At 44.1% G+C, this 72,089-nt stretch overlaps 1 long non-coding RNA gene across 2 annotated transcripts; it reads right to left on the bottom strand.

Annotated features, from left to right (window-relative positions):
• Nucleotides 1-22,942: 22,942 nt before the first annotated feature.
• On the bottom strand, nucleotides 22,943-50,452 carry LOC143434606 (uncharacterized). Of its 2 annotated transcripts, none has more exons than XR_013104224.1 (3): nucleotides 50,006-50,452; nucleotides 41,858-41,947; nucleotides 22,943-24,003 (listed from the first exon to the last, which is right to left on the bottom strand). It is a non-coding gene; the product is annotated as an uncharacterized LOC143434606 (long non-coding RNA). The 2 variants fall into 2 exon arrangements; XR_013104223.1 differs by lacking the exon at nucleotides 22,943-24,003 and adding an exon at nucleotides 40,058-40,677 and having other exon boundaries at nucleotides 50,006-50,443.
• Nucleotides 50,453-72,089: the final 21,637 nt, after the last annotated feature.

The following is a 72,089-nucleotide window of genomic DNA, read 5'->3' as shown; positions in this document are numbered from 1 at the left end:
GGTGCTCCGATAAATGGCCGATAGCAAAGAGGCTATGATCTATTTTACTACGCAGAAAGGGCTTGGTGGCAAAGAAAGAAAGAGCAAAAGCCTCAAAACTCATAACTGCCATAGATTTCACATCACACCACAAGGATATTTTGCCAATGACTCTCTACATGACAGTGTGGCCATAAGATTGTAAGGGAGCTGAAACTTTCCTATTACCTAGAATCATAGTAATTGTCATATGTCACAGTGCTAAGCATGGCTCATGTTTGTGGTGTCGCCGGTGTAAGCAAGCCTATTGCGTCCCAGTAGTATGGAAAACCTAGCTGGGTGGTTATTTATATCACATAGCACTTTATGTCGATATTTTTGTTATTAATTTAGGTATTTACATTATATATATATATATATATATATATATATATATATATATCATATTTTAATGTTTTATTTTGAGATGGGTTCTCACCATGCATGCCTCACCATGCATGTCACCCAGGCTGGCTTTAAACATCCAGGGCTCAAGTTAATGCCTTATCTCAGGTTTTTGAGAGGCTAGCTGTAGGTGTACACCATCATATCTATTTTCTGTTTGTTTGTTTGTTTGGTTGGTTGGTTGATTAGTTAGCTTGGTGTTTTTAAAACAGTCTCCCTTTGTAGCTCAGTCTACCCTTGAACCCTCAAATCCTCCCACCTCAGCCTCCCAAGCCAGGGTTCCTAGCGTGTGTCAGCAAACCCCATCTCTATATCTGGCTTTTACTCCGTCCTGTCTTGAAGCATAGCCCTTCTACTTGTGGAAAGCGTGTCTTATAAAGCACTGTGGTGTTTTGTATCAGCTGCAGCTCATGAGTCTGTCTTTACCGTGTCTGTGGATGGCATACTGAGGTCATGACAAAGACCATGACCTCTACCATCCAGGCTCTGTGCAAGCAAATGCTATGTTGTTCTCACCACAAAGAAATGTTTAGCAATACATACATGTATCAGAAGTAGTGCATGTTACTCAAGGACATGTCTGTAGTTAAAACCAAAACTGCAGGCCGATGCAGGCCCAAGCAGCGACACCGCCATGTGCTCTCGGAATGGAGCCTGCTGACATAGTATAGGACCACCTCACCAAAAACTGAGCCCTTGGGTTTCCAGCTCTCCAAAGAACAGAACAGTTGAGGCTGAATAATCACTCGCGTTTCCTCAAACCATTCCTGACAACAGTTATTGTAAGTCACATTTCCTGGAAATGGACCTCAGGACAGAAGTTGGGTCTGCTGGATTTTTATTAAGGAGTTGTTACACAATAAGGAATTAGTCTGTCCTTTGACTTGGGTCCCTGGTACAGAGTTCCAAAAATCCTTGGAATTTTCTGAGCAATAGATGTGTGCTTCTCACACTGATGAGATGACTCAGGAGGCGTGTCAGACTGCCTTAGGGAAGGGTCTCACCACCAGACACAGTTGTAGGCTGGAAGGGTTGGAACGTGCATTCATGAAGGGGATAGGAGGGGAGAGAGAGTTTAAAGATGTGCCCAGTGATTTTATCGTTCATATCTTCACTAGGTATGAATGATATTTCCCTGTCCCAAAACTCTTTTGACTTTTCCAACTGTTAAGGAGTCATCAGTCTTTTGGAAGACCAGCACACTGATTTCATGGAGAAAGGTTGCAAACCTGATCACATACATCTCTCCCTGAGTATGGGCTTTATAGAGAACTGGTTATGACAAATGGAGTGACTCCCTGACAATAAAAGTACCAACCCAAAGGAATCCTGGAAGTTGTCAAATGAACAGCAGTGATTACAAGTGCAGGTGACCTGAGGACCCCTGAGACTAGCAGTTGGCATCTGAAATGAGGGGAGTCTTGTGGAAGACTTTGCCTTTAACTTGGGGTCCGCATATAATACTTGAAACAAAACTTCCCAGGTAGCTGAACCCCATGTATCTTGACTGCTATGACTATCTCTGTGTTACTGTCTATACCATAGTTTATCCACTTAGCCCCTTACTGATCACACTGAAGGGGACTTCCATGTTTTGACAGATCATATGATTGTGAACATTGTTTACATTGTCTCCCCTGTAGGACTACAAGACCTTTCCTATACATAGGATCATAGAATGGGTCACATACAGGTTCACATTGAACTTAGGAGATATGGCACACCGTTATCCAGGGCACAGTCTCCTCAAGACATGATAGGGATCCCGTGGCTGCACATGCCTACTAAGACTTGGAATTTTGCTAAATCATGTCATTTTTCTATATGAGAATGGATAGAAAATAAAATCTCACCACGGCCTTGATTTTTATTTCTCTGCTCCCTGATAATGATCCTCATCTTCTCATGCCTTGGTTGGCCACAACTCTTCTCAAAATTATGCGAGTCTGATCTGCATTCTCTTCCTTCCTGTGTCTACACCTTCTACTTAAGGCTGACTTCTGCCTGACTTCCTTTGTGGCCTTTCCTTTAGAGATGCCCTGCTGGTGGCAAACACTCTCTTTCTGCTTTGTTTCTGGAAATGTCTTCATTTCTGTCCCATCCCTGAAAGGTAGTATCCCCAGGTATCTAGCTCTAGGCTGGCAGGTGTCTGGGGTACACTGAAGATGCTGGTCCCTCCTTTACTGGCTCCTACAATTGCAGCTGAGAAGTTGGATGTTCGTTTAGTTGTCGCTCCTTCAAGAGTGACCAGTTTCCTTTCATGTGTTTTAGCCTGTGCATGCAGATGTGACTACGCTCCTAGGCCTGTGTGTTGTTTTCAGTTTTTACCTAACTTTGGAATTCTTGACTCATTCTTGCATTTGTTCTGGAAAATTGACTATCATCTCTTCAAGTACAGCCTTAGCCCCCATTCTTTTCTTCCGGTGCAGTTTCAGTCATGCTGTGAGGCTTTCTCTGCAGCGCCTGATCACTGTCCCACAGGCTCATTTCTCTCTTACCTACTCTGTTATGGGCCGTTTCTTTCGGTCTATATTGTAGTTTGTTAATTTTCTCCCCAGCTTGACCTGATGATGCTCTTGTGAATCCACCTACTCAACTGTGTCTTGTTATATTGCATGTCTTATGTATTCACTTTGCTTAATTTTCAAGACTTCTTGAAGCTTCAAAACTTGTTTCTTGCAGGCACAGATGAGCTTGTCCTTTATTTCCGAAATATGCTGAATATGGATATTCTGTTCAGCAATTAATAATTATAATATGCAAAGACCTTAATTGTTTATTAGGGCCCTTTGTGATGTTGACAAGCTCCAGCTGCTAATGACTTGCCTCCTGGTGTGCATATTTAATAAATTTAACTTTAAGATGCTCGTCATCTTTGGGAATCTGTGAGGATTATTCTTAAATTACATTTATTTATTATTTATTTATTTATTCTTGAATGTATGTGTGCATGATAGACACATACCATATCATGCATATGGGAGACCGAAGACTACTTACAAGTCAGTTATCTCTTTTTACCATGTGTGTTCCAATAATTTCAATGGTTCTGAACAGGTGGGTCATGATCCCTTTGGGGTTGCCTATCAGATATTTACATTATGATTCATTACAGTAGCAAAATTATAGTTATGTAGTAGCAACAAAATAATTTTATGGTTGGGGGTCACCACAACACGAACTGTATTAAAGGGTCACAGCATTAGGGAAGTTGAGAACCTCTGGGCTTAACTCAGGATGTAGCCATCTTGCGTGCTAAAGCTCTTTAAAGTCCATATAAACGTACACCCTTCCAGAAATCTAGTATAGCATTTATATAAATAAGCAAAACAAATAGAAAAGATAACACAACAGATTGCCAATAGATACTAAGGAGAGAAAGATACTTAATTTTGTTAGCAAAATAACAGCAAAAAAAGAAAAACATATAGGAATAACTCAAGAATTACATAGGTAGTACCATATGAAACATGTCAAACATTTCTGTAGGATGATTTAAAAATTGTTGAATAACAATAGCAAAACATTATATGTTGAGTGGGAAGATTTAGTTTCACTGTGGTGAAACCTTGAATCATTGAGGAAGAGAGGGATTATTTTAAAATGGTGCTAAGATTCTGAGAGTCATTGAGGGGCTAACTACATATCTCACACTTTTCAGCAAAATAATTCAAATATCGATCAAAGTCAAAATTACCAGAAGAAACTAATTGTTCCCTCCGAATGGAGACATCATCATAAAACTGAAGTGAAACCTGACAGTAATGAATTTGACAACATAAAAATGGAGAAAGATTCTCTGCCTGGCAAAATTATTTTAAGCAAAGTAAAAAGACAAATGATTATGTGTGGGCAAAAAAAAAAAAAGTATTTGCAATTCGTATCAGAGTCAGAAGGCTAACTTCCTACATGTGGGAGAAGGCTCTTGCAAATGCCAATGAAACATTATTCAACCCAAAGAAAATGAATAAAAGTCCCTTAACTCACAGTTCTCTAAAATACAGATGACACTGAACATGAGATTGAGCATCCACTCCTGATAGTAAGAGAGATGAATAAGGCCTCACTGAAGTACCATGCTTACCCCATTAGATAAACAAATATAAAACAAATCTAAATTGTTAGCGAGGGTAGGAAGAAAAGGCTAATCCTGGAGTGTATGCTGGTACAGCATCTTTAGCTGGTAGGTCAAAAATACCTATTATATTTCTATAAACATTCTCACTTTTTGATTCAAAAATTTCAACTTGAGGAATTTAGGCCATGGATAAACCCACACATCCATCAAATGATGAATATACATTTTAAGTCATTGTACCTACCACGCTTGGTTGTTGTTTCCCAAAGGTTGATGTGTTGGAGACCTGATCTTCCGTCTGGTGATGTGGCGTGGGTGGGTGCTAGGTGGGAGGTTGCTAGACTTTGTTAGGGTTGTTGCTGCCAGGAAGGATTCAAATATTTCACATGAGTTGGATTTTATGAAAAAAAGAAAAAGTTATCAGAAACATGAGATTGAGGCTGCAGAGACCCTCAGTCAATAAGCTGCTGGGAAGTAAGTGTGAAGATCAGAGGTCAAGTCCCGGAAATGAAAAAATAGTTGGTGTCACTAACTCTAATGCCAGGGAAGCAAAGTCAAGCACATCCCTGGGGATTGCCATCTACCCTGTCAGCCCAGCTGCCTATTCAGTGAATGGGACTGGGAACAATTTATCTACGAGAAAACCAAACACCCTGAAACAAGGTAGGTAGCTTTGCAAGACTGACACACAGTGTTACTTCTGGCCATATACACTCATGGGCACACATTTGTTTACACATACTTTCATACAAGCATAAACACACACACACACACACACACACACACACACACACACACACACACCACTTAAAGGAAAGCATGAGCTTGTCCCCTGGATTGCTATCTAGCGTTCTGTCTTGCAATATGATTTCTTCCTATCACGTGTGCTATTATGCTCTCTGCTAACTGGCATGGCTACATATTTTCAACTCTCAGCATCTAAAACTGAGCTCAGAAAACTTTGTCATATGTGTGTATGTGTGTATGCATGTGTGTGTGTGTGTGTATATATATATATATATATATATATATATATATATATATATATATGGTTTCATGTATTTCACAGTAGTGATTAAAAACAGCATTAAAACAGTGATTAAAAAACAGGGCCATTGTTAAGTTTTTCAAAAAAAAATCAGAAGGAAACCAAATACCCATCAACAGGGAATGGTCTCCCTCTAAGCACCAGTAAGCATTTTCAGCTGTTGCTTGCCAGTTTGAGTTTAAATGTATTAGTATCGACTGGTCATCCGTGTATGAGTTAGACTTGGACAAATTTCATGATGGATACCGACAGACAGGCCCTTCAGATAGAGTCTTGTCTTGCATCAGAGCCTACCTGCTAAAATAATGTCTACCTGGTGTGTTTCATTCAGTCAGGGTGTTTATAAAGGATTCGATGCTTCATTTTGGCCGAACGTCCCCAAGTCAAAGGGTAACCACTTTTCACTTTGGCTAATGGATGGACAGCTTAGATAGAATCAATATGTTGAAGCTTGGAAAAAGCTGACACTCAGTGTACTCACACCCTGACCTATGGCAGACAGCACTTGAGAATAGCTTTCTAAATTGTTCCAGGGAGTCCACTGAGTTCTTCTAATGCATTGGTTCTCAGCCTGTGGGTCGTGACCCCCTGGGGGGTGTCGAATGACCTTTTCTCTGGGGTCCCATATCAGATATTCTGCATATCATATATTTACATTAGGATTCATAACAGTAGCAAAATTACAGTTATGGAGTAGCAATGAAATAATTTTACGGTTGGGGGTCAGCACAACATGAAAAACGGGAATTAAAAAATTGCAGAATGAAGAAGGGTGAGAACCACTGTGCTAAGTGATCTCTCTGGTTTGTATCAGACATGAGTTGCAGTCAGCACCACATATTTACCAATCCCCAGGAAATAAAAGGAAGAAATAATGGCATGAATAGATTACTAGTGATTACATGGTTACATGTGTACTGCCTGCGTAAGATGATGCCATGTGAACTGCTCACATGTGTAAGTAAAGCAATGGCAACATGAATAAAATACACAGCATGTGTGTGTGCCCAGCATGGCTTCTAACAATCATTTTAGGTCTAGGGAATACTCAGATGATACTAACGGGAGTTGCTAAGCAGGCTAATGGTAACCTTGGCATCAACTTCTTATCAGATACGCTATATGTCTTTACAGACAACTGCCTTCTTTATGAACCTTTCAATAAAGGTTTTCATTAAAGACTAGGCCTAATTCCCTGAGTCTTAAAGCAAAACAGAACAAAACAAAAACCAATCAATTCTGAGTACTGAATAGCACGACTACAAATTATAAAGCATGTGTCAGATACTCCCAAAGCTGGTATATGCCAGGACTGTGTCAAACAAAGGACATGAGGTGATAAAACAGACAGTGTTTCTGCCTTCAGAGAACACATACTTCTGCGAGGGAGAAAAGCCAAGGAAACTAAGTGTACTTGTTACTTCGGTGTTAAAGTAAGTGTGTATGATCTTTGGTCTTTCTCTGATCAAATGCCTCATAGAAACAAGGAGGGAAAAGGTTTATTCGGGCTCATAGTTTTAAGGGTTGGAGTCCATCCCAATAAGAAGGCACGATGAAGTTGTGGAGGCTTCTTGGTCCTACCACCAAGTAGTCCCCAGTAGTCATGAGCCTATGAGAGACATTTTACATTCAAATTCTAGCAGGAAAAGTATATTGTAATGAGTATTAGGCAATAACTAAACAGGAGGCTGGGATTCAAGCTTAGAGGAAACCCACTTTAGAGTAAGCGGCCTCTGAGAAAGAGATCTGTGGGCTAGAAAAATCCACTTCTGAATGGGTCAGAGTGGACATTGTGATTAACGTTTCAAAGTCTCGATTGAGTAGTACCCAAGGTGCTTAGAGTCACTCACCTTCCCTCCACGGCCATCAGGAATCTGGACTCTGCAGAGGGCATTGGCCTCGTAACATATTCTACTCTGAGGGTATTTTTGCCTACTTCCCTTTAGGCACAGCCTATCCTATGAGTATTAGTTACACCTTCTTGGGATGATCTTTCTGACTCTCATTAATGGGAAGCGTTGCTTGAGATCTTTGAAGGTATTGAGCACGTGTCTATGTTCTTCTTTGTGCAATGTTATCATAATCGGGAGAATGTTTTCATGTTTGTTGTGCGAACAACAGGGAGCTTGAGAAACATCCAATCATGCAGCAGTGTCCCACAATACCAGGAATAGGGTAGTTGAAGAAGTTAGGAAGGGAGCCAAGGTCATCAAGTTACCCTCCAACACACAACACACACACACACACAACACACACACACAACACACACACACACACACACACACAATTTATGCATGCTATGCCATTTTTTTCCTTTCTTTGATTTCTCCTCTGGCCTGGGTTGAATGAACTGAATCCAGATGCTTGAACACAAAGCTTGGCTCCAGTACCCTGGTTAGAGTCTTTGCCCACTTCATATGTATGAGCAAAAAAGATAGTTATAGAATGTGATGACACAGACCGGAAATCCAAGCTTTCAGGAGGTGGAGGAGAAGGATTGTGAATTTGAAGCTAGTCTAGAATGAGGGGAGGCGAGCATGAAAGATAAAGAACGAGAACTGGAAACTAACATTAGAGGTGGGTGGCATAAATCTAATCCCTGTGTGGAATTTTTCAGCGTAGATGACGTTTTCATGTTACAAATTATTAACATTTATCAAATTCAAGGAAGGAAAGAAACAGCATAGCATGCTTAAATTAAGTGTGTGTGGGGGTGGGTGGGAGGGTGGGGGGTACCTCAATGACATTTAGCTGATGGTCATCAACAGATTCATATATGTAAATATTTATGCGAATATTCAACATGTGTTTACATGGTACATACATGGAGGTGACTCACTGACAATCTCTGTATTAGCATAATTCCTTATCCTTGGGGCTAACAGCCAAAAACTATTCATCCTCGCCATGGAACAATTTTTAAAGCTCATTAATTATGCATACAATTTACATCTTTATTTTTATTTCAAGGGCTGATTGAAATCTATTAATAACCGAAAACGCGCTGGCATTTTTAAGTGTCTCTAGCTGTTAGATGCTTTGCTTTCAAAGAGCACAGAGCTCACTCAATACTAATTTCTAGGGTGCTGGCCAAGGGAGAAGGCTTTATGCAATAAGGCAATTGTCTTTGAAGACATAGTTGAAGTTCAAGAAATAAATTTAATGCCTGCTGAGAACTTTGTCTTCCTTGTTTCAATTTAATTTGCGTTTTTTTTATCAAAGTAAAACAAAGATTTTGAAAACCCCCCAAAAGACTCCAAATCTTATAAAGCTTTCAAAACTCAGTGCATTACACCACACTTCTCAACCCTGCCTCATTTAACCTAATTCTCTCCCGTCTTGAATTCATATCTGTTTCTAAATAATTCGCTTAAAGTTTACATTTTATTTTATTTTCAATTTTAGAAATTTTTTTATGACTTTTAAAATAAAGTCAGATTCCTTCTCCCTTTGTATTAACTTTTATCTCCTTCCTGCCTTGTTTCATTGGTCAGGACTTCTTGCATGAGGTTGAAAGAATTTTACTCTGTTCTTGATCTTAGGGGAAAGCATTTTTCTTTCACCATGGAGTATGATGGTAATTGTAGAGCTTTGTGGATTCCTTTTAAGAGGCTGATGGACTTCCCGTCTATTGCCAGCTTCCTGGGTCATGGTGGTGAGGTTGTTTTAAGTTGAAAATGGGTGTTGAATTTTGTCTGATTTTTTTTTTTTTTTATCTTTTGAGATGAGCGTGTGGTTTTCCTGTTTTCGTCAGTTGATGTGGTGAGTTGCATTGATTAATTTTTCTAATGTTAAACCAATTATTAGGTCACGGTGAATGAACCTTTTAAAGTCTGCTGGGTCTGTGTTGTTAGTAGTCTGAAGGAATTTCTGGGTTTATACACTACTAACCTTCAGTTCTGAGGTACCTTGGCCTTTACTTAGCTCACAACCTATGTTTAGGAATAGTTCTGTCTCCTCTCATTTCTTAACAAGTTTCTCTGAGATTGCTATTGTTCCTTCCTTCCCAAAACCATGGCTTGAATTCACCAGTGAAGCCATTTGAGTTAATAGTTCTTGGGGGGGGGGGGAAGGAGCGTGATTCTAATTTCTGTGACAGCTATTAGATGTCTTGAAGATTTATTTATCTTCTACTCTCTATTTGGGAGAGGAATGGTTTTTGAATATTTAAAAATTTTCATTTATTCGATTTATTGTTCAGTATACACCCCCTGCCTGTGTTAACTGCCACGGCTTCTTGCCTTCATGCCCAATACGGGAACTTCCTTTACTCTTTCCTTCAGTTTGTCTAATTAAGAATTCATCAGTTATATTAACTTTTTGTTTTGTTTTTGTTTGTTTTGGGTTTGTGTGTGTGTGTGGTTTTTTGTTTTGTTTTGGTTTGGTTTGGTTTGGTTTGGTTTTTGTTTTTTTGGGACAGGGTTTTTCTGTGTAGCCCCGGCTATCCTGAAACTCACTCTGTAAACCAGGCTGGCCTCGAACTCAGAAATCTGCCTGCCTCTGCCTCCCAAGAGCTGGGATTAAAGGTGTGTGCCACCACTGCATTAACTTTTGAAAGATGTAAATCATTGCTTTTTCTGTAGGATTCATCCGTTTTTACATCTCATCAATTGCTGCTTATCTTTATCATCTTCTCACTGATTACTTTGGGCTTAATTTGTTCTTGTTCTAGTCTCTTAAAGAAAGAGTACAGAGCATGAAGTTTATACTTTTCTAAGATGAGCACTTTAAGCTGTGAATTTCACCAAACATTGTTTTAGGTAACTCTGACAAAGTTTGTTACATGACAGTTCTGTCTGTATTAAAAACTAATTTCTAGTTTCGTTTGTTTGCTTCGTGGGTGTGTATGAAGCTGTGGGATCAGGAAGTTCGTGAACATTTAGGAATGATGTTCCTAAATGAACATCAATGAATTCACCCTCAATGAATTCATCATAAAATGGCTGCCTTTCTTCCTGGTTGATATTCTCTGCTCTGAAATCACTGTAGCCACTCCCACTTTGTTCTGATTGCTGTGAGCTCGGTATTATTGGCTATCGCACTTCAACTTTCAGCTTATGTATGACTTCCGTTTTAAAACTCACTTTTGCGTCCCGCATAGACAGCCCTCAGCAGCTGACTTCTTGCCTTGTAAGAAAGCTCGAGTACTTTCCACGTTTTTGTGCTGTAAGCCACTGGGGAGCCTCAGGCCTCTATTCTGTGTGGCAGCCTACTCATGACCATTTACTGTAAAAGCTCCTGTCTCTAGTGGGTAACTTCTACTTCAGACTCTCAGGAATGTAAACAGGCAGACGTGCCTTCACTTCTAGGAAGGGCTATTACTCTCTGGATGTACTTCACCTAGGTTTCCTCGTAACCTTAGCTCTCTAAAGGGTTCAGCAAGGCTAGTTTCGCAGCTTCTCCGACACTTTTATACATTATGGACCTGATACAGCAGACTCTCACCCTACTTTAATCAGAAGTCAAAGCTGAAATTTTGATTATAGGAGAAGGAAGCTAAATTCTGTTTCCTATTATCTGTGCAATCTCTACCATTCCCAGCTTGTATATACACCTCCTCTGTCTTTCCTAATCAGACAGGAATACCAAGTCGCATTTTATTTAGCCGATATGAATATTCACATCATGCTAACTACATAACTATTGTTCATTTCTATGTCACTGTTCCCTCCTCTTAGGCCTTTGTGTTTCTCCTGGACTGATGATTAGAGAGACAGGAATACAGACTCACAATCAAGAACTCAAGAGCCTTTAATTTTCCTAAATCTTCCCTCCGTGCTCAGAAACATCATGAATCCTGCTTGCGCTTTCTCCCGGAGTCCTCTGTGCTGCTCTGTTTGGGATCGATTGTTCTGGGTCCATGGCGAAGCTGAGGAGCCGAGCACTTCGGTCCACTTCTCCCCACACTGAGCCTTTGTCCCCTGAACGCTTTGTTTTCTTTCTCCTTGGTCCACTCTCTTGTTCAGTGCCACAAATCCACGGCAGCTTCCTTAGAAACAGCGTGCGTGAGAGGTTAAATTGTAAGTCTCTTTATAGCTGGAAAAAACAGTTAATAGCTCAGCCCAGGATTCTCATTGTGGAGACCATTGTCCCACTGCAGTTTGAAGGAATCTTTTGCTTTCCACAATGGCTGGAAACGTCATCAAAAGACACTAGGCCAGCCTGGGGTCTCTTTATTTTCTCTTCTCCAGGATGTTTTGCAATCATTACCTGCACAGTTGCATTCATTCCTCCCTCCTTCCCTCCCTCCCTCTCTCTCTCCCTTCCTTTCCACCTCCCCCTCTCCCTTCCCTCTCTCCCCTTCCTTTCTTTCTTTAAGTTTTTATTATTATAAAAAGAACTGATTAAAATGGTATTTTCTCATCTAATGGGCCTGGGATATTTTTTATTTCTCAGAAGGACTTTAGGAACTTTGAAGTTATTTTATAATTCAATCTTTTTTGTCTGCTTAAGCTTCTTCTAAGTTGTATATTTCCTGTTAAATTTGTGGCCTCTCTAAGGTAAAAGATTTCCTGAAGTGCTGGGTTTATTTCCAGATACTCAATAGATCATGGCATAATGATACTCCACTTAAAAAATAATTATAAACCCAATAATACAGGCACATTAATATAGTTTATTTGTTCTGAAAAAACCCACAAAGATCTAAGTAATTGGATACATACTATCTATATTTATCTGTATCTGTATCATCTCTCCCCCCCCCTCTCTCTCTCTCTCTATATATATATATATATATATATATATATATATATATATATGTGTGTGTGTGTATATATATACATATACATATACATATACATATACATATATATATATACACACACATATCTCTCTACATGTGAATTTGGACACACACACACACACACACACACACACACACATATCTTTATATATGAATTTGGAAATAGATTGCACACAAAAGTTCCAGTGATGTTTAATCATCAGTGTCTACACCATTGGGTTTAGAATTGCCCAGGAGATTGGTGAGACACACTCTGGTTCTGTCTGTGTTAACTTTCCCAGGGAGAATTAACTGATGTTGAGACGACCCACACTAAGTGTTGGACTTGAGGCCTAGATAATGGGGGGTGGGCTAGTGCTGAACTTGCATGTTCCTTCTCGACACTCCCTGTCTGCCATGTGGTAAGCTGTACTGCCAACCTCCAGCACCGCAGTGAACGGGTGCTTCTTCAGCTAACTAATCCAGTGCTCCCAAACATATAGCATTAATTCAATGGCCTTTTCAAAACTTTCTGCTGGAACAACTGAACAGTACTGGCAAACCCACCGAGCAGCCGTCCAGATAGCAAACAAGCAAAAAACTTAAAATTACTCGGGCTTGGTTCAAAATGCAAAATTATAGAACTTTTAAATGAAAATATAAGGAACCAGGCATTGTGATACAGGCCTGGAACCCCAGTGCTCTGGTGTGGGGGTGTGGCCGCAGGCATATTATGAATTTGAAGCCAGCCTGAGACACTGGGCTCTATACTAAGGCCATGAGTTTTGTGGTTGCTTTTGGTTTTGTTTATCTTTTGAAAGCACTGGGCAGTTCCAAGGAATTTGAAGGCAAAACATTCATAGAAATGATGCAGAGATCCATAAAATGCAAAATTGCTAAGTGGGACTTTATCACAATTTTAAAAACTTGTTCTATAAAAGACCATGTGAAGAAAATGGACAGATGAGCTATAGATTGATGGACAGATTTACAAAGCTCATATCTGTCCCCAAAACTAGTATAAATGGCATACATAAGGAACCTTTAGAAGTTAGCCTTTGGAGAAAATGCAACAATCTAATTTTAAAATGGACAAAAGACATTGAAGATGTATTTCTCTGAAGAGAATGTTCAGCTGTCAAAGCAACAGGAAATTTTCAGTGCTGCTAGCTATGAGGTAAGTACAAAATGAGAGGTCATGTGGCAGACAGATTAAAATTAAAAGAAATTATGGGGCTGGGAAGATGGCCCTGTTGGTAAAATGTTTGCAATGCAAGCATGAAGATACGAGTTCAGATCCATGGCACCCACATAAAAGCCAAGCACAGTAGCACATATCTGTAAATTCCATTCTGGAGGAACGGAGACAGGAGGATCCCCGGAAGTCACCTGCCAGACGGTGTAAGCTTAAGTCGGTGGCCTTCAGGTTCAGTAAGAAACCCTGTTTCAAAGAATAAATTGGGGTCTGGTCAAGGAAGATACCCAACACCAACCTCTGGCTTCCACGCACATGTCCAAGTGAGTGCTAATGCATATACCCCTCCCCCAATACAAGGTAATGACAATACCAGAAGCTGATGAGACACACTCACATGGCTGATGAAATGAGAACAACTGTTTGTGAGAACAGTATCTCTTTAAAAGCTAAGCACACAGTTACATTATAGCCCTGCAGGTGCCCTTCTAGGCATTTATCCCAGACAAACAAAAACTTATATTTACAAAACCCCTGTACACTGAGGTACATATCTTCATAACTAGTCCCCAACTGGGAACAGCTCAAGTGCTCTTCAGTGGTAAAAAAAAAAAAAAAAAAAAAAAAAAAAAGTGGTACATCTCTACCAAGGAATATTATTCAGTAACAAAAATGAACATGTTGCAAGTATTGATACTTTGCAGGAAAAGGGTTGGTTTCCATGGTTCCAGACCATGGAATTCCATTTATAGGACACCCCCACAGAGACAGCCATAGAGCTGGAGAACAGTGGTTTCTAGGAATGGAGGGGAGGGGAGGGAGTAGCTGGGCCAGATGAGGATGCTTGCAGAGGTGCTGACCATGGCGGAGGCACTGTCATGTCCTGCTATGACGTGCTACAGTTGTCTGGCAAGGTGCCCTACCAGAGGAACGTGATACAATTGCTGGGACTTCTCACCTAAAAATAAAATGATTCAAGAGCAAGCAGAAGAAAGCAACGCCAAAGAAAAACATTGCTGATAATTTGTAAAACTCAACAGCTTCCATGAAGACTTTGAAAGAAACTCCTCCTCCAAAGTCAGGTCCGTCTCTTCAAATCCTAGTGTGCTGAAGTAGGTGCTGGGGCTTCAGCTCCAAGTTTGAATAACCTTGACTCTATTATGTTAGTCTGCTCAGGGCAGCGCGCTAGGCACTGCCCCTGCCTCCAGGACCTCCTCCTGCCCTCAGGCAGGCTCCAGCCTAGGCTATCTGAGGCCCACAGTCAAAGCAAACATTTTGCCCTAGATCAAAGCCACTCTGTCCATTCCAAGGAGCCCTAGACCTTAGAGATTAATTGGCAACCGTTCCCCATCCCGTGACTCTGGAGCTCAGTCGTCCTCAGACTTTTTGATGTTTCATTTTGAGACACAGTCTCGTTGGTACCCCAGGCTAGCCTAGGACATACTTACTATGTAACCCAATCTGACCTTAAAATCAGTCTTCCTGCCTCAGCTTCTGAACGCTGGGATTACAAGTGCTCACCACCGTGCTCAGATTCTGCAAGGTTTCTGATAACACTTCCTAGTGATGTGTTTTTAACTATGCTTCCCCAGAACTGTACAGTCGCAGTATAACACAATGGCAACAGCAATGGCAATTTAAAAATCAAGGGAAGCAGATACAAAGCCAAAACCCTGATAGGTTTTTCCTCCCCTCAAGTAGAGCATTCTGCGTGCACACCCCAGGAGGCCATCGCTGTACACATAACACCTTAACCCAGTGGGGAAGTGCCAAAGTCTCCTTACAGGGCTCAGCAGGTGCCATATATACTGGTGATTATTGGCTCTCTCTCCTTCCCCAAACCTCACTTTTTTCTAGATGTAACCCCAGCTGTCCTGGAACTTGCTCTGTAAATCAGGCTGGCCTCCAACTGCCTGCCTCTGCCTCCCAAGTGCTGGGATCTACCACACACCACACACTGGGCTCAGCCTTGCTCTCTTAGGTTACCTCACTGTTGCCTGTATAGACATATCTGTGTCTGACAGTCATTATGTGTAATAGTCACTATGTGTGTGCACATCTCAGAAGATTTAAGGAGGTCCAGAGCAAAGCCCAGTACCTGGGAGAATGTGGATTCTAAGAGCCTCCATACATACAAACAAACAAGCTTTTACTATGAATCAGGTGGTGAATTTGCAGGGTTTTCTCACAACATGTTTTCAGGAGGTACAGTTTCTTTTCCAGATAGTAGGGCTTTGTTTCCAGAGAACTCGGGACTCTCAGCGTTAGCTAACAGCACCCCTCAAGACACGAGGGTCCACTGTTAAGGTTTTAAGTATTTGTATTTCTTATACATACATATATCACATACATTTCTCCAGAACTCAATACACAGAAGCAAGGTCCTCCTCTGGGGTCGTTCTTAAAACCTCCAGCAACTGAAAGAACGGCCACAGTATCTTGTTTCTTCATAGTTTGTGTCTCTCTTGGTTTTGTGTACGTATGTGTATTGAATGTTTCATGTTTTGCCCTTTGTGTTCTTTTCTTATTCCCTCCTGCACTTTGCTCCGCTGTCCATTGAGGTCTTGAAATGGTTCTTGTCAATTTGTAGTGATTGAGATTTTAGATAGTGAAGGAGTGTGTCTGTGTACATGCACCGTGTGTGTGTGTGTGTGTGTGTGTGTGTGTGTGTGTGTGTAAATCCAGTTGAGAGGTACTCCTTGTTAAACAGCTATTCTGTTGTGGTTAGGAGTAGACTGGGTTAAGATGGTCATTTAAACTCAGCTTTTCTTGCAAAAGGGGAAGGGGCGGGAATTGCAAAGCCGCGAGTCATTCTCTCCTGATTCAAATGAGTCTTTTTAGTGCCCCGCTCCTGCCCGCCTCCCCACCAAGATGGGACCTTCTCTGTATGCAAACAGTCGTTCATCACTAACAGTGCACTTCTGCTGGGAAGGGACTCAGCACTGGAACCTGAAGCGCGTCCACTGGGCCGGCACAAACCCTTTTGCCATCTGATTTAGAGAGGGCCCCTCTCTTCTGTCTAGAAAGACATTGTTTGTTTTGCTTTGATTGAAAGGTTGATAGCAACCGCGGTGTGTTCGGGCGACTCGCTGTGATGTGGGTGGCAAGCTCCATTGTCTCTGCTGATGATGCTGGCTGGTTCTGAATTGCATTCCCACACCGAGGCTCTCCTGTGGGAGACACGGACACTGAGCACGCCACAGACAGCGGTTCAGAAAGCTCCATCAAAACCGCTCTCCTCTCTGTTCCCATTGACCCTCTGGGTGGTACGGGGAAGGGCTTCAGCATTGAAGGGCGAGAGGAAGGCAATGAATGACCAGAAACTCAGATGCAAAAGAGGAAGCTGACACGGGCCGCGGGGGTGGGGGGTGGGGGTGGGGCAGGTGACCCCACCGGAGCAGAGAAAAAGAGTGGCAGTTTCAGGGCTTGTTGCCCTAGGATGAGCACCCTGGGTCCGGGGCTCATCTCGACCTTTCAGGGTTTGTTTTTTTGTTTTGTTTTGTTTTTTTTGTTTGTTTGTTTTTTGGGTTGTTTTGTTTTGTTGTTTGTTTTTGGTTTTGGGTTTTGGGGGTTTTTGCTAATTTTTTTATTTTTTATTTTTTACTTCAGGAAACAAGCCAGGAGAGATTTTGAAACAACCTGTTTCAAATGCCTCGCAGTGTGTGGGTAAGAAGGGACATGTGTTCATGTCCCCTCTCACAGCATGTACTTCTCAAACGTATTATTTTGCTTCACCATTTCTTCCTCAGACCTTCTCCATGGGTTGAAATGAGAAATCAACCTTTTAAGGCAGCAAGGCCTCTGGGGTCCACAGAAGGCTCTTGGTGTATACTGATTAATGAAGACCCTGTGTTGTGTTTCAAAGCCAGAGAGATCCAGGCCTGTTCCAAAGGAGTCCTCTGTCAGCTGTACAGTCTTAGGGAAATCCCTGACATAGGTTCCTGACAGGGCTCTCAAGTTCCTTTCCTGTAAAATGGGGTTGGAGACAATACCTCAGAGGGCTGCTGAGAATAAGGTAAGGCTTGTAGCATCACTGGCTCCATGCTGTTTCTATGCCAGACATGAGCTAATTCTTCAAGAAAGGGAACAAAAGAACCAAAGAAGTAACTTGGCCTGAAGTGTACCCAGGATGTCTATAGTCTCTGGCCGGTGAGGTGAGACAGCACCCCTTTCTGACTCGTCCATCATCTCCTAGTCATGATGGGGGCATGTTTCAAGGGCCCAGTGAACATCATTCGGTTCTAATGCAATATCTGGAGATGTTGTTTTTTTAAATTATGGTAGGAACTAAAGAAGTGATTCACTGGATAGTGTTTACTGTGTGAGCACAGAGACCAGAGTTCAAATCTTCAGTACCCACATAATCAAACCAACCAAAAGCAGGTTCAGTAGCACATGTCTGGAATCCCAGTGCTCCAGTGGTGGCATGGGTGGTAGAGACAGAAGAATCTCTGGAAGCCCGAAGGCTAGCTAGCCTGCCAGCAGTTAACAAGAGACTCTGCCTCAAACAAGTCGATAGGTGAGGCTGTTCTCTGATGTGAGCACACACACACACACACACACACACACACACACTAAAAACAAAACAAAAAGATACGATAATTTCCAAGATGTGTAGAAACTACTATAACCCAACTCAGTCACGAAGTATTATGAGCTATGAACTACACTGAAGTCTTTCTAGTCTGAAAGGAAAGAAAAACGTATTGAAAAAGGACAACACTGGAAAAGATATTTGACAAGGAAGCTACGTATACAAAGATTGACCACTATCCATCCTTAGCCCTGTGAGCTAGACAATCTGTCCCATGTCCCTGCACTGTTTGCATAATGAAGGGTTGGGACCAATGCCTGCCACCTTTCTGGGATGAATCCTACGGAAGACAGTCCCTGGCAGGAACCACGCTGAGACATGGTTGAGTTGGATATGTTGACTCCAAACTGAATTTAAAACAAAATTTAGCAAACAGTACCTAGGCCTTCACGTTAGCACAACCCACAGGAAACACTGTTAACTGGTATGTCCACGGTAGTGAGTAAATTTGCTGCTATAGCCAAATGTTTTCTTCGCAGATGCTATAGCCTTCGTGATCAGTCTCCTCTCTCAAGCTATGTTCAGTAGCAGGTATTTCTAAAGGGAAATCCGTATTTCTATTGTTGCCGCTGCAGTATATATATATTTCTAGTTAAACTGGAGATTTTGACATTTAAGGAGAAGAGTGCCCCCTAGTGGAAGTGAATCCAATCCAATGGTAGCCAGCAGGCCCCATTAAAAGCTGTTGACTAGGATTCCCATTTGGGAAACCTCTGTAATTCTCTTCCCAAAGACATACGTGGCTTAAGCGTCTACCACAAGATAGGTGCTTTATTAGGAATAACAAAAAGAAAGTAGATGTTGTGTTTCCATGAAGAGTATAGACTGGGGGTTGGGGAGGGATTAAGAAAAAGAAGGTGGTAATGATTAGGCCCAGACAAACTGAAATGGAGGATGTCCTGGTTAGCTTGTCAACTTGACACAAGTGAGAGTCATTTGGGCAGAGAAACCTCAGTGAGAAAATGCCCCCTTCAGATTGCCTGTAGGCACGTGTGCAGTGCGTTTTCCTGATTCGTGATTGATATGGGAAGACCCAGATGGCTAGGGGCATTCCCACGCCTGGGCAGGTAGGTGGTCCTGGGCTATATAAGAGCACAGGCTAAGCAAACCATGAGACAGACAGAAAGCCAATAAGTGGCATTGCCCCCGTGGCCTCTGCTTCAATTCCTCCCTGCAGGTTCCTGCCCTGGTTTTTCTCAGGGATGAAAAGTGTAAGGTGCAGTTAACCCTTTCCTCCCCAAGTTGCCCTAGGGCATGGTCTTTATCACAGAAATAGAAAGCAAGCCAGGCCAGTAGACCAGCAAGGCCACATTTCCTCTTGGTATTCGTGGTCTCCCCCCCACCCCTCGTGTGTGTGTGTGTGTGTGTGTGGGGGGGGGGTTACCACGTGTTCATGAGTACAGAGGTCAGTGCTCAACATCAGATGGCTTCTTCTATTGCCTGCTTTTTTTCTTTCTTTCTTTCTTTCTTTCTTTCTTTTTGAGACTGGGTCTTTCACTGAACCTCTTCTATTGCCTGCTTTTTTTCTTTCTTTCTTTCTTTCTTTCTTTCTTTTTGAGACTGGGTCTTTCACTGAACCTGGGGTTTACTGCTTCAGCTGAGCTGACTGGCTACTAACCTCAAAAATCCTCTCATCTCCCCAACAAGTGCTGTGGTCCCGAGACACTGGTGCGCATAGCGTCCACCTGGCACAGAGTAGCAGGTAGAAGAAGCAGAGAAACAGTTTCTCATTTTAGTGAAGCAAGAACTTTCCTGCCGTCTCTGCAGCTCTCCCTTTTATCTTATTTTGTTTTTGAAATAAAATGCTGAAGGTGCAGGGAAATGCTGAATTCTAGAACTTTGTCCAACAGAGACACGGTTCAAGTGAGTGTGTCAAACGTTCATCAGGAGGCAAACTGTTGTAGCCTCTAGGAGGAACTACAGCAGCCACCTCTACCTATGTAAAGCGGGGGGGGGGGGGGGGGGGGGGGGGGGGGGGGGGGGGGGGGGGGGGCGGGGAGCGCAGGCGCAAAGGCAGCTCCTGCAGGAGGACCTAATTGAAGACTGCATGAGAGACCAAGGATTGCTGATGCAGACAATGCCAGTCAATTGCGAACTGCTGTTTAGAAGAGATGCTTTCTTGGGACCAACGGAGCACTGGTGGAGGGTATTAAAGGAGCTGGCAGCAGCATTCAGAGGAGCTTGCTGCAGCGTTTCTCACTTGCTCCTGGAGTCTATCTTGTTGACTCTGCACCACCTTATCCCCAACCCTCAAGGGCAGGTAGGGTCGGTCGGGCAGCAAGTAGTCCAGGGCATAGGCAGCAGTAGCCTAGTACTCGGTATGTCCAAAAACCACACCCTGACTCTCACTCTTGAGCTCGAAGCCTCTTAAGGGATGTGGAATTCAGGATGTATATCTGACGCCCAATGAGGGCTGTGAGGACCCTGGGAGTCAAGTGGGAGCAGGGGAGCCACTGACCAGCTGCAGAAACAGTCAGGCACCTTCAGAATACTGAAGTGACTGGCTATAAGGAGTAGCCAGAACACCAGATCCATTCCCTCATTGGAATGGGCAAGATGTAATATTGAAGATAGATTCATTCTTACTGCATGTAATGGAGTTTGGGATACATATTCAGTGTCGTTCTGGTTAATGTTTAGTATTTGATTCTGAGTGTGGACAGAACCTTCTGTAGTATAAGGCATATTCAAATTCAAGGTGCCAACAGTAAATCAACTTACTTGCAAAATTCCTGAACAATTATCCATCCCCTCCTGCCCGTCTGTAGTACAAGGCTGCAAACTGTGCTTACAGGTTTGCTCTACAAAGTTCTTTAGTAACAGATAGTGCCCAGAGTTTGGGAAGCTTCGGCTTCCTTTCCCCAGTATCAGGCCTCTGACATATTCCCTTGTCTTCATCTGTGGCCTTCCCTTTCCTCTCTGTTCTCGGTTTTACTATTCGATCTCCACATATCCTCATGGCATCCCTCATGTCATAGTCAGGGAAGTTCGTGATACGTTCATGTTACAGTGTCACTCAGCGTGCGATCGCTGGGCTTTTCACATCGCTTACAAGTTCAGCATGAGTGTTTCCACTGTTGCTATATACATAGCTCAACCATAAAAGGGATTTGCTCCTGGGTGTGGCATGCACACACTTTTGTTCCCAGCACTCCGGAGGCTCAGTCAGAAGGATCTCTGTGAGCTTGAGGCCAGCCTGGTCTACATGGTGAGACTCGTTTTGTTTTGTTTTTCGAGACAGGGTTTCTCTGTGTATCTCTGACTGTCCTGGAACTAACTCTGTAGACCAGTCTGGCCTCGAACTCAGAAATCCGCCTGTCTCTGCCTCCCAAGTGCTGGGATTAAAGGTGTGCACCACCACTGTCCAACATGGTGGAAAAAAAAAAAAAAAGGATTTGCGGTTCAATGATTAAAGATCCAAAACTAAATAAGGCACAATTTCTGCCCCTAATAACTCATGACAAGCAGAGAAGATGGTAAATACATTTCCATGGCAGGCATTAATAATCAATGACAGAGTTCACGTGCAGCTCTTTTGTCTTTCTTAATGTAGTCATCTGTGTGGCTTTTACTTATTCATCTATCTCAGTTGGAACTAAAAATAAACCCTAACTTCACTCTAGCAGATTCATTCATCCCAGTATAAATTCATTAATTGCAGGGCATCAAAGGTGTAAAAGGAAAAAAAAGAGGGTATCAGAGACAGACTCATTACTATTCTTGCCTAAAGCTGGCTCTGTCTATGGACTTACTTCTACACGAATGTCATCTTAGGGTCACTATGGAAAACTGCTCATTGTCTGAGGGCTGCCCCTGGCAGGGGACAGAGTAGGAGAGCACTCTAAGCCACAGGTCTGTGTGAGAGGTGAGATTGACCTCAGAGGGACCAGGAAGCTGCCATGTGTAATTAAAAGGATCAAAAGAAGCCAAGCTGTGTTTTAGAGGGGGTTCCAACCTGAGGCTCCCTCTGGGATCTGCTTCCATCAAAGGCAGCCTGACCTGGGGGGGGGGGCGGGCTTTAAGAAGGGGTCCCACACTCACCTTGTATACAGTATGACTGCTTCTTTCAGCCTTACATTCTTGAATAAGCTCCAGAATTGTATGTTCAGATATGGTCTGAATTCTACCTTTGGCCACAGAATGAGTCTCCCCCCACCTTGCCCCCAGTGGAAAAGAAGGGAACAGATTCTCTTTTTTTCCCACTTTATTTATTTATTCACTGTACATCCAGATGGCAGCCCCCTCTCTCCTCCTAGTCCCCCTTCACACAGCCCCTCTCTTCCCCTTCACTTCAGGACTAGACACACCCTCTCCCACTGAGGCCAAAAAACTCAGCCCAATTAGAGGAACAAAATCCACATGCAGGTAACAAAATCAGGGTAAATCCTCACTCCAGTTGTTGGGGAACCTGCTTGAAGACCAAGCTGTACATCTGCTATATGTATTTGGGGGACTAAGTCCAGCCTGTGCTTGCTCTTTGGTTGGTGGGTCAGTCTCTGGGAGCCCCCAAAGGTCTAGGTTAGTTGACTCTATTGGTCTTCCTGTGGGGTCCCTATCCCCTCCAGGCCCCTCAACCCTTCCCCCAACTCTTCCACAAGACTCCTGAGCTCCATCTAATGTTTGGCTGTGGGTTTCTGCATCTGTTTTGGCCTGCTGCTGGGTAGAGCCTCTCAAGGACAGTGATGCTAGGCTCCTGTCTGCAAGCATAGCAGAGTACAAACTTGTACATCCACCCTGGGAATCCATTTGGCAGTTTCTCAGAAAATTTGGAATAGTTCTACCTCTAGATCCAGCTATATCCAAATCTAGATCCAGCTAGATCCACTCCTGGGCATATATCCAAAAGATGTTCTGCCAGACCACAAGGACACATGCTCAACTATGTTCATAGCAGCTTTATTCATAATGGCCAGAAACAACCAAGATGTCCCTCAACCAAGAATTGATTTTTAAAAATAATATGGTTCATTCACATAATGGAATTCTACTCTGCTGTTAAAAACAAGGGCGTCATGAATTTTGCAGGTAAAAGGATGGAACTAGAAAATATCATCCTGAGTGAGGAAACGGAGACCCTACAGGACATGCATGGTATGTACTCACTGATAAGGTGATGTTAGCCATAAAGCACAGGGTACCCAGGCAACACTCCACAGACTCCAAAAAAGCTAAATAACAAGGAGGGCCCAAGGGAGGACGTGTGAATCTCACTCAGAAGGGGAAATAAAATAGTCATCAGAGGTGGAGGGAGGGAGGGAACTGGCTGGGAGAGAAGATGGGGAGCGCAATGAGAGAGTCGGGTGAGGTGTCAGATCAGGTGTGGATCAGGTGTGGAGAGAGAAGGCCTGCAGAGTGAACGGACATTGGCAGCAGTTGGGTGGGTGGGGCATCTCTAGGATATCCCAGATGGGGAGACTCCAGGGAGTCTGTGAGTAAGACTCTAGCTGAGGCATCTAGCAGTGGGGGATATGGAGCCTGAAGTGGCTGCCTCCTGTAGCTAGGCAAGACTCCCACTGGAGGGATAAGGACACCAACTCAAAATTTGTCCTGCCTACAAGAAGTGCAGGGACAAAGATGGAGCAGAGACAGAGTGAATGGTAAACCAATGACTGGCCCAACTTGAGACCCATCCCATGGGCAACAACCAATCCCTGACACTTAATGATATTCTGTTATGCTTACAGAATGGTATGGATTCTTAACATGATTTCTTACCACTAATATCTACCCTGTTACCAAATACTGATTCTCCACAGGGCAGGATGGTACCCAGAAACAACTGAGCATCATGAGAGGACCAGAGAGCCTCCCATGCCCCCCATTTGCTGTCCTCGGTGTCATTGGCCGCTCTCCTAGATTCTGGAGACTTCTTGCTTAAGATCTTGTGTGTAGAACCTGAAGCCGAGAGCAGGTTGTTTAAAGGCCTCTCCAAGGTTGTTTCCTGATGTGAAAAATATGAGGTTGAGATTAGGCCTGGCCCCGGAGTGCTCACATGCTGCACCCTATGGCAACACGCCCCAAAACTGCCAGTCTTTTTCTCTGCTGGGGTAAGGCCACTGCTGCCAGGCTCCCAGGCTCCCAGGCTCCCCCTTTCCCATCTGAGTTTCAGATCATTCATTCCCTTCCTCTTACCCCTCAGTGAGGAAATCCTTTTCTGCTAACATTCATTCCTAACACCTTAGTTTAGACCCTAATGGGCCTTCCTACATTTTATGTATGTATTTATTTATTTATTTATTTATTTATTTATTTATTTATTTTATTTCTCTTTAAAGAGCAATAGGAAAGGATCTCAGCAAAAGGTGTTCAATACACAAGATATTTAATAATGAGCTCACAGCTAGACCACCCCTGCAACACCCTACCCACCCACCCCCCTTTTGTTTAAAGGCTGATTCATAGTCTGATGGTAGAAGAAAATCTACACAAAACACACTCAATAAATATATCGGACCAACCTTGGAATGCTTACTTCCTGGGTAAGTGCCCCACAGTTTGGAGACATTCAAGGACATCTCCTGCTCCACAACCAGGTTCACGTTTCCTTATCAACAAGGAACAAGCGACTTCCCTGCATGTGTTGCAGGTAAAGCCATGCCTCCATCCCAGCATTCCCAGGGAACAGGAAAGAAGCTGCAATCCACCCCCACTGTGCTATGTTTGGAGTAGTCAGATGGGGAGGAAGTCACGAAGGAATGTCTGAATCAGATGGCATTTCACCCACCACCACAGCCTGGGTGACTTGGGCTCCCATCCACAAGTCCAACAGCCCTCCAGGCTTGCTAAAAGTGACACAAAGTGACCTGGTGTGGCAGGAGCATCCAGTCAGCACTAAGGTTAGAGGTGACATTGAAGACACAGGGGAGGTGGTTGGGGAGGGTAGAGAAAAGGCAGAGCATACAAAGGAGAGACAATGAATTCAACAGGTTTCCCTCTCAAGGTTAGAATGGGCCAAATGGAGAGAAGGGAGGTTTCTCTCATTTTGAACCCCACCCCCACTCCTTTCTTCCCTATGATTCTCCACTTCCAGATTCCCCTGATCAATCAGATTCCCCTCCAACTCCTGAAACCCAAGGAAACAATTTCTAATAGGCCCAAAGAGGAACCAAGGTGAAAGAATTTGACATCTGGGTTCCTGTGTGCCACCTCTCTGTGTTAGCCATTCCTTATATGGCTTTATGTCGCTGGCTTTATGTTCCTGCACTGGGAACATACTAATCTCTTGATAAGGATCTTTTGATTTGAATGGCTCACCCAGGATTAGGAACTAAGGAAGTGCTAACATGGAGCCTCCCTTGAAGAATTCCCATGGATTGTTACCATCAGAATCTTCCGTGCCTGGGGCAGCTGAAAACCTACCCCAGAAGTCCATCTGAGGGCACCACAGGCAGGCGCTCCAAGTTACTGGGAAAGAAGCTTGTTCCATTATTATCAGAGTCTAATTTTAATTCTTAGATGGCTGTTAGAGTTGATTTCCCGACCACTTGATGTGGTTACCCCACGTAGAGTGGACCCTCTGGAGGGTCTGCAGACTTACGCCATTAAGAGGCAGCCCAAAGCAAGTGGAGAGTGTACGGAGGGGTTGGAGAAGGAAAGGAAAGTGGAGAATGTTGTAACAACATTTTAACTTCAAAATTTAAAAAAAAAAAAAAAAGACTCTAGGTATTTTGTCTTGTGTTATTTTGCTTGAGATGTGATGTTTTGGCTTTTTTTGTTTGTTTGTTTTTCCTGTTTTGTTTTCCAGTCAAGGTAACCCAGGCTGGCCAACTTGCAATGACCTTTTGCGTCGGGCGCCTGAATGCCAGAAATATAGGCCTGAGTCACCACACCTGGCTTTTTCTGACTCTTATGTCACATGAAACCTCAACTTTATCAAATGCCAAAAAGTCTTTGTATGACACACCTCTGTTAGGATCACTTCATTCCTTGGGGACATCTGATAGATATTTATTCACATATTAGTAAAGACATAGATTTATAGCTGAATCTTTTCTATTATAGGAAAAGTAGGTTGTTTTGGGTTGAGAATAATCTGAACGGATTTCCTTACTGTTAACATTTATTCTGATTAAAGAAAACAATAATGAGGCCAATAACAAAACCTCCCCACCCCTCATGTCATACCCGACCTTCCAAGGGCAGCAAGAAGGGTGTGTACCAGCTCTGCTGCGACTACAGAAGACTCCTGGCACAGAAACTTTCAACCTGGTGATAGAAGGCCAGAGACTCCACAGCTGGACTGTCTGGGTACCAGCTGGAGGGGTGTTAAGGGGTAGCGCAGAGTCCCTGTGAGGATCATGAGGCTCACACAATTAACACTGAATGGCAGCAGGTGACCACTACTATCTAGATTATGTCACATTTGGGGACCTGCGACAGACTGACAGTTTTTCATTAAAATGTTTCCGTGGCTAAAGAGACAATAGTCATTATGTTGCCCCTGAAATGCCCATGAAAATTGATGCCTGGCTCTGAGTGATTCTAAGAAGGACTTAGTCACAGCTAGAACTACCTACCCTCAAAGCGCTGACGTGGAGATACTGCGGAGGCAGTGAACTAATTGTCTGTTGATACTAAGAACCAATCAACAGCTCACATTCCCATTTTCACTATATGCCAGGAACTGCTCTGAGCCCTTTTCAAAGACTAGAACATAACATCCTCAGAATATCCCAACAAAGTATAAGCCGTTATCATTCCTAGCCTAGAGCTGGACAGCCAAGGCAGAACGAGCTTGGGACATCACAGAGGAACCAATCCTATTGTTTGTATCACTTTTTGGGTTTTATCAGTTTTGGATTCTTGTCTTTTTGAGATGAGGGTCTCGCTGTACAGCTGTGCCCCCCAACTCATCGTGTAGACTGTGCCAGCCTCTGATTTGCAGTATTTTCCTGCACCTGTATTCTGAGTGCTGGCATCATAGGTGAGTACTACCACTCCCAAAAAGGGCACAATCTTGATGGACAGTATCGCCATCAGACTCTAAGCCCTACCCCTAGCCTCTCCACTACCCAGAATACTCTAGGGCAGTTGTTCTCAATCCTCCTAATGCTGTGACCCTTTAATATAGTTCCCTGTGTTGTGGTCACCCCCAACCATAACATTATTTTCTTTGCTACTTCATAACTCTAAGTTTGCTACTATTGTGAATTATAATGTAAATACCTGTGTTTTCTGGTGGTCTTAGGTGACCCCTGTGAAAAGGTCATTCAAGCAACCCACAGGTTGAGAACTGCTGCTCTAAGGGACCCCCAATGATTCTCATTCGTGAATTTTTCTATAAATGGGTATGTTCACATTACCATTGATGACTTCATCTCATATCGCCATTGCTAGATCCATCTTTTCAATTTGGTTTAGCTTCTGTTAATTGATTGGTTATAGAAACATTGATGAAAGCAGTAAGATTAGATTGGGAAACTGACAGAAGAGTGATCTGTATAGACACACAAGCTGAGAAGATGCTGGGGCACATCCTTGGCAGCAAGCACACAGGGCATAAGGTGGTATCGGCTTAAAGACGCTCTCTCCCATTAACAATCTACTGTGAATCCCAAAATACTCTGTCTGGGTCCCCACTGCTCTATGATTTTGGAATCATGGAATCAAAACCACTTCCCACAGTCAACTCTATGGCTCCCTGAGGAGAGCTGCTTCTTCACCTCTCACAGGAGATATCTCTATCAAGAAGCACATAAATCCTAGATCCCATTACAACCAAAGCCTTCAACATTCTTCTAGTACAGAGCAGTGTGTGTGTGTGTGTGTGTGTGTGTGTGTGTGTGTAATTCCAGTTCATGAAAAATAAGAACCAGGCAAATCACAGAGAATCAGAGGTTAAATCGTTTTCTTTATATCACACAGCTATGTAATGCCTATTTGTCTCTGTTTCCCTAGAGTGAAGCATTGGGGCTTCTCCTTAAATGTCCAGTCATCTGTGAGAACTGAGGAAGATCATGGAACCTCTGTAGCTTCTGTTATGCACTTGAAATATAGAAGACAATCTGCCGTATACACCCCACAGAACTGCTGCATGATGAGACCAAATCATGTTCTTCCCACCCCTCTATCTTCCCTCCAAATAAATCCACTGGCTGGCAAGGAAGAGGGCACATTGTCTTTTCTCTTACCCCACTCCTCTGTCTCATAGATTTTGAATCAAAACAGCATGGTGACTTAGCCAAGGTGAGATGTAGACAGACGTAGGATGGGCTAGGGTACCTCACCAGCCGGGTAAATTCTGGGGTTCTGTTTTCAGTGTCTGTGCATTGCCTCCCATGTATGTGATAAGAAGAGAGATGTGGAGGTTGAGGTTGGAGTTCAAGGCCATCCTGGACTATATAGTAAGACCTTGTCTCAAAGAATCCAATTGAAAACCAACCAAAGCCAACAAAAGTCCCAAACAGTCATACAGAGGAAAACCTGGAGGGAATCAACCTTCCCTTCCAAAATAAAAGTTGTCCGAGGCTACACCACACTGGTCCTAACCACACTGGTCTTCACCACACTGGTCCTCACCACACTGGTACTGGTCCTCACCACACTGGTTCTCACTAGCTCCCTGATTCCCACTCCTCTCAGTACGCAATCACCTTTACCTGTAACTTCCAGAAGGGAGGATTTTCTTCTTTTTCAAATAATATTATTACTAATTCTTAAAGGAGTTCACATAATGCATTTTGATCATATCTGCCCTCTCCCCCGACTCCTCCCAGGCCAGCCTTCCCCACCTTCTTCTCGATATCAACCCAATTCAAATTTTCTTTTATTTCTTTTCTTTTTGTTTGTCTTCCTTCCTTCCTTCTTTCTTTCTTTCTTTCTTTCTTTCTTTCTTTCTTCCTTTCTTCCTTTCTTCCTTTCTTCCTTTCTTCCTATGGTTTCCTGGACAAAACCCAGACTCGTTCTACAGCAGCCAGTACCCACAAGCCTTTCTGCCTTACATCCTCTCTGGGAAACCAGCTCCTTTTGTGTCAACAACCTTCCTAGTCTTTAATTGCCCATCCAGCGCAGGGACTGACTCGTTGTCTCTGGAATCTCCTTTGCCTCCTGGTGTAAATCAGAAAGCATTCTTCTTTGGTTGGTTGGATGACCATCTCACTTTAGTCTAAACACACTCATGGATGTCAGTGTCCCGGAAGCTTCACCTCCTCTCTCCAGGGACAGTGGCCCCTCAGCCACTCCCACCCAGAAAAGCCTCCTTCCTCCTACTCTGAATGTAAACACACACACACACACACACACACACACACACACACACACACACACAAACACACCCTGGCTTCAGCAATAATCCATTGGCAGAGGACCATGTGCTTTGGCTCAAGCTCTGCCCTCTCTTCTGAAATCTATGTAGCTGTTTCCATGTTTGTTTTCCCATACTCCATCCCTCAAGCTTCCTCAGTCATGTATATGCACTCTCTTCCCACAGGGTTGTCAGCCCTGACCTAGACCCTCTCATCTTCACTCCTTCCTCTCCCTGACCCCACCTCCAAGTCCTATAAATACAACGTTTTCATTACATCCCACTCTGTATTCTTTTAACTAAAATTCTCTTTGGAGGCATAGCTATAATTTTTTCTGCATCCATACATATAACTGCCATGATTCTCTGGCAGCCATGAGAGTCAATCCCAGTTCTTGAGTCTGGTACTGCAGTTTTACATGTCCTCATCCAAACTAGTATCTTTCTAGAACATTCACTATGTGCTTTCCCATTAGGGCTGGCCGGCTAAGTACTGCAGTTTTCAAGGTTATATGAAGAAATGATAATAGAGTCACGGACTCCATAATGATATTTTGGCAAATGACAGACGCATTACAACAATCATCCCATAAGATTATATTGCCTAGTGATGTTATGGCCATTTTTGTTTGTATAAAATGAATCCTGTGATGTTTATACAATCACTAGGCAAAGCCTCCAAGTGATGCATTTCCTAGGCCTTGGCCCCTTCCTAAAGCTGCACACAATTGCATGTGTTTATGTGTATTTGAATTGTTTTAACCTATCTCAACATTAACTCAGAGCAAAGTGGGTGTTTTTTTTTAAGTCCCTTATTTAAAGAGATGTTAAGTGGGAAGGAATAAAATTGATAATGGCAATTACTAGTCACGAACACTTCTGAGCACGTACTCTGTACCCATCATCAGACCACGTGTTTACATGCGCTGGCTTGTTTAATGTCACATGGAGCCCGTGAGTCACCATCATGGCTCATTGGCAAAGGTCATGCTACAAAAGATAAAACTGGGGACCGAGGAGGTTGTGTGACCGCCTGATGTCAGAGGCTAGGAAGCAGTCAGAGAAGCTGAGCAGGCACCCAGGTGTGGCCGACAGCTAACTCCTTGAACTGACCTTTCTGCTCTGCCTTAGCAATGCCAACCTGGGCAAGGACTTGGGTGGAGATGGCATTGTGTTCCCCTGCCATTAGGACTCAACCTCCCAACTGCCCCCCAGCAAGGGAACTGGAAATCCCACACCTTAGCCAAAACATGTGTGGTTCTTACTTAAAACACCTGATTTAAATAAAGAAAAGGAAAGCTGTGGTCAAAAGACACCTCTTTCAGTAATAAGAGTTCTGGTTGGGCTGGGTATGTGGCACAGGGATCGGGCACTTGCCTGGCATGTAAATAAAATCCCGAGTCTAACCCCTAACAACAAGGTCCAAACGGTGGCTATGGTTAACAATCACACACTGCACACTTGAAATCCAGTGTTCTCCTCACAAAAGAATAATTTATAAAAGGGGTAGATAGCTGTGAGGCAATCGTTATTTTACTTAGCTTCATCATGGGAATGTCTCCTGAGACACATGGAAATCAAACCACCTTGGTTTATGCCTCAAACATGCACAATTTTACTCTCAGTCATATCTCAATAATGCTAGAGGTATCCCCAACTTTTATTTTGCTGATGTTAATGGAAGACACTGTAGATCTAATGACAAGGCGACGGTTAGGCTCAGCACGTGCAAGGCACTTGTGTCGGGTAGGATGTAAGTCTCCTCTCCAGTGACCCTTGTTGGAATGCTCCCACCCGCTCTCCCTTACGCCTCATGGTGACCCTGAAGTTCTCCCACTTTATCTTCAAGGATAAAGTGAGGTCTCCAGCTAACAGGACTTGCCAAGGTCACACTGCTTGTACTCGGCCACATTTTAAAACTGTCCGGTACTGCCTCGTATGAACGCCGCTTATTCCTGGATACAGGTCATCGTCTGATAAATCTTATTTCCCGGCACTTGAGCCACAGGAAATGGCCACTGCGCAGGCTCATTAAACCCGAGTATTTGCTGAATCCAGAAGTTGTCCCAGCATGCAGAAGGGCTCCGTGGACGCACATTTGTGTGTGTGTGTGTGTGTGCGGGGGGGGGGGGGGGGGGGGAGGTGCTATAACGTGGTGACTTTATCTGAACATTGAGCCCTTCTGAAAATTCCATTTCAAAGAAAGGGTCCATCACCACAAGCCCTGGCGGCTTCTTTACAGCCGGCATTCCTGAGCCAATCAGAGATTACTGGAGCTTCTCTTTCAACTTCAGAAAGGCCACTGGGGGATCCAGGCTGTCTACCCAGCTCTCCCTGGCAGATGATACTGACTAGAGACAAGCTTCTTCCCTGGGTCTGATCAGATATGACATCTGGATGTCACAACACTTTCTGAGACCCGCGACTTCGGAGATCCAATTAGACTTTCCCAGGACCAAAACCACTGCAGGACTTAAAAGCTCTCATTTGATGAGGACACACCACAACTCCTATGGGAGAGCTGAGAGGAAGCAAAAAAAGGCCCACACAGAACCTCAGATCACACTTCCCATGTCCTTAAGCCAACTTACAGTCACCAAAAGCCCTCACCCAGAGCAAATGGAACCAGCACACAATGGTCATGTTTGCAGAGTACAGGAGGAGGCTCAGGATAAAGATGGAGAAAAGATTTCCCTATCGCTATTCCCCCACCCTCACACCACACCACACACACACACACACACACACACACACACACACACACAGAGGAGCGCACACTTCCTTGTTGCGGTTACTAGGCAACCCAGCATGAGTCATTCACATCTCCAGGTAGATTAGCAGAACAGAGAATCGCTTCTGTTTATTTGTTAAAAGCTTTGACCCTTCTCTTCTCTTAATAGCTCGGTTTGATGTCGATAATATCCACATAGTCCTCTTCCCCCACAGAAATCCTGAAATTGGTCGGCTAAGCTCATCTAATCTTAAAAAGCAATTGACTCCTCCCACTCCCCCGTCCCCGCCCCTCCACATCAGGTCGGGATAAAGAAGCCAGACTTTAGCAATAATGCTAAAATTAGCAGGGATTAGAAATGTTGCAAGAGCTATGAGGTGAAGATTAGAAACCACATCTCCTGTGCTTTGGGCAGAGGGGACGCTGAGAGGCAGCTGGTCTGAGAAACCAGGCCTTCCAGCTGCCGGACTCCTCCTACTGCATCTAAGGAACTGGGTATTGAAGAGACCCTTGGGGACCAACACTCTCACAGAGTTTCTATTTTAGGCCCTGGAAGTCTTCACAGCTCATTGGCTCTGCATGCCAAGCAGGAAGGTCCTCGGAGAAGGACCAGACGCTGGAAGACTTTACCAAAAGCAGAAATAAGTCAGCAGAGAAAATAAGAGGAGCCTCAGGGGCAAAGCACACGTGCTGAAAAAAATTCAGGGGACAGAGTGAGTGATGTACCCCCACACGAGTTCAAGAACCCAGCTCCAGTCTTCAGCACCCATGTAAATGTTGGGTGAGTGGTGCAGACCACTGATAATACCAGCCATCAGGTAGAGATAGGATTCCTGGGGCTAGCTAATGAACTAGACAAGTAGATTCAGTAAACCCTGGAATCAGGCGAGAAAGCTTGTTTTAAAAATACAGTGTAAAACAAGAAAGGAAGCACCCAACATCAGCCTTGTACCATTGACATGCACGCACTTTCACACACACACACATATGTACCCCCACACAGAAGCAGCATACATGTACAAACCCACACATAGAACAAGCACACACACACACACACACACACACACACACACTGTGATGGTTTTTATGTGCTTGACCCAAGGAGTGGCACTATTGGGAGGTGTGGCCTTGTTGGAGTAGGTATGTCACTGTGGGTGTGGGCTTTAAGATCCTCATCCTAGCTGCCTGGAAGCCAGTATTCTGCTAGCAGCCTTTAGATGAAGATGTAGAACTCTCAGCTCTGCCTGCACCATGTCTGTCTGAACGCTGCCATGACTTGATGATACTGGACTGAACCTCTGAACCTGTAAGCCAGCCCCAATTAAATGTTGCCCTTTATAACACTTGCATTGGTCATGGTGACTGTTCACAACAGTAAAACCCTAACTAAAATGCACACACACACACACACACACACACGTAAACACACAGAACAACTTTACACAAAGAGAACAAGCATACACAACATACCCACACACTGAACAAGAGTGCATGAGCGTGTGCACACACATTCGTGCACACACATACACACATACCCCAATACATAGAACAAGCATACACATACATATGCCCTTATACAGAACAGATACACATAAACATATACCCACACACAGAACAAGCATATATACACTAACACACACATACCCACACAGAGAATGAGCAGAGACACACCCACACACAGAATAGCCACACACACACACACACACACACACACACACACACACACGATTTACAATAGCCAACAATTGCCACCTAACTGTAGAACATGTCTCTCAGGAGTTCCAGTTTGATCTATTCATGGGCACCTCGGATGCCTTGAATGTGGGCCCTTTCTTGGGTGTAAATGACAGGACCCCATTACTGACCTTGCTCTGTGTCTTTTCAGTAAACACAGGCATGAGACCAACTCGTTTCCCAGGAGTTAGTTAGCAGATGAAAGCCAGGGCTCTGAACACATAAAAGAAGAAAAATGGGTTCCTGGGCTGCCGTCAAGCCAGCTTGACAGACTACCCTGAGTGGCAGTCAGCTTTAGTCCCTAGGACAAAATATCTAAAACAAACCATTACCTTCTAAAGCCTTACCTTCTAAAGCCTTTACCACCAAACAGTAGCACCACAGGCCAGTGGCTAAGCCTCTAGTATATGACCCTTTAAAGCACTACTCTGAACCTGGACCATTACGTCCTGATCCTTAAACCCATGTCCTAGTACAGAACTGGGTTCAGTTATGTTCGAGTGGGGGTATTTGACCTTTCAGAAGTTTGACTGAAGGTAATTGGTATTTGTGTGTAAGAGGAAAGAAGCAACAACAATTCCTCCACAGCTCGCCTCTCGCCACCTACAAGGCAAACAGCTGCTGTCAAACCTTTTCACTACATTCCCTTGCAAAACCCCAACAGGGATGGGCAGATGACCGGCTCTTGAGCCCCGTGCGTGGAGCCCGTCACCATCTGTAGCTACTGGAGCGGCCAACTACTGTTTCCAGATCTGGAAAGAAAGGTGGGTTTTGAAAGATTCGTTTTTGAAAATTTTCATTTTTATAAAAAAATTTTAAGGCATGATCTCATGTACCCCAGATTTGCCTCCGAGTCGTTGTGTATCAGAGGATGACCCTGAATTTCTAAATCTCCTATATTTGTTTACCTTCCAAACACTAGGATCACAGCATGCCTGCCACCGTATATTCTACTCCTTCTTGGGGTAGCCAAGCCCACCAGGAGCTGGGCTGGGCAGGAGGGAGGGAAGCTTAACAGGGCACAGGCAGGTGCAGTACAGGAAGGATCTCAGTCAATGATAAGTGTGCCTGCAAAAAACACACCTGGGAACAGCTTCAGAGAACAGGTTCAGTTTCCTGGGGGGAGGAGTATATGCCCCTGGGGAGGTGGCAAGGGTCTCTGGGGCAAGGTTTGTGTGGCTGTGTACCATTGGCCAAGGCAGGATTGTTAGAAGATGCTTCATCTCCTTACTAAAGGGTTGTAGGGTCAGGGGGTGGGGGGGACTTATAAGGTCAAACAAGAAGTGAAACTTCATAATTGTCAGGGTTATAAATGCCTTGTAAGGTTGATGGCTGGAGTATGGTACCAGCTTGGGACGGGGAAATAACCAAGCCCTGCCGTCCTCATGTTCGAGGTATCCGAGGTTGAAGCTCTCTCGACCGTTTCTTCGTAACCCTGGGTCATTATGGTCCCACACAAGCCTAGTTTATGCACTACTAGGGATGCTAGTTTGTGCACGCTAGATGAGTTCTCTACCACCGGAAGTACAACCCTGCACCCGTTTTTATACCCTCTTATCTTGAGCTTGCAAACGTATAAAGACTGATGCCTAGTCCACTGTGCCTCCTTGTATAGAGCAGAATTCCTTCCCTGCTCCCTCCATCTGTCTGCTCAAATTGAGGCCTTCCCATTTCTTTGTCTCTGGCATATCCCCACACAAGCAGCCCAGAGCTCTGCTTCTCTCTCAGCTTCTGCAGACTCTCATCAGCTTCTCTCCTCAGTCTCAGCAGCCCTACCGGAGGTCTCATTTACAGATGAGACTGGCCAGGCAAGGGCCCATGGAGAGACAGTTTCTCAGACCCTCTTTCCAGCGCACACTCACTGACAGGCACAGGTAGATGATTTTAAAGCTCTTCCAATTTCCTTCTCTTCAAACAAGAAAAGGGACGAGAAGGGAAGCGGCTTGGTTAGCAGGATGTGATGCCCTACATAAGAACAGAAACGAAGACTCTTGGCAGAAATGCAGTGTGCTCAGCTCTGGTGTTTGAAGGGAGAAAGAGGTTTTTCCTTCGGTGTCTGTGTCATTATTGTGTAAACATCATCTTGTCTAGCTGGTTGTTATATCAACAAGCATCATAAAAGTCCGTCTGAGGATAGAAAGGCAATGTTTTGTTCCACCAACACTTTGGCATGCATAAACGGGGATCGTCAGCATCAGTAAACAGAAGCCTTTGCACATGGGTGCCCAGTGTCCTGGTTAGGGAATGATTCCCATTAAGGCAGGGGTTCTCAACCTGTGGGTCACACCCCCTCCCACAAACTTTTACCTCCCAAAGTGTTTACATTATGATCCATAAGAGTAGCAAAATTACAGTTATGGAGTAGCAATGAAAATAATTTTATGGCTGGGGTGAGAAGTCACTTCGACATGAAGAAACGGGCACAGCGTTAGAAAGGTTGAGCTTGTATCAAAAGATGAAAGAGGGAGGGCAAAAACCTCAAAGGCAGTGCCCGTTACCTCATAGCTATGCAGTGGAAGTTTTCCCGAACTGCCCGGTTGTGTTCCCAGATTTAGTCACCCAGTAGCAGGATTTAGCGACTGTCTCCATTTTTTTTTATCTCCTTTGGGCCCTGTGACCTTGACTGATCCCCCAGAAACAGGATCCGCAGAGCCTTTGGTCTGCTGTGACACTTGCACTCCAGGAAGGGAAATTCGATGACCTCAGCCTTATGAAATGGCCCGCAGTAGCTCTTGGCTCCGCTCTGTTCCGTTCGGGAGGTCTCTCAGCACCTTGACATTTCCTTTCATGGCTGCTCTCACCAGCCTTACTCCCTACCTCTTTGAAAAGGTCTCCTCGGCCACCTTTGAATAGAAACTAAAAATACCAAATTAGACGTATCCCACTGTGGTGGAAATCTCAGTCCATCTGAGATCAATCACCCAGAGGCTTGAATAGGCAGATTTTTGTGTTTGTTATTACACTCCTTTCCCCCCACCACCACCCCCCCAGAAAAGGGTCATTTCATCTCATGGGAATGGATTTGCTCTATTAAACCCCAGAAGTCAGAGTGAAGTCTGTTCCAGCCCTTCCTACCTATGTCAGAATTATAACTAAGCACTTCTGTACATCCGTGGGCACTAACTACATTTTGGAACCAAAATTTTGGAACCATCCTTGATATCAGCACAGCTGGATCAGTTCCTTTTGCAAGGTCCTGGCATGACTCGACTCTGGTTGCAGTGGGTTTAAGTTTCTTCCCCCTGCCTTCTCTTTCCAAAGCACTAAGCTTGGGGCTTGGAGTGTATACCTGCATCCTGCAAGCTCTGCCCCAGGCTCCGTGCCCCATGTGTCTGGCCCTGTCGGATTTATCTCACTTTCGTGAATTCTTCTCCATTCCAGCTGTTCTCCTTAATGTGCATTTTCTCCTGCTGAAACTGCCTTCAGGCAGCTTCTGGAATGATCTATTCCCCCTTTCAACTCTGTCATCAGCAAGCTGCTAAACGAGTCCTCCTAAACCCCAGCTTGGCTGGGGACTCCTGTGGAAATATATCTCTTCTAAAACTGGGCCTGAAGAAGAGGATGTTTGAATGTCTCTTGGGGAATTCCTAAGAGCAGAAGGGAGGCTGTAGGGTTAGGTGGTGCCTGCAGAGAATGAAGCTCCAGGCTTCCCCGAAGTGAGGCAGATGGTGCCACTGGGTGCTGGGCTGAGAAATAATTGCAGTCTCTTTCTCTCTCTTGCTGTTTATATGCTTAATAGTGAGTAGCATTTTAGGCTCCCCTGTGTTAGCGCCTGCTTCTAGAAGGCTCTCTTGCAACCGTAATTTCACACGTGCCTATACGTGGCTGTTCAGAAGGAAGACTGCAGTGATATGGGGTCGTGTGAATCTACATTTAGGTGCATTAACTGTCATTTTTAAGCAAATGGAAGATAGAGGAGTGGGTAATAGAATGGGAAGGACTCTAGAGTCAGGCTACGCTTTATCCAAACACTGACCGAGACATTTACCAGATACACGTGTGACCGTATAAATTATTTTAATTCTCTAAAACTTCAATTTCATCATTGGCAAAAATGTTACCTAAAGTGATTTAAAGGATAGCCATGCTATTATAATCCTGATTTTTACAGGTGATAAAGCATACAGAAAGCAATTTGCCCAATATGCAGCAATGTCCATAGATCTTGGCAAATGTGAAGGACTTGGGTGGCTGAAATTTCTCTGCTCAGGCTCTGCCATAGAAGAACAGGGATACAGGGATGCCTGAGATCCCATTTCTCTCTAACACTTCATTTACCTCCCGTGCTGGCCATGACTATTGGGACTCAGCACTATTGACAGAATTAGGAGGTGTGGCCTTGTAAGAAGTATGTCACTGGGGGGTGGGGAGGATGCACTTTGAGTTTTCAAAAGCCCATGCCAAACCTAGTGTGTCCCTCACTGCCTGTGTAGAATACTTGACTATTTCTCCAGCACCATGCAGTGCTATGAAATGCTGTCCTCCAGATGTGACATGCCATTATACTTATGAACTCATAACAGCTATGGTTTCCCGAAAAAGATCAAGCCAATTAAAAGGCAGCATGAGGCAAAGAGCTACCAGAAGTTGATAGCCCTGGGCATAAGGAGAGTCACTTTTCTTCAGGGGCATGGCCACTGTTTGGTTGCCCATCCTCCAGTGAAAACACCGGAAGTAGTAAGTGGATTCCATGGACAATTAAAACAAGCAAGATGATGTAGGCTTGAGAGAGGAATGTGCTGTGGGGGTGTGGAGAGGGATTGGAGGTGGACATGGAGGGATGGAGGTGAGCAAATACACTACACACATGTATGAGATTATCAACGGTTATATTAAAGTATGTTAGATATGAATTCCTGCACCTATGCAATTGTCTGGGGGCCCCAGGTTGAGCCCAGCATCCAGAAGATGCCATTGACCTGCCATGTTGACCATCAGAGGACCAAGGGAGACACTAGAACAGAGTAGACACTACAGACTTGAGGGGCTGCAAATCATTACAGAGATGAGGTCTTGGGAAATTATTCACCCAGGGCCACCCACTCAGGACAGCCTTGCAAGGTCCCTCGACTAAGAAGCAGCTGGGCCGAGGCTGGCCTTGGCCAGCTGCCTGCAGCACTGTGAGCTCCATGTGCAGGGCTGGTTCACAGGAAGTTCCAGGAGAGTGAGGCTGTTATTATATTCTAAATGCCTTGGGGAGTTTGAACGAGAAGAAACCTCATGGTAGAGCAAATTTGTAAAAACAAAATGTGACTTCGCCTCTGTTCTGAGTCTTGATTCCAGTTTTATAAAAGGAAGCTCACTTGTAAGTAATTAGGGACCCAAGCAGATGGTTGAGACTGGGGTATTGCTTCCCAAGCTGGCCACATTTTAAATGGATGGACAAAGGCAGACAGTCTAGAATAAAGAGTTTATCTGATCTTTGCCTATGTTCCTTGAAGGCATCATAAGCCTTTATAATTGTCTGCATGATAGAATCGTCTCTGTATTTATAGGGGATCCATAGCACTGCACTTGAATTTGTGCCAAATGAGAAGATAAACTCTAGGCCAGGAGGGAAGCTGCTCATGCCAGGGAGATCAATGGGAAGATCAGAGGATTCAGGGAGGTAGAACAGTTACTCATTGAAAGGGGTTGTGTAGCCAGTGATTCATTCAGTTATACCTGCACAGTGAGCTCCTTTAAAAATTCTGGACACCAAGATACACTGTGAAGAGAGACTCAAGAGCCATAGCAACTCTTATAAAAGAAAGCGTTTAATTGGGGCTAGCTTATCTTGTCAGAGATTTAGTCCATTGTCATCATGGCAGGAAGCATGGCAGCATGCAAGCAGACATAGTGGTGGAGAGGTAGCTGAAGGTTCTACCTCTGGATCTGCAGGCACCAGGAAGAGCAAGAGACACTGGGCCTGGTTTGGGCTTTTGAAACCTCAAAGCCCCATCTCCAGTGACACGCCTCCTCCAACAAAGCCACGCCTCCCGATCCTTTCAAATAGAGCCACCCCCTGGTGACCAAGCATTTCAAATCTATGAGCCCTGAAGATATTAAACCTTTGTGTTTGAAGCTCTTCTAGATTGTGTAGGGCAGGGACCCCAAAAATGAGTATGTCTGCCTAATCACTATAGGTGACCAAGTGACCAAAATGAAGAGGAGGTACTGCATACCTAGTTGGGACAACTGGACTGGCCAGCTCACCCCCACCCCATACATCAGTTTCTGCCACAAGTCCTTTAAAAAAAAGTTCAGCGTACCCTACCCTACCCACCCCACTCTCAGGAACCCCTTGGCTATACAAGGGCTCTGCCTCTTCTTCTTGCTCTTAAGCCCCCTATAATAAAATACTTATTTCTAAAACTCGCCCTCTGTGGTTTATGAACTTCATTCTTTGAATTTGAAGGGCATGGACTCCAAAAGCCACTGGCTCAAGGCAGCTTTGGTAGCTGTCAAGTCTCCAAGGGCCTGAGTCCCCCAAGCTAAGCCACCTAAGAGACGAAAGAGACTTTGTCACTCTCAAGGACACCCTAGTCTTTTGATATCAATTTTACCATATGGATCTCTTCATTGACTTGGGTCTGATTAGTCGGGAATAAAACTGCCACAGTGGTAGCATGCTTTTCTGGACTTTGTGAATCATCATGTTGCCCGAGGCAGTGATGGAGCATCCCCCAGCTCCAGATTCAAAGCTAGTTCATCAGAAGCATGGGTAGCCTGAGAACCTGGGAGCTTGTGGAAGTTCTGTAGAGCACAGTGCTGTCACCAGCTGCTGTTTCGTGGCTGGTCCCCTCTGCCTGTGTGAGCATGATCCTTGACCTCCTCTTCTTACAGCTCCCTAACTTAGAGGTCACGTCTGAAACACTGTGATGTCCTCTCAAAACCTCCAGCATTTCATAAGCTTCAGCTATTATGTGCTGACAAAAATAAAGAAAATTATGTAGATTAGACATAGCCCCATGATATATCCTATATTTGCATTTATATTCTCTTCAAGGACCTTGCATATTTGACACTTGTATCTTCAAGGATTTCAAACAAGACGTAGTCTTGTGTCCCCTCTGGATTAGGAATGGCTCTCACATACTTCCTTGGTCATAAGAGAGGCACGTGATAAAATGGAACTGCCATTAAAGTGAAAGGTAAGTCTTGACTATCTCAGGGTCAGTATCTTTTCTAGGGGACTGGAAGAGTGTGGTCAGGATGGTAGCCACAGCCATGTTAATCATTCAGAGTTCAGAGGAGAGGTCCAAATCCTCAGATAGATAGATGAGGTGAGAGCTATATCCAAGCTGTTCAAATATATAGCCTGGGCTGAGCACAAAGCATTTCTCTCTCTATTCTATCACTAGGCCTAGGACTAAAAGCTTGTAGCCCCTGTACAATATAATCTTTCAAGCTGACTGATTCGATTCAGCTTCTCTTGGCTTCCAACTGAATTGCTCTGCTTGCCCTCATACTAACTTTGGCAATATGTTCTAATATTCTGGTTTCTTCTCATTCTCTGGCTTGTCGTGTCTTCACCTGTGTCTAACCTGTTCTCTCTGCCACCTGGTAAAACTGCCATACACACCACCAATCTATCTATCTATTTATCTATCTATCTATCTATCTATCTATCTATCTATCTCTGCCTCTGCTCTTAAGTACCCTCTATTTCCTGTGCTGTTCTTATGTTCTATCACTGACTCATTCTGTTAAATCTTTCTCTGATTCACCACTTTATCTGCTCCTCAATTAGACATCACTTTCAAATATGGCCACTTCCTTTTACAACTAACTTTACCTTCATCGTTAGAGATTAAAGGTGCGTAATAAGGGTGTTTCTGTATTCTAGCCAGATTGTAACCCAGGGCATGTCTGCATTCTGGCTGGATAATATGGACCTAGAGGTCTTTGGATGTGACCCTTTGCCAGAGCAGCCACGTTGCTAGATTAAAATTCCTCTACAAATGCACTGGGGGGAAATAAGTGGAGAGTAGAAAGGAGTTAGGGAAAAAACAATCAATTGGGCTGGAGGAATGTCTCAGTTAAACAGAAACATCACCACCAAGGTTTGCCTAAATGCCCAGAGAAGCACATGGGACCAGATCTTACCATGGCAGGTTTCTCGAATACCATCAGCTGGGCTCTCATTGACTGAAGAGGAAGATGACTGGGGACTGCAGCACATCCATCTGGGGAAGTCTGTGTCGGATGAAGAGTGACATGAGACCAGTTCTGGTTTGGATAAGATCTCCAGCTCCCACATCACCTCTGTCAGTGGCTGCAGCTTGTGAGGTGTTTGCATCCTAACACTCCCAGCTCACCTGTGGACTTTAACCAATCGAAGGCATGTGTATCCTGTGGGATGTAGGAAAGTGTTAGCACCAAGCTCTAGCTCTGGATAAAGGAGGTAAGAAAGAGGGAAGCCTAATGACTCTTGACCGTCTCACTCATCCCTAACACCATCATGTCTCTTTTTAAGAATAATTCTTTCCTCTGCATTGTTACCAGTGAACCAAACACACCAGAAAGCTACAAACTTTGAATGCACCTTCAAAACTAAGGACTGGAGAAATGGCTTTGTGGTTAAAAGAATTTGCTACTGTTTCAGAGAACTGGAATTCACTTCCCAGGATGGTGAACCACACATAACTCTACAATTCCAACTCTAGGGGAAGTGACATTCATCTTCTATCACCTGTACCCAGGTATACACACATACACTCATGTGCACACTGCACACACATGCACACATATGCCCACATACACATATACATGAATATACATACATACACGTGCACACACATGCACACACATTCACACATGTGCCCCCCACACATGTGTATATGTACATATGCCTATACATGAATACACACACACCACAAAATAGTAGAACTTTTTTTAAAAGCCCTCACCACATAGTTCCTAGTATGAGTAGTACCAGAGAATGTTAATGAATAGGTTTTAATTAGTTCTAAAAATGAAGATTTACAATGAACAAATCTCATTAAGATGTCACTAGTATGTCAAATTTAGGCCGAATAGACACGATCCCACTGCCCTTATCCTACAAATCCATGTCTTTGTGGACAGAAATGTATTTCAGCAGATACTAAGGGAGAAAGAGAGCTGAGTAAAAACTGCCAGGAAGCATTTGAGCACCATCTTTAAGAGCCCATCACTGCCCACTGGCCAAATCGATTGGATAATGACAAGGAGAACTGGTTCGATTCTAAGACAGAGAAGCCGCACTGAAGATGCAGGATGCAAGTCTTTACTGTTGGCCAGGGCTCAATATTCATATTTCATATGGTCAATCTTGTCCTCCTATTTTAAACTCAAAATGAAGCTCCCCGCCTAGCCTTTAACTATATCGCCAATAAAAGCACACTGCATCCTCACTCCCCCCTCCCCCTCTCCATGTTAACTATTCTAGCTCATGACGGCATAGCTGTTGCTTCAATAATCTCCTGGTCTTGTCTAACAGTTGAAACTTGGGTTTTGGAGACATACAACCATTGCAAGGACTTCAAAACACCAACAAAATAAACAAAAGAGCCCAGCAACCACCTCCTTACAGCAGAAGGTCCTTCCTTTCCTGGGCATCAGCCAATGGGGTGTAATATCGAGGCCTTAAATAAATCTGAATAATAACCATTCACAGAGTAATCTCATTCTTTCCCTCTCTCACTTCCAGACCACCTCCAGTTTCTTGAGCTTCCGATTGGGCTTCTGGGTCAGCAGAAGGTGAATGGCTCCCTGTGAGGGGGAGGCGGAGTGGTTGAAAATGTTCCTTGCTTCATCTCAGCAAATGGTGCCCCAACTGTCAAGGGTACACGACATACTAGGCTGTGATCAGTAGGAAGAACCGGGTGCATAGCTTTGACAGGCTGCAGTGTGAAACGGCCAAGACTTGAGCAGTGTCTTTCCCATCCGGTTTGCTCCTTGACATGAATCTGTTCCATTGGCAGGCCTCAGAACAAGGCTTCCTGAGAGAGTTGTAGGGTATTTGTTGAAAGGAGTCATTTACGGGGGTTGGGAGGAGGAAGGGAACATTGCTGTATTAGAGCTGAGGGGTTGGGTGCTTAGAGTCTGAAAGGCTGTGTTTTTTGTTTGTTTTTGCTTGGGCAGAATTCTAATCTGGCCTATGGAATACTGCTGACATTTCCAAAAAAAAAAAAAAAAAAAAAAAAAAAATGGCTAATTGAATCGTGGATGTCCAATAAAAGCTGTTGGATTTTTTTTTTTTTTTTTTTTTTTTTTTTTTTTTTTTTTTTTTTTTTTTTTTTTACACAAAGAGAAAATATTCAAACCTGACAGTCTTGACCTTCGGAAAAATGCAGAGTAATGAAATAACTTGGACCTGTACACTAAAACCACAAAGCAGCATGTCAGGATTAGAGACAATTTCGATGGCTCGCACACGTCTTGAAACCTTGTAGCCTCAGTCCATCTTAACATCATTAATTTATTAATGAGCACGTATTAGATTCCTACGGTGCGACCAAGTCTAGATGTACAGATATCATGACAACTTTCTGTCACTGTTGCAAAAAAACCCTCAAGTTAAGCAAGTTTATTTCCTCTCATGGCACCAGAAGTTTTAGTCCAAAGATGGTCAGTTAGGTCTGTTACTTGATGCTTGTAGCTTGTGGGGAGAAGCCAGTGGTATAGCAAAGCTGCTCACACTATAGCAGTCAGGAAACACACACACAGAGAGAGAGAGAGAGAGAGAGAGAGAGAGAGAGAGAGAGAGAGAGAGTAAAGGATGAAGGGTTCCAATATTCCCTTCAAAGCTGAACTCTAGTGTGGTGGTTTGAATAATAATGACCCCATAGGCTCATATATTTGAATACTTGGCCATTAGGAAGTGGTTCTACTTGACAAAGATTAGAAGGTGTGGCTTTGTTGGAGTAGGTGTGGCCTTATTGACGTGTCATTTTAGGGCGGGCTTTGAGGTTTCATATACTCAAGCCAGACCCAGTGTCTCTTTCTTCCTGCTGCCTGCGGTTCCAGATGTAAAACTCTCAGCTACTTCTCCAGCATGGTGTCTGTCTGCATGCTGCCATGCCCCGCAACCCCCGCCATGATAATAAAGGACCAAACCTCTGAGACTGAAAGCCAGCTCTGACAAAATGTTTTCTCTTATAACAGCTGCTGTGGTCATGGTATCTCAGAACAGCAACAGTAACCCTAAGACACCCAGTAACTTCCTTCCACGGGGTCCACCTCCAGAAGGTCAAGTCACTTCCCAGTAACATCATAGGCTAGTGTAATGACCAAGCCTTTAAGCAAGGGAAGTGTTGAAAAAATATTTAATATTTAAAAAAAAAAAAGGTTGATTTAGTATCAACATTCAGAAGAACCTTTCAGACAAGTAAACAATTTTTTTCCAATATGAAGGGGGGAAAGTATTCTTATAATAAAGGAGTTTTGTCTACACAACAATCTTTGTCTAGCATACATAGTTTCTATTCCATATTTGGTAAGAGTCAGCAGCCATCAAAGTCCCATAAAATGGTCATAAACGGTATGCATTTATTGTCAGACACTAAATGATGGGAAGCAGTAGTAAGTATCGGCCATGTAGCATTTTATGTGTGCAAAGTGCCTTAGCATTATATTTTATGGCTTGTTCTACATAATGGTGGGGTGGGGGATGGGCTGGAACAGCCTCTCTCAGGCTTGGGGAATGGTAGCACTCACAGGCTCATCAGCATCCTTGCTAACTGCTGTTTGCCTCTGGGTTTGAATAAAGGTCATCACATCTCACAGATTTCTTGCATCATGAATATCAGAGTTGGTTCCCTTGGTGTATGTGTGTGTGTGTGTGTGTGTATGTGTGTGTATGTATGTGCGTGTGTGTGTTCAGATTCAAATCTCAAACTCTGACTTGTGAAGGCCACATCCGTGTGCAGCTGTCAGGATGAACCACTGTAGGGTTGACTAACCCCTTTTAGCCTTCCCCGGGATCAATAGCTGTTACCACGGTGGCGCTGGGATTCCATTTCACACCTCCCATTACCCATCAGTTCCTTATAGCTCAAGGGCAGCCAAAGGTTCTCTCCTGTCTCCACCCCTTTTTCTTCCAAGAAAGCGATCTGTGGGGTGATGGTTGTGTGCCTCTTGCTGTGCTGCCTTCTGGCCCAGGTTTCTTGGGAGCCACTTCAGTAGAGGATCGTCTCTCCTTTATTACAATCTCCTGAAAACCTCCAGCTAGAGCATGGCTTTGGGACATCAGGAATTAAGATGTGATCAAGAAGCACTCGTTTTCTCCTCTCTCCTATCCTCCCAGCATACACCCTTGAGCATCAGGTTTGTCCTGAAGGCTTAAAGTGGTTCTCAGCCTTCCTAATGCCGAGACCCTCTACTGTAATTCCTCGTGTTCTGGTGACTCCCAACCATAAAATTATTTCTGTTGCTACTCCATAACTGTAATTCTGCTACTGTTATGAATTATAACACAAATCTCTGTGTTTTCCGATGGCCTTAGGAGGCCCTGGTTTTTGAAGTGGTCAGTCGACTGCCAAAGGGGTTTTGACCCAAAGGTTGAGAATTGCTGGCTTGCAGGGACTCGTCCCAGTCCATGAAAGCAAGGTCTAATGTAGAACAGGCCAGCCAGTCACAGCTGTGGGCATTATGAATGCACTGGAGGTGGTGACACTGCAGGGAAGACACCTGCACTATCTCTGAGGGATCAAGTAAAGATCCTTGGACTCCAAAGCCTTATGACTCTGTTCTTCTGCATTATATTAGAAGTGACAGTGTACTTGGGGTATAGACTTGGGATCTAAAGAGCCAAGGACAGTGCCTTAGGATGGAGAATGGGTTTCACAGCAGTGCCTTCAAGCTCTGCACAAATAAGGAAAGAGAAATTCTGTGTGTTTGATCGTGACACAGTCCATGTCATATCTGCAGCTAAGTATTCCGGTTGGTTCACTTTCTGCAGCACATCTCCCGACAAGTGATAAGCAGCTGGACAGGACTGAGGCCCAGAGAAAGGGTCAGCCCCTCTCACACAGCCCAGCGGTCAGGACGAGCTGAGTGTTAAATCACCTCAACAAATTTCACAGCTAGTCTCAGCATTGAGGTCAGGGAGGGGAGTCAGGAGATAGCTTTTTTATTTAATCTGGTGTGTGACTTTTGCAAGTCACTTGACTGCTCTGAGCTTCCCTGTCTCATTTAATGTACATGTACACTCATGTGTCTCATGTACCCAACACATTTGTTCAGAGGATGCCATCACACATATTGCATGTATGTAAACTGTTTAACACATACATAAATAAAGTCTATGACTGTATCTGATGTTTCTGTGTGCTCATTTACTCCTGCCTGGGAATTCCTGCCAGGCACAGCTGAGTGTCTTAACGAGTCCCCCTTTTTTCTCCCTCCCCACGGTCAGACTTCACCTAGAGAGCAGACAGGCATAAGAACTGGTAAGATTGATTGAGCTCAAATCCCAGGAATCTCAGAAAATTTGAGAATGGCAAGGGTAGAATCGCTTCCTACCTGTCTCTGTACCTGGTCTGGAACCACAACAACCAACTGAGAGGACAAGGACCATGGGTAGTCAGTCACAAAATATAGCACCTGGAGTTCTTCCCCCTGCTAATGAGGTATCTAGTAACCTTAGCCTTCAGCCAATGACCTTCCTTCCCTGGATATTCTCACACCATTCCCGTAAGAGGTATATAATCCCTGGTTCATGCCAAATAAAGTGTATGCACCCACATCCACCCCCAATAAAGCAATGTGTAAAAACAAGGATCTCCTCAGAGGGCTGCTTCATTAAAGATCACCACAGGGAAGGCATTCACCTAAAAGAGCCCTGTTTAAGACTCCTTTCCGTACTCTGCACTCACTCCCAATCAGACTGGACCCTGTTCATCTCGGGCTCCGCCCCCTTCCCACCTGGTACCCAAAGAGGAGACCGGGAATCACAGCGTTCAGTCCAGACCCCGCTGTTCCCCTTCTCGTCAGGCGTGTAGCCCTGAAGGGAAACACGGGCTGTGGGCTCCATGTTCTGCCCTTTGCTCTCTAGTGTCCAAGAAGTGACAGCTACAGAACCGCTTCCCACAAAGCCCCTTTATGGGCAAATCACTTATTTCCTGGTCGGGACTCTAACTTCTAGAGGGTCTAAAGTAGGATCACTACTTTTCTATGTTCATAACGAGATCACATCTGTTTGCTAAGGCTGCGAAAGTCCACAAACTGGGCGGTTTAACTAATAAAACTTAGTTTTCTTACAGTTTCGGAGTCTAGAAGTTCAAGCAAGACTATTCTCATTGTCGGACATTATCCTCTTCGGTTTTTACCCTGTATGTGTCTGTGTCAGCGACCGTCCTAGTCTCTCTCCTTCTAAGGGCACTTGTCATCTTAGATTAGAGCCTGTGATGGTTAATTGTATCAACTTGACAAGATCTAGAATCACCTAGGAGTCAAACCTTTGGGCATGTCCGTGAGGGACTTTCAAGACTGCTTTAGTCGAGGTGGAAGACCTACCCTAAAAGCGGGCGACACCAATCTACGGGGTGGGCTCCTGACTGAAGAGAAAGAAGGAAATGAGCTGAGCACCAGTGCTCATGGCTTTCAGAACAGATGCTCTGAGGAAAGATCCTGGAAACCCATCCTCACAGTTACCCACCTCTCACAGATTCCCATCCCAATTAACTAGCTGTGTCCTGAGCCCCTCCATTATAGCTCAAGGCTCTAGATGCAGTTCTGATGCTCCAGGTGGCACTGCCACCTGACTCTGGAGATAATGTGCTGGCTCAGACTCCTGCTGCCACGACTCTCTGAAATGGCACACTGTACCCTCAAACTGTGAGCCAAAATAAATGCTCCCTCCAGCTGCTTTTATCTGGTGTTGTGCCGTAGTCCTGAGAAAAGAAATTAAAGCGGGACTCGAGCCTTTAAGTATCTGATCTCCAGTACAATTCTATTCAGGGGCACTGGAGGTTACACTTCAAATTATAAATTCTAGAGGGAACATAGTTTAACCCATACAATGTTCTAGTCATTTATCTGAGAAGTATTTACTGAGTGCTTATGCGGTAGAGAGCAAGTATGGACAGGGCATGGTCAAGGTTAGTGTTAAGGAGCTGGTGTCTTAAACTCGGTGTGTGACCCTTCGCAAAGGCAGTCAAGAGAATACAGGAGTGGGGTGGGGCGTGAGTCTGTTATTGCTTAAATAGCTCTGGATATACAAAGTGGGTATGCCAGACTACCTTCAGATGTGAAGGAAGACATCCCCCTGCTGGGGGACACCACTGAGCACAGTGATAACCTGGCTCTGGGATGCCCACTGTCAGAGCTTTTCTCTTTGGACCACTCCTGGGGCCTCCACTCCTACTGGGATAAGAACTGAGTTGATGATTTTAAGTGACAACATGGACCAGTTCTTGAAATTCAGTTCAGTGCCGATTCTTCCGATGAATCGATATGGCCTTGTGAGTAACATCTATCAATCAAATAATATGGGGTGGTGAATAGAGTTGGGTGATTTAGATTATGCTATCAACCTGTAGCCAGTCCAGAACAGATTCGTGAATGTTCATTTTCTATCCACTGTGTGCTTACCTGACTCATGTCCTCTCTCCTCCTCATCTCTGTTTGGTTTTGAATCAATGGCAATGATGTTCAGAAAACTGGGAGTGAGTCAAGATTTAGCACTTGGGGGGGGGTAATATAAAAGTCTCCCTGCCCAAGTAGTGGCCTCAGAGGCTGGAACAAAGCTAAGGTCACTGGTTAATGTCTCCATTTACAGCCTTGAGCTAGGTTAACCAGCAGTGATATGCATCCCATTAGAGGGTCCCTCATTAGTCCAGGTACCTGGAGGAAGGCATGCTCACTGAGGAGATGATTAGCACAGGAAAGCAGCTCCTGAGGGGTCAGGGACTCCAGGACTGGGAGTTCTGCTGGGTTCTTTTGCCCTCATAGTCAGTAGCTCCTGACTCTGCATTGCCTGCCTGGAAGTCTCAACTAGTGGTTTCAGTCAGTAGGGTCTTCCTGGTTCCTTTCCTCATTCATTACCCACAGACCTCACTGAGGATGGAGTTACACGTGGCCAACCTGAACTCCAGCTCCCCCTTCCAGGTTGTCTGGAGGAAGAACATTCTGCACCAGCAGGGAGCGTGACCCCAGGACTCTTCATATTCTCCTTCCTAGACACCCATCTCCCCCAGGGGCTCTTCATCTGGATGACAACCGCTACTCCACGTTCTGACAGCTCTAGAGGATCGCTGCTTCTCAGCTTACCCGTATTCCAGTCCTTGGGGCCTCTATCAGAGTGATCTGAGCTGAGCTCAGGGATCTCTCCTGTCCAAACCTGACAGAGTGATCCCGAAGAGCTCAGCCCCTTACCAGTCACGGTGGGCTGGAGCCCTGGCTCCTGGCCCCACATCCCCTTCTCTCTCTTCTCACACTATTTCTATTCGACAAAGCACGGCTTATTTAGCTTTTGCCTCCATGAAAAACCCATGGAGCAGAGCCGATTCCGGCTTTGTGGAGCGCCCCCAGCACTGGAACAGCGCCCAGGGCAGTGAGCCATTGGTTGAGCAAACCAATGTGCTCAGGGAACTGCTAGTTACTCAGTAATCTAGTACTCCAGGTGGGTAAATACAGGGATGGAGCTGACACTCTCTCCTCAGTGACTCATCTGTACTTTAAATATTGCAAAGCATCACCAAGGTCCGGCTTACCTTGCTCTTTGCCTTAAGAAGATGGGGGTCTTCATGGTCAGTGTAGACACAGAATGGATTTGCATTGCTTTCTGTTGGCTCTACCAACCAGCAAGGAGGAAACAGAAAGCCATATACCCTATAAAGGGGTAACCTCCACTCACCCCCTCGCCACAGTTACAGGAGTATTTATCACATAACTGATAAGGGGTAGCCTCCACTCGCCCCTCTCACCCACAACTACAGGGGTATTTATCATACAACTGGTAATATCTCTGGAGAAACTAGTTTTGCAAAATTTGTATTTATTACTTTCTCTCCTCTTCCTCTTCCCTCTCCCCCTCCTCCTTCTTCTCTATTTTCATCGTTTCTTTTCTTTTTACTAATGAGCAAAACCTTGACATCTTTGAAATTACTGTGCTTAAGATTACAAACATAATGTAAAGAATGCTGCTCCTAAAAATGTACACACGAGGGTCGGAGAGATAGTTCGCTGGCTAAGAGCACTGGCTGCTGTTATGGAGGATGAGGGTTTGGTTCCAAGCATCCGCACAGCAGCTCAATACATTTGTAACTCCAGTTGTGGGAGGATCCTACTCCCCCTTCTGGCCTCTGTGACCGTGGCACGCACATGGTGCAGACACATACATGGAAGCAAACACTCATACATATAAAACATCAATAAATAAACCTTTTAAAACATATACTTGCAAATAAAATATATGAATCACTACATACACACATGTATTCAAGCATAGATATTGAATAAATATACAGTCTCCTACACATGCCTATAAAAGAATGAGAGAATATACCAATAGACTAAAATTTGAGAATAATGGCAGTAATTATTTAACTAGGTTTTTCATAATAATTATATATTAAGTATATGATAAGAAAATTAACAGTGTTTTCTTATTTTTAAGAACAAATTATTTATGTCATGTTGACATGTCACAATCAGGTTTGGGGGATAGGAAAACAACAGAATCATCTCCTTCAGGGTGACTCTGCCTTTCACTTTATTGTTTGCTCTCTGTCTCTCAACCAACTGAACAGTACACACTAAAACAGCAGGATGGGGTCTCCGTTCCTACTGCACTGTGCCTGCGCCAAAGATTAAGACCAATATGGACACAGCTGAAGCCATGCTGCACAGGCTTTCCCTGAGAAGTTGGTCCTGGAGTCAGAGCTACTGTGAAGCCTCCGATGTCTTATGACCCTGGGCTACCAGCCTTGCCACAGCTGTTTTGCGTCTTCCTACTTTCTCCTCAGGGAGAGAATGTCTGTGTCTGCCATCTGTCCCTCCTCCGGGCTCCATCCAGCATGCTCCAGGATATCCTCTAGGTCACTTCTGTCCTCATTCACCTCGGCCTCTGCTTTGTGTTCTGTGCTTGTGGCACTGGCCCATAGGACTTTTAGGGAGGTGACTATGGACACCATTGTGTGCGGGGTCCAGCTGGCCAGCTGGTAGATGTCTCCAAAGGGCTCTGAGCTGATCTTCCCCACAACTAGAAAGATAGATTTCTCCCCTGGGGAGTTCTACTCTGTCTGGAACACATCTTCTGGTCTGCTCATTGTGACTTAGAGAAAATAACTCCTCTTCCTGACTAATGATCCGTGGATACCCCACCCGTGTCCTATCCAGCACACTTTCATAGCTCTCTCTCCTGTGTTCGCATCTCCATGCTTCTGCCTGACTCAGACTCGGGCATTGCTTCCCTAATCTGCCCATTTGAATCTCATCCATCCTGCAAATCCTCTCTCAGATGTCATTATGTCATGGCTTCCTGTTACCACCCAAGTTCACCTTTCCCACTTGTCTGAAAATTCTCACATGGTTTGAATATATGCAAATTTTTTTCAAAAAAAAATATGACAGTCTCAGATGCAAGGTAAGAAGAGACAAGCCCAGGTGTCTAACAACCCCCTCTTCCTATTCTAATAAAAATGGCAAAATCGGCACTGAGATTCGGGGATCCGTGTTCTTTCTATGGTGGAAATGATAGACTATGTCACTGTGGTGTCCTCCAGACACTGCGTAGACACAGTGACAAACTCTAGGAAAACTGCTTCAGAGTTTCTCCTCGTGACAGGAAAGAGTGGGAGTTGGAGATAATGTGGTGCTCCATCAACAACTCAGAGTCTAGACAGAGATTTCCCACACTGGGTAAAACAAAACTCAGAGAGCCTCACTTTCTCAAAACGGGTTATTGTAAAGGAAAGGGCTCTACGCTGGCTCCTGGGCAGGGACGTCTGGCTTTGGGCTTTTCTCCCTGTGGAGGGCTGGAAAGGACCCAGGAGGTATTTGTTTCACATGGAGAATTTCAGCTCTGTAGGTCTCCCTCTCCTCAGGGTCATTGCCACCAGCCCATGAGGACAAAGGGAGCAGAGTTCACAAACAGGGTTTCACATGGCCCATGAATACAAATGATAATAATGACATACCAGGGCCAGCTTTGGGGAGACAGATCAACTTTACTTAAGGTGAATCAAGGTAATATAGTTTTGAGGATATGGGTAGGGATATCCAGCGTAGACAAAGGTCATTGGTTGAAAGTTAAGGTATGAGATCCTTCATTAGCATGGGGAAGCATTCCCAGAAATCTTAGGTGCTAGCTGGATGGGTTTCTTCTGGGGAGGATGGAAGCTGAATTTGTAATCTCTTCACTGAAGCTTCCTGACATTCTGCAGGTATAGGGTATGGAGTCTGGGATCCCCCAGGTTGAGACTGACAAAGGGAGTCCGCTATTCTGCCCCAAGGTTAGAAGGTTATCTGGTAGATTTCAACCTTAATTAGCGGGGCAACAAGCACCCCTGTTTTAAGCCTCAGCCCTTAGTCATTTGGAGTCCATTTCTGACACAGGGCAGGCTTCTCTGTCCTTCAAGAATGCGCTGTGATTTTTGTCCTCTGATCTCCTTTCTCAGTGCTAAACTGTGATGGATGTTGACTTACCATTGTTATTTGAGGATCACCATAGAACGTGTTTGAGTGTTCAATCAGTTGGTTTCATACGGAAGACCCTTGAAGTTTTAAGAAGGCCAATTTCTCAAGTCAATTGACATACATAATAAGATTCCAGTAAAATTTTAAAGCAGGTATTTTTAATAAAATCATCTCAAATTTGCTTGGGAAACAACATGAAACACCAAATAGAAGAAAATTAAACCCTGAGAATTAAAGGGGAATGGAGCCTTAAGGCCAGATATTAAATCATGTCCTTTGGGCTCTCACAATAAAAACAACAGCAAAAACTGCACTGATTTTAATAGTCTGGTATTAGTAGAACAGCGAGGTAAACAAAAACAGATCCTGACACACAAAGGAATTGACTTGGATGCTCTGCTAGTCAACTTCCCTGAGCAAAGCCAACCTCAGAGGGGAAAGTTTATCTGGGCTCATGGTCTCAGAGGTGTCAGTCCATGGCCACTTGGCTCTGTTGTGTCTAGGCCCATGAAGAGGCAGAATGCCATGGTGGGAAGCACATGATGGAAAGCAAAGCCACTCACCTCATGGGATCCAAGGACCAAAGAGAGAAGGAAGGACCAGAGACAAAATGTACCTCCCAGGCTACCAGTGACCTGTCTATCTCTCCAGCTAGGTCACATCTGCAAAGGATTGCACCACTCAATAGCATAAAAACTGTGACTATATTAGTGGGTTCATCCACTGGGGGCAATCAGAGTCCCCATAATCCAGTAAGTCCCAAAGGCCTCACCTCTGACCTCTGTTGTACTGAACACCAAACCTTCAACATGAGATGCCAGGCAACAGTTCAGGTTAAAGCCATAACAGATATTCTTTCAAAATGGCTAGAGAAAAATTAAGAATGATCATGGGAAATGAGGTGAGGTGTTTGAAATGAATAGAAAACTAAGTTGTAGAAATTTTTACATTATAGTAGACTATATGGCAAACAGACTGGATGTGTTTTGAATTTGACCTTTTCTCTAAGGGTCCATGACTCAGTATGGCAACCCTGGAGGTAGAAGGACATTTTAGAGGTGGAGTCTATTGGCACACTCTCATAACTCTTCTGATGCTCTGGCTATTTGCTCGGGACGTCTAGTTCCCAAGAGCTTGTGTCATTGTGATACCATCTGCCATGATGTGACTCAGCGGAAGAGGCTGTCACCAGTGCCAGTGCTTTGCCAGTCATGTATTTCACCTTCAGAGTTGTATGATTAAACGAACCTTTTTTAATTTTTAAATTAACCTGGTCTCAGGCATTGTGGTATAGTAGCAGGAAACAAACTGCTACAATGTTTAAGAGAGAATAAGAAACGAGAGAAAGACAAGATAAAACTTAGAGCTAGCTAGACAGGGAGTGGCAAAGACATTAATAGAAAAAGAGAAAGTTCCAAAAGAAGAACTTTATAAATACTGATTGTGTAGAAAGGAAAGTTTCTATAAACTTAAAACAAAACAACAACAACAACAAAACAAACCCTTCAGGGACTGGAGAGCTGGCTCAGTGACTAAGAGTACAAATTGTTCTTGTAGATAGCTGGAGTTCAGTTCCTAGCACCCATATTGGGCTGCTTACAACTGCCTGTAACTCCAGTATCCTCTGAGGGTACTATACTCATGTGGCACACAGAGAGACACGGTTTTTTTTTGTTGTTGTTGTTGTTGGTTTTTTTTATATTTTTTAAAGCCTTAGAGAGAAACAGACAAACAGATACAATGTATGAAATGTATAGGGCATGCCATAGTGTATGTGCTTGCTAGATATGTTGGTTTGTATATGCTTGACCCAGGAAGTGGCACCATTAGAAGGTGTGGACTTAAAGTAGGCGTGTCACTGTGGGTGTGGGCTTAACACCTTTATCCTAGCTGCCTGGGAGTCAGTCTTTCATTAGCAGCCTTCAGATGAAGATGTAGAACTCTCAGTTCTGCTTACACAATGTCTGCCTGGATGATGCAATGTTCACACCTTGATGATAATGGACTGAACCTCTGAACCTACAAGCCAGCCTCAATGAAATGTTGTCCTTTATAAGAATTGCCTTGGTCATGGTGTCTGTTCACAGTAGTAAAACCCTAACTAGGACACTAGGTTTTTGTTTGTTTATTGGTTTGGTGTCAACTTGATAGAGGACAGAGTCATTTGGAAAGAGAAAACCTCAACTGAGAAAAATGCCCCCAACTAGATGGTCTGTGGGAAAGCCTATGGGACTTTTTTTTTTGACAAGTTATTAATGCAGGAAGGCCCAGGGATGCCCTTGGGCTAGTAGTCCTGAGTTGTATAAGAAGGCAGGCTGGGCAAGCCATAGAGAGCAAGCCAGTAAGCAGCATCCCTTCATGGCCTCTGCAGCAGCTCCTGCATCCAGGCTCCTGCCTGACTTCCCTCCATGGACTATGTTATAGACATGCAAACCAAATCAACCCTTTCTTCCCCAACTTTTTGAACATGATATTTTATCACAGCAACAGAAAGAAAACAAAGCATATGAATTCCTTCTTATAAATTCTAACAAAAATATGAACACTCATAAATTCCTGTGGTTTTTTTTTTAATGACAGAATTGGACATTTGTACTTTTAAAAATCTATAATGTACAGATGGTTTCCTACTGACCATGGAGCTGAGTCCCGATAAACTCATTGTACAATGAAAATATTGCAAATCAAGAATCTGTTCAGTACACTTGACTACCAGTTCCTCATGGCTAGGCCACACAGTGCTCTGCCACCTCAGTCATTGGTATTCACCAGCCTGGGGCTTCCAGGTCTTGTTGCTACCATTCAGAACAGCAAGATAATGGTGTCACAGTCACCAGCCGGGGAAAATGTCAAAACTCAGAATACAGGAGTGTACTTTGAAATGCATGCATATTGTTTCCACACCATTGTAAAGTCAAAAACTGAAACCAGACTGCAGGAGGTTGTGAGCTGTCTATATATTTCTTAGCCTACTAAACAAACATCTAGGGCATTTTCCTAGCAGAAAATTTGTAGCTGGACACAAAAAAGTGTGTGCTAAGTGAACCAGCACCTGCAGTGATACTGTAAATAACTTTAATCAGTGTGATTCTGGTAAAAATCTGTTAAATTAATTGATTTGTATTCAAATGATGGAATACTTCATACCCATAAGATAAATTTAAATAACATGATTTTCTTTTTTCAGTAGTGGCAACTAAATCTAGGGCAATCAAAGCTAGATGAGGGCTCTCTCCCGCTGAACTACATCCCCGGCCTGACTCAAGGTGAAAGAACACATTTCAGAGCTCATGGTTTAATGATAATTTTGAAAAACAAATTTAAACAAAGCTGATATATATATATATATATATATATATATATATATATATATATGGTGATTACCTTTTGGTGGTAGCAGATGGATAATTTAAATTTTCTTTCTTACCTTTTATATATTTTACAAGTTTCCCACAGACGTATACACCATCTTTATAGACAGAAAACATACTTTGTTGTATACAACCATTTTCATAACTGATTCTTAACTAGATTTTTCAGTTCCCTGAGGCTTTTTGTTATCACACAGATTCCTCCGCCCGGCTTTACTCCTGCAGCCTGCAGCCCAGCCTGATGGTGTTAATGCAGCAGCTCCCGTGAGGTATGTATGCAGTTGCTAACGGATTGCCTTCCTGAGCTTCCTTTACTGGTTCTTTGAATCCAAAGCATGCTTTAGAAATACTGAATTTCATCTGAAATCCATTTTTTATCTGTGTATGAGCAATATTACTGCCAACGCTGTGGCTGGGAAGGGAAGGAGAGAGACAGGCAAGGGGGAGGGGAAGGGAGAGAGAGGGGAAGGAGGAGGGAGGTGGAAGGAGATAGAGAGAGGAGTGAAGGGGCTGTGTTTAAAAGGGTTAATTTCCAGCCATGCAGGCCACCTGTTCAACATCTGCCATGAGGCCTTCATTTCAGAAGGCTCTGAGGCTCACCAGCTCAGGAAAGGGATTTTTGTGTCACAGTTGGTGGATACACAAAGACAGGGCCAATGAGAATAAGAAATTCCCCCGGTCTGCAGATAAATATTTCTTAAGCAGCCCAGACAACAAAATGGTTGATAGCCTTTTCCAACAGGACTATTTTTTTTTGTTGTTGTTGTTGTAATTATGTTTTTATTGACTTTTCCAAGGAAATGAAAAAGGCTAACATATAATTGACTAAAAGAAACTGAGGTAATAAAGCAAGCCAGAAAATGTCTGGAGGAAATGCATATCTAAGGTACAATGCCGGTAATAGGAAAATCTATTATACTGTGCTGAGATTATGTAATTACCTACGCACGCTGCTTTGGCTGTGGGGGAGGGTTGGCTGCTGTGATGTCCAGTGATGAGAAGAGATCCAGGCATTTTTCCAAATGTGCGTATCCTCCAGTATTGTGAAGTCTGAAGTTCAACAGCCCCTAGGAACTCTGAATTCTGACTTCTGCATCAAAGAACTCAGGAGCAGGTTGGTGGTGTGTATAGGGGCAGGGCCATAAGGGGTTCTCCACAAAGTATATAAGGAGTTGTCCCAATGATGCTGTCACACATACCAATTACTGGATGAACACGCACATACACACACACACACACACATACACACACACACACACACACACACCTCAGATAATCAGTACATAGAAGCCAGGCTCCAGTGAAGTAGTTAGCAATGTGGCCTTGTATTCAACATGATTATTGGTATGGTTTGATTAGCCCTTCTGGGATGCTAAACTGAGCTTGGTAGATTAAAATGAAGAGCTGAATGTAACAAGGAAAGTTATTTTAGATACACGTTCGACCCAGCCCTCAGGCCTGGAGGTCAGCTGCACAACCCTGAGAAAGATGGGCGGGCAGTAAAAGAGTGGCGGTGTAGAAAGGACCAGGAGGGCACCAAGTACCTTGAAGACCCCAAGAAATGACTCTTCAGTTTCACACATAGACCAGCAGACCAGGAAAAAGCAGTCTGCTTCCTTTTTCTTGGATTAGAGCCCAGCCAGAAGGCAGTCTAAGGGGAGAAAATGAACACAGATATCTCCAGTGTGTTACACACGTAGATTCCATACTGAGACTGATGTTGCAGCCTGGTGCACTACGGAGATGCCTGGTTGGATGGAGTGTTATCAAAGCATAGGGGAGAGGACCCTTCTCAGCATGGACATGCTCTAAGCTCTGCAGACAGTTCGTGCCTGCCCACCACGCTGGAGGTTCAGCAGTCTATGACAGCCCTGAGCTGTCAAAGGAATGGGCCCTGTGCCAGGAGGCCATTATGTAAGTCTTGTTTCAGCAACCATTTCCAGTCCCAAGTAGTCAATCATATATACATATATGCGCCACACTAAATGAATACAGGAGGGTATGTGTGCGTTTGTGTGTGTGTGTGTGTGTGTGTGTGGTGTGTGGTGTGTATAACAATAATAATCATCAAAGAAGAAGTCATGAGCCCAAGAAGGAGTGGGAGCAGAGGGGGAGTTGGAGGGCAGAGAAAGGGGGCACGTGAATTGCTGTCAATATAGTGTACTCACATATGAAATATAAATAATAAATAAAAGGAAGCATTTTTCTATTCTTTTCAGAACTCACAACTCTTCGCTCAGATGCCCTTTAATGATGGTGTGACCTGACACAGGGCTGCGGTTCTTACTGATCTCTCAGCACAGGTGGTAACCCAAGGAGGGGTACCCAAGGATGTATCTATCCTTCCTCCATGGGCAGATGGTTCTATAGGCTTCACCGCTCAAGAGAAAAAGAGAAGAGCTATCAGGAATTGTAGTGATTATAAAAACCCTACCTTGTGAGTACAGAGACCACAAACCCCAGAAACTGCAGCTATCCTCTGGGTACTCCTCCCCTACCCTTGGTCCCTCTTAGATTTCAGAGTTGAATAAAAAAATGTCAGGAGAATGTCACCCAGTACTGGGATGGGGGCGCTGCTGAGACCTTCACAATCCAAGGATGAACAAAGTGTCCCTTTCAGTGACTTTAATTTTTAAAGAGTATTTGTAGTAAACTTCCTTGACATTTTAAAATATTCATTTATTCTATTTTATGTGTATGCATGTTTTGGCTGCTGGTATGTACGTATGTGTACCGTGTGCATGCCTGGTGTCCAAGGACATCAGAGAAGGCCTGTGCTATTGGGGGCCTTAATTTTAAAGTCATTGCCTAGACTACCACTGTGCCACCGCCCCCATGCTTTCTTTTAGTAGCTATAATAGCTTCCAATTTTGTGTTTAAGTATTTAATCCAATTTGAATTAATTTTGAATTAAATTAATTAATCCAATTAATTAATTTAATCCAATTTGAATTTAATTTTGTGTACATGGGGAGCCATGGGCCCAACTCTGTTTTGAATGTGAATATCCTCCTGTCCCAGCCTCATTTATTGAGCAGACTCTTGTTCCTCCCTGTACACTCCCCACTCCTCTGTCTTCATGGCAGGCATCCCTAGATTAACGTGTCTGTCAGCGTTTATGCCAGTGGAACACTCTTGTGACCCCCATGGCTTGGAGACTTAGCAGCATGGCCACTGCAGTTCTGTTCGGTTTTTGCTTCATATTGCTTTGTCTGTTCAGGGTCCAGTTTTGGTTTTTTTGTTTTGTTTTGGTTTTTTTTTGTTGTTGTTGTTGTTGTTGTTCTGTAAAAAGATGCCACCGAGATCTGTAGCTTGCTGTGAGCAGTATATCAGCTTCTCCTTTCATTTCTGTGGGAAAATACCTGACTCGAGGAACTTAAGGAGAAAAGGGTTTGTTTCGGCTTACCGTCTTTTGAGGATCCAGTCCATTGCGGCAGCAGGAGCCAGAAGCGACTGGTCACTAGGCAGCCACAGAAGCAGAGAGATGAAGGCTGGCACTCACTCAGTTCACCTTCTACTGCAGATTCAGACCGGCACCCCAGTCTGGCACAGCAGGGCTATCCACACCCAGGGTAGGGCTCCTTTCCAACTCCCTCAGAGACACCCCCAGAGGTTTGACTCCTAAGTGACTCTGGACCCTGTCAAGGTGACAATCAACATTATGGGCCTTTTAATAACCTTAATTCTTTCAACTCATAAACCTGAAGTACATTTGCATTTGTTTATGTCTCCGTCAATTTCGTCATGTGATTTTCAGCCTACCATAGGCCTTTTACCTTCTTGGTTAAATCTATTCTTTTTGATAGCTATTATAAAAGCAATTATTTTTTTATTTTTAGGCGGGCTCATTGATCGTGCATAGAAATGCTGCTGACCTTCCTCTGGGGCCTTGAAATTTCCTGTATTCCTCCACAGGCAGACTTTGGCATTTTCAAGGGACACTGAGCCCTACACATTACTGAAATGGGTTAGCGCAGGCTGAAGAAAAAAAAGTTTGACATCAGCGAAGGAGAGTTTATAGGCCAGACGTCCAGGAGGGGAGAGATTGTTAGGCTCTTACACTGGAGTGTCAACAGCTAAGTTCTAAACACATCTATTCTCTCTGCACAGACCTATTTTTAAAGAAATCCCATTACGTGCTTTCTGAATGGCCCAGATGCTTCCTGGACGGCTCACAGATCTCTAGCTCTGTCCCTCTTTAGATCAGGGAAAAGAGGCCAGTGAGTGAGCTGCAGCCGCCACCTCAGGTGAGCTGCAGAGATAAACCCAGAGTTATTTAAATAGGAAACAGATTCTCTCTCTCTCTCTCTTTCTCTCTCTCTCTCTCTCTCTCTCTCTCTCTCTCTCACACACACACACACACACACACACACACACACACACACACGGCAGGGAGAGCATGTGCACGCACATGTTTTCAAAGTAGAAACTAGCTACCAGAAAGACATTGTGCAGGACAGGAAGGTGAAGCGTTTCTAAAACAACCAAGCAAGACCTTTGCTCTGGTCTCCGCGGCTCCCCTAACAACCTGTGGCACAATGGACTTATCCATCCCCAGGCTTCTGTCTCATCTCTATTCCTCTCTGCTCTCCCATCCCACCTTTCTCTCACATACACACATACTAAGTAAATATAAACAATAAATAAATAAATAAATAAATAAACAAATAAAATTCCTATAAAACTAAAGACAAAAGACTAACTATTGTTCAGTTTGTTTGCTTGCTCTGTGAAGCAGGGTCTTGTCCCATAGCCCAGGATGGCCAGAACTCCCTATCCTCTTGAGTTGTCCTCCTGAGAGTTCTGGAATTACAGGTGCATGGCACCACCCAGCATCTCTGTGACAAGTGACATTGTAATCTAAAATGCACATGCTGCTATAAATGTGAGTTGATGTTTAGACCGCCTAGTGTACAGTATGCACTAGAACATTCCTTGTCTTCCAGGAGGGGTTGAACAGAGGTATAAGCTCCTATAGTCCATAGGTTACCCATGGGCCCATAAGTTATCTTGTAAGTCCACAATTATCTTACAGGGTCACTTGTTCATCTCATAGTCTCCATTTGAGTAATTATTCTCTTTTGAACCTGGCAAAGGCTTTTCTTCTTTCCTCCAAATTAAAATTTGCTTCCAAATTTTAACCAAAGCACCTTTTGACTCTCGCTGAGAATGGACTTGACCTCTCAGTATAATACTTATACCCAGCATGGAACAACACAAAGCAGATAGAATAAGTGATTAGCACAGATTTCGGGGCCTGGGAATTTTTAAAATGCGGCTTTACATAAACTTTTCCTGCTTGAACAACAAGACATTTAAAGTTGAGAACCCTGAAATAAGTCTACGACAAAGCTAGGAATTACTTCAGGTTTTCAGCACATGGTAGGGCACGTCTGGTGGCGGCATGACATCGGGGACCTAGCAGATGGCATGTCATGATGGCTCATGAGAACCTTCTGGAAGAGGAGGGGGAATGAGTTAGGGCACTCCAAAGTAAAGATAAAATGGAACATGAAACCATACAGCAACTGTCCCCATCATAAGACACAAAGCAAACATCCAGACATGGAAGGACACCTACCCAATCATGCTGGACCAAAGGCCAAGTGCCACCATTTCTATCAAATGGACTTCGATGAGGAGCTAAGAAATACCACGGTTGATGAGGTGCTAACTATTTCTGCAAGACTCCTCTTTCTTCTTTATTCTGGTTTGGTCTGATCTGGTTTGGTTTGGTCTGGTCTGGTCTGGTCTGGTCTGGTCTGGTCTGGTCTTGAGGCAAGGTCTTTCACTGTAGCCCAGGCTGTCACTGAACTCACAGCTATCCTCCTGCCTCACCCTGCCAGTTCTTTCCATCCCTACCTACATGCTCTCCTATTAGCTTTATCCCTTTGGATTTTGGGGGAACTGGCTTGATTTCACCTCTCTGGCTGCTCTACTTCCTCCTCCAATCTCCCCTCCCCACATTTCACACTGTGCTTCAGCACAAGCATGTCAGACACTCACCCGCCTCCCCTAGGAGAAGGTAAGCTCCTGAAGAGAGAGGCTGACTCGTCTGTCATCTTTGACTCTGGGTGTCTAGCACCGTTCTTAGGACAGCCTCTCCAGAGGGCACATGGCTACCATAACAGCCATGCTCCAAAGCTGGGGTTAGAGGTAGCTCAGCTTTTCCAAATCTTACCCTGCTGTCTGAAGGTACCCATGGAACAGAACAGGTAAAGTGTGCCACATGACCATAGACAAACATACACATTAATGTTGCACAGCCCCACAACACAGTAACCACTTGCAATGTGTTGAATATCCACAACCATTTAACCCTGCAGGGAATCTGCAAACTAGACATTAGCTCCTCCATGTTTGTACATAGGGGAACTAGGCTTGTCCATAATAAAAAGTGCAGCCACGGGCCAGGACGTCGCATGGCATTGCTGTTAGAAGCAGGCCCTGCTATTTAGTCACCTTTGCCCTGTCTTTGAAATGTGGGTTTTTCTGCTTATGCAAGCTGATGCTGGAACAGACAGCGTCCAGCAAAATTGCCACAGTGTTTCTGCTGAGCCAAGGTGAGTTAACTGGAGTTCTATTTGCAAAAAGGGTTAGAATGAGATTTCTTTTTGTAGGCAGAGGGAAATACACTACTTTAATAATTAAGCCCAAGATCAAATTTGGGTTGACAAATCTAAAACCACTCATTTACCATGAACAGGAAGCCATCTCCTCCAGTGTTGACCACAGAGCAAACCAGCTGTGCAACAAGAACATTCCGGTTCACTTAAGTAGAAATCAAGGGCACCAGCTTTAAAATGCCCAGCGGTGGGCTGGGCCAATGACACAGTGGTAGATTGCTTGTTATACAAGCACGAGAACTTGAGATTGAATCTCTAGCAACCATAATTTTAAAAAAATTCTGTGCATGGCAACACATTCCTATAACCACAGACAGGTGACTCCTAGGAGCTTGCCAGCCAGCCAGCCTAGCCCAAACACCATGCTTCAGATTGAGCAAGAGATTCTCTCAAGGGGATATGGTGGAGAGTGATAGAACAGGATAACCAGTGTCATCCCCTGGCCTCTGCATACCTGCACTCACAAGTACATATACCACACATACACGATAAAGTGTAAATTAACAGAACACCCATTTCCCTAATAAGGTTCATGTGCCTCTGATGGTTTTTGTCAGGTAGATGATTTTCCTATTTCTCGTGGACATGGGCATATTTATTTGGACACTGATAGAGGACACAGAACAGGAGAAAACTCCAGGGGCATATGTATATAATAGTATGCTTCTGGGCTGGGATGCTTATGGGGTTTCAGGGGGTCACATCTTAGGACTCGACAGGAACATTTGACTTTCTGGTTCTGATTAGACAGGGGCCAAAAGGACAGATCAGCATTCAAGGGGCAGCCCTGGGGGGTAAACTCAAATGAGAGCCTAGCATGGCAGAGACACATGGTACAGACAAATGCCAGCCACACTTCAGGAGACCTCTGAGACTCAGGCGTTCCCAACAGCTGGGAGACTGGGATTCTAATACTACAATATTCTCAATGAAGGTTCCGCCACTCCACCAGAAAGATTAGGTTGGACACCGTTCTGTGGAACAGAAATGCCATTCCAAATATTGCAGCTCAAAAGAGCTGTTGTTATGTCACTTGTGCCTGGTTTCTATGACATCTTGGATTTTGTTGCTGTTGTTTGTTTGTTTTGAATTGTTCCTCTGGACTAATGTGTCATCCTTTCCTGACTATTGTTTGTCTAGGGTTGTTGGCATGTCCTTTGTCTCTTGTCTTTGGTCAATGGGAGGGAGCAGCAGTGGGTGAGAGAAAGGAGAAGTCAGAACATTTGTCTCTGGGACACTCCTAACAGCCATCTCCCAGTGACTGTCAACCTGTGGCTCCAGCTCCAGCCCCCAGTTGTAGCACTGATGCCCCAGACTGCAGCAGCTCTCACTGTTGCTGGTTGTAGGGTCCTTCACCCCTACATGTTGGCCACCCCCTTGTCTCTGGCCACGTCTTGGAAAGCAGCCATTTTTGTTAAGCTTTCTCCCATTACCTAGTTTGAGTAGGCCACCTCAGGGAAGACTTCTGTTTTACCTTAAAGATCACATAATGTGTTATTGCTTCTGTCTGTACTAAGATCAACCTTGATTTCTGAAGGGAAGGTGAATTCCTGTGAAAAGCAGTTGTCTTTGTGGCAAACTCATGTGACTTCACGGGACCCGCATCTTTTGCACAGTAACAAATTCAATGTCATTCACCCTGAGGGCTTCTGACCTCTGTAGTCCTTGAGTCAAGACCTTTTTTCTTCCCACTCTCTGCTCTACATCCTGCAGTGCTGCTCTGCTTTATAGACCAGTTTACCCACAATGCTTTGTGTTTTAGAAATCCAGCAGTATTTTTCTCCTCCCCCTCCCTCTTCTCTTTTCACTCCACCCCCTTACTTCTTTGCCTCCCTCCTTCCTTCTCCTCTTTCTCATTGGCCTGTTTTTGTTCCAAGTGCTTCATCAAGGAACTTTCTTACACAAAGACTTTTTCCCCTAAGAGAAAACCTAGTGCTACCTCCTCACATAATGACACTCTTAGACATGCGGGAGAGTCATGAAGCAATACTTAGTACCTTGACTTAGCTCAGCCCACGGGCAGGGATTCGGGTTCTTCAGAGAGAGAGAGAGAGAGAGAGAGAGAGAGAGAGAGAGAGACTCCTAACTTAGCTCTCAAGCCAGAGCAGACACTAATCATAGAGTTTGGTTTGAAAACCAAGACCAGGAACAGGTTTGATTTCTAGAAAACATTATTGAGGGTTATTAAAAGGTAGCTTGAAACCTACTAGTGGGAGGTCTGCTGTCAGAACTGGCACTTCAACTGAGCAGGTGGATAGAGGTGTCATGGCACTGAGGCTACGGTCTCTCAAGCAACTGAGACACGGTGCTTTGGTAATTTGAGCCTGGCCATAGACCACTCAAGATGAAATCTTTGATGGTAGTCTAACACACAACACTCCTCCACTCAGACATGACATTGAGAGATGAGGATAGCTCCGTTGTGGGAACATAAGGATCTTCGTTCCTAGAAGCCACACAAAAGTGCTTTCTTCTTGGGGAGGCAAAGGCAGACAAATTCCTCAGGTTGCTGGTCCAGTTGTCCTAATCTAAGCATAAACTAAGATTCCCAAGCTTGTCCTCTGGCACATACATACATACATACATACACACAGAGAGAGAGAGAATATACACACATGCACATACATACATGGGCACACATACAACATACACTCATGTATACACATACATATGCATACACATACATGTGTACACACACACAACGAACTAGATATGGATAGCTTTATTTATTTCATCATGTTATGTAATCCAAGACTGAAGTAAGAATCAACACTAGCCATGTACTGATTGTAAGCCAGTAGGGAGTGTGTAAATGGGAAAGCTTTGGTTGTAGTAAACTACCACATAGTTTTAGCATTACTATCCAACACAGGAGAGACAAAATGACATCAATGCACCTATTCCTTCAAAGCAGGCAACTGAAGGGAAACTATAGATATTAACGACATTGAAAATGATGAAAACAATTGCTTGCGTGGTACTTACCTTTCTTAAGATACTTCCATTGAAAGCCAGGCAAAACTAAGTACTAGCTCAGTTGAATATCTCACTTAAAACACAGATAGAAGAATTGGTGTCATGTAGACAGACGACCCAGGCTCTAACATCATGGCTAAGCTTTTACTAACCTGTCATTCATTGACTTGCCTGGGGGCCAAAGAGAAGCTGTGTTGCAACTTGGTGTGGCAGTTAGGAAAGCAACATGTGTGACTGTCCCCTTGCCCAGCTCACCCTCCTTGGTAGAGGCAGGCACACACTGCTGGAAATGGCAGCCATTCCAGATTATGAGGAAGTGGGATTAATAATGAGCCACATATGATTAATGTATTGGCTGATGATGTTCCAATTTACTTATCAAGTTTTCTCCAAGGGTCGGGGGGACACTTGTACAAATGGCATAATCATTACTTTTTTCCAACAGTTGCTTGAAAAGGACCTGGCCTCGTTGCAGACATGGTAATCCACCTGATCAGGTGAAGCTTCCACAATGACAGCAGCAAACACCAGCTTTCAAATTAGCTTAAGACAATGAATGGATGTAGCCATGTGTCTAAATAGTTCTCTGCCCTGCTCCATCTCTCTACTTTGACATTAACCCAATGATAGGTTCTTAGCAACCCAGGCATATATATGTACTAATTAACTTCTAACTCAATCACAGATGATTAAATAACAATATTATGCAATTTTAGGGAGTCTTTTATATTGGGCAATTCTTCAGACATCACAGCTGACAAACATTCAACGATTAACATGTTTAAGTCACCATGACTTTTATTCCTCTATAATTAATCTGCTCAGCATTAACTAAGAGGCATAAAAACAAACTGTGACGCCTTAGGCAACTGAAGAGCAAAATAATCATGGATATTTTGATTCTGTTCAAATGAGTGGAGAGTTCAGATTTATCACAATCACACCCCTCCGGAGCTATCTTCGTTTATCACACTATTTCTGCCTGCACCAGACCTGAGTTCCCCCTCAGGAGGCAGCTGCAGCTGGCATTCATAGCTTGAAACCCACAGGGTACTTGTGCCAGACTTTCTGACTTACAGAGGAGCTGTTAAATGGCTCTTGTTAGGAGCAGGGATGACCCCTCAGAGGAAGCAAGCCAGTGATTCCAAACACTGTTATGATCACTAAGACAGTCAGACTGTGGGATAGCTTTCACCAAGGCAGAAATGAAGAAGTGACAGTATAGCCAGGTGTTGGTGGTGGCTGCCTTAATCCTATCATTCAGGAAGCAGAGGCAGAGGCAGGTGGGTCTCTGTCCATAGACTTATGAGAGATAAATAAAAGTCGGTTTTCTATGTCATCACAATTTTTCTGGTCACTGGTTACCCATGAACAATTTTCTAAAACGTAAATAATTTACTACATGGAAGAAAAAACAGAAACCAAACATTAAAGCGGGGTGGTTCTGGGTCTTAAGGTATGACCCCCCCCCTTCCCCCTACACACACCTCACACCTGAATTTGCCTCCCAGGAATGATCAGAGATAAACTTTCACCCTGAGGAATTGAATGAGTAACTGACAAATGGCTATGGAAACCCTGGGACACTCGCTCTTGCATGGCCCACCTTGGCTGAGCACTGAGTGGAATAGCAGTCGTTTGTACACAGCCCTGAGGCTGCCCACTATGACCGTCAGGAGAGAGAACCAAATAAACCACGTGGCTCACTGCCAGATCAGAGCACTAGCACCTTCACAGGTGAAATGCATCCACCTGAAAGTGAAAATACCTCAAATTAATCCTGAGACCCAGCACGCAACCTAAAGACTATGCCATTGGAGGAGGTGCTCAGAGACCGGTGAGATGGATGTCCTGGCCTGCGAAATGGGGGATTCTGAGAGTTTTGCTCTGAGATACTTTGCTGGTACAGTACTGTTTATGGTTCCAGCTGGCGCCATAGGGCTTAACAAGAGTCCTGAACACAATGGATATTGAGTAGAGTGTTGATGGAAGCCCACACATCACTTCTTTTTTCTTCCCTCCTGTAAGCCCTGTCATAAAATCCACCACTCACTTGTCCCTGTCCCTTTGCTATGTGCCTGTTTCTTTCAACTTGGGAAGGACAACTGAAAATTTCCTATGCTCAGTAGGTTTCCTTCTGAGCACCCATAAATACAAACACACAGCCCACCCACACAGGAAGACATTTGCCTTCAGAATTCAGTGCCTATGGCTTAGATGTTTGTGTTTCAGCTGTTCACTAAAAGCTTTGCTTTGATAAAATAGTTCTAATCAGAATGTCTGTTATCACCTGGAGAAAATTATTCCCTACAAATCTCTCCCAGAATATGATGGTCAGGTCTCGAGGGGCCACGTCTGTTGAGAAATAGCCATAGTATTTTCACAAAGAAATTGCTACTCTAAATGTACTACAATCCATTCCTTCCATTTGCCGTGGCAAATACCAGTGTGAAAACAATTTGTAATGTAACAGTCAGTGTGTGAACAGTGCAATCCAACGGGAAGTGGTTTTGATGTTCCTTACGCCCATCGTCTACTTGATTGATACCTGTTATATGAGTTAGTGTTCTCTAAAGGAACAGAATGACAGAATGAATACATATAAAAGGGAATTATTATATTGGCTTTCATATACTGAATATATACATTAAAAGAAGATTGTTATATTGGCTTATATGATGCTGTCTATGTAGTTCAACAACATCTGACTTCACTGGAGAGATTAAGAATCCAGTAGTTGTTCAATCCACAAGACTAGGTTTCTCAGGAGCCCCAGTCTGGTGCTGAAGACCTGAGGATTCTTGGAGAGCTGTTGATTTTCAGTTGGTATGGAAAGCCTGAAGAGATTTGTTCAAAGATTTATGAAGAACCGCCACAGCAACAGAAAGAGGGGAGGAAGAGAGGAAAATTCCCTTCTTCTCTGTCTGGGCTGCCCCCAAATTAGGATTTAGCGTGAGTCTTCCTGCTTCAATAATCTAATCTAGGAAATCCCTCACAGGAGCACCCAACAGCTTGTGTTTTAATTGATTTCAGATCCAGTCAACTTGATAATCAAGACTAGCAATCACATGTGTTTGGGTCAACATTCAGAGAAACAGAACTGAGAGACTGAAATACAGTGGTGTTGGGTTAATCTCCTGTGCATTGTGTAAAAGCATCACCTGTCAATAAAGAGCTGAACGGCCTATAGCAAAGCAAACGAGAATAGGCGGAACTTCCAGGAAGAGAGGAATTCTGGGAAGGAGTCAGATGTAGGGATTTGCCACTGAGATGCAGAGGATGCAGAGGAAGTTGAGTGTGTGAAAAGCCTCTGTGTCTTTATTTGGGAACTGGGATGGACATAGAAAAGCCCAGAGGTTACAGTGTGGGAAGAGAAGAAGAGGGGAGAAAAAGATTTGCTATGGAAAATTGCTATGGGGAAGGGGCTGGCAAGTCTGAAATCTCTAGGTAACCAGGCTGGCTGAAGGCCCAAGGGAGAGCTGATGTTGCCAGCCAATTCTGAAGGCTCTGTAGATTAGCACCCCCTTTCCTCTTTAGGTACCCCAGTCTTTCCCTCCCTAGGATCTTCAGCTGATTGGATGAGACCCACACAGGTTCTAGAAACTGATCCATTTTCTAAAATCTACTGAAGTTAAAGACAGGTATATGACCAAAACTTTGGTTCAAAGTCTAGATGGGGTGATGAAAAATTAACCACGACCAAAACAAATTATAAAGTTTTAAAAGTGATAAAGCTAAAGGAAGCATTGCTGGTGTGTGGAAACACTATCAGCTACCCACAGAGATTTGCAGGGGCTCTGGCCTGGCTAGAGTTGCAATCTCTGAAGGGGAGAGGAGAGTTGGATCAAGATGGCCGCTGCTCTCTTCCTCAGCTGCTGCTACTCTAGAGCTGCAAGATGCTGCCATGCTGTTTCAGAGTTGGCATTTTAAGAAGGCCTTTTCTACTTCGTCTGGCTTAGTAGCTAGGTCTGGAGTGTGATTCGGGTGAGAACACTTCTCTTGACAACACATCTACTAAAGAAACTGCAGACATGTCCTAAGAGCTCACCAGTGACAGACAGCAGGAGTGCCACTATGGCGGGAGGTCACAGGGTTCTCATGGCTAGAAGAAAGAATAAGATGGACATTCTGGTTTCTTTGGAGACTCAGTTAGGTTATAATGATGTTTTGGTGGGACAGACAGGTGAAATAATGTTTTGCTAAAGCAGATATATGAAAGAATGTTTTGCTGAACTAGACACAGGTGAAAGAATATTTTGCTATAGCAGACATGTGAAAGGACATGTGATGTTTAGAAGGAATATAACTATGACCCCACAGATAGTGGGAGCTCAAGGGTTGGTTCATTTGGTTTGTATTGGTTTGCCTTACATTGCATTGCTGAGCTTTGCTTGTGGTGACTTTGTAGACTTCTTGTGAGATTCCTGCAGCTTCTTGCTGCTTCTACAGATTTGGGTCAGTTAGTGAGCCTCGTGATGATCTTCTGGATTGAACTGCCCTTGCTGATTCATATGTGGTGTCTGCTGAGTGGACTGAACTGCAGATGCTGATTTGTGTTTGCTGGTAGACTGGACTGAACAACAAAGATTGGAATCGTCCTAAAGAACTATTTCTAAACAGTTCCACTTCCCCTGTATCCCAGTAACCTTTCTTTCCCACTACCTCTGGTGGGTGGTGGACTAAAGGAGAGGTTGAAGCCTTATTAAAGTAGGTTATGAAAAATATATGTGTAGCCTTCCTAGTCACATCTTACTTACACCCAACCCCAAACCAGCTATATACCATCCAGAAGGTTCTGTGTTGTAAAATGCCTTCTAGTTCTGCCTTATCTCTGGGAAACTTCCCTTAGCTTCAGCATGCAGAAGGCTAGGGCCATGGTCCTGTTAAGAATATTCCCTGGTTTTGAGCTATTTTAAAACTGTAGGACCCCTCCCTCCCACAGCACACTCAGGTGCCTCAGCCTGGTGTTCAGCCCTTATGCTCTCCTTCTCTGGAGCTGTCTCTTTACTCACACATCAATTTGTCCTCTAGTAAACTGGACAATTTTTTATACTCAACCCCTTCTGGCCCCAAAGGAATGTCCCCAAGCCAAATAGCCAGCAGGGTCAGGGGTGGATAGACAAGAGAAGAGATTGTGGTTACAGCTAGGAGGACAGTAACTGACCAGAAGAAACACTGCTTATCCACACAACCTTGTTGCTGGAGTGATCTGTGCATGTTTGCACTATTTAACAGAGGAAGAATCTGGAGCCCAGAGAGGGGAGCAATAGCTCTGTGGGTCACACAGTAAATGAGAAACATGAACAAAATTTGATTCCTGGTTTATCCAGTACCAAAGCCACAGGTTCTCAGAGCTGCCCATGAGATGGGAGCCACATAAACACACACGTCCTTCCCCGGGGCATTTGCTCTCCTGGCATCAGGACCAAGTTAGGATTAACACTCAAGAGTCCTGGGATTCTCTCAACTTGAATGTGGCACTTGCAGAAGCCATTTCCCAAACTAGGAGCTGAGGGCTGAAGTCTGAGCTGTAATCAGGAAGCCAGCAAAGAGGATGTGAATCCCAGTCAGTAAACCTGTTTCCAGAGAAGAAGCATGACTTTCTGTATTCTATGTCCCTCCAACTTCCATGGCCTATGAATACCACAAGCATATGATGGTGCACACAGTTGGAACTTGGAACCACTTTCTTTTTAGATTTTATGTGTATGATTGTTTTGCCTGCTTTTATGTACTGACACC

This window comes from Arvicanthis niloticus, chromosome 16 (genome assembly GCF_011762505.2).
Source record: "Arvicanthis niloticus isolate mArvNil1 chromosome 16, mArvNil1.pat.X, whole genome shotgun sequence".
In the NCBI taxonomy this organism is placed as follows: Eukaryota; Metazoa; Chordata; class Mammalia; order Rodentia; family Muridae; genus Arvicanthis; species Arvicanthis niloticus.
This window is presented reverse-complemented; position numbering and strand designations above follow the sequence as displayed.